General features: G+C 36.2%; 3 protein-coding genes across 3 annotated transcripts in view; all 3 read right to left on the bottom strand.

Annotated features, from left to right (window-relative positions):
* Positions 1 to 18,593, bottom strand: part of LOC114536725 (protein kinase C-binding protein NELL2-like) — a 20,449-nt gene extending 1,856 nt beyond the window's left edge. Inside the window, exons 1-5 of the mRNA XM_028558074.1 lie at positions 18,563 to 18,593; positions 15,611 to 15,733; positions 15,162 to 15,284; positions 14,554 to 14,676; positions 10,913 to 11,035 (exon numbers count right to left, since the gene is read on the bottom strand). Coding sequence (XP_028413875.1) covers positions 10,913 to 11,035; positions 14,554 to 14,676; positions 15,162 to 15,284; positions 15,611 to 15,733; positions 18,563 to 18,593 — 523 coding nt within the window. The remainder of the gene's footprint in view (positions 1 to 10,912; positions 11,036 to 14,553; positions 14,677 to 15,161; positions 15,285 to 15,610; positions 15,734 to 18,562) is intronic.
* Positions 18,594 to 38,998: 20,405 nt separating this feature from the next.
* LOC114536724 lies at positions 38,999 to 48,397 on the bottom strand. The gene is made up of 7 exons (XM_028558073.1): positions 48,317 to 48,397; positions 48,021 to 48,137; positions 46,973 to 47,095; positions 45,910 to 46,032; positions 42,789 to 42,911; positions 39,283 to 39,390; positions 38,999 to 39,232 (listed from the first exon to the last, which is right to left on the bottom strand). The coding sequence occupies exons 1-7, from the start codon at positions 48,395 to 48,397 to the stop codon at positions 38,999 to 39,001; spliced, it is 909 nt and encodes a 302-aa protein (XP_028413874.1).
* An 18,303-nt stretch (positions 48,398 to 66,700) lies between these two features.
* LOC114536706 (neuronal acetylcholine receptor subunit alpha-5-like) overlaps positions 66,701 to 72,089 on the bottom strand; it is a 13,778-nt gene continuing 8,389 nt past the window's right edge. The window contains exons 3-5 of the mRNA XM_028558060.1: positions 70,445 to 70,596; positions 69,885 to 70,039; positions 66,701 to 68,046 (exon numbers count right to left, since the gene is read on the bottom strand). Coding sequence (XP_028413861.1) covers positions 67,248 to 68,046; positions 69,885 to 70,039; positions 70,445 to 70,596 — 1,106 coding nt within the window. The 3' untranslated portion in view covers positions 66,701 to 67,247. The remainder of the gene's footprint in view (positions 68,047 to 69,884; positions 70,040 to 70,444; positions 70,597 to 72,089) is intronic.

The raw sequence follows: 72,089 nt of genomic DNA, 5'->3' as shown, positions 1-72,089 counted from the left end.
AGGACGCTTTAGATTAAAACACAAATACCTTTGGGCTACCTAGGGTCTAACAAACAGTTCTTGTCAACGACAAACACAGGAACTGGATGAATATTTATAATAGTATTCCAGAAGCATATATATATATATATATATATATATATATATATATATATATATATATATATATATATATATATATATATATATTTATATATATATATATATATATATATATAATATATATTATATATATATATATATATATATATATATTATAAATGACGTAAGAACACACTATGAGATAGTTTCGAGAACGAAAAATCAATATATTGTATGCATACAATGTGATTTATATATATTGTAATATATTGCGTTTTGGTGATAAATTAATTTTAACGATACGAGTAAGAAACACGCAACGGAATATGTGGCAATAATAAGATATCGCAAATTTAAAAAAAACGCGAAGTCTTGCCCTAAGGAGTTAATTATCATTTAAACAAACGATGGAAAATCTCTTCGTTGGTACTGACGGTACCGATGGTGTGGCCGTTTAGTGCGCGTATTAGCTCAGCTGGAGTTCACGAAACGAATATATTTATTACTGATGGTGAAACTTAAAACGTAGTTTATGATAAAATTAACTATATACATATTTAAAAGAATTCTAAGTAAAACTAGACCATGCAAAATTAACTATTCTAATCACCATACATTTTCAGATGGACTGTTTAAACTCTTTTCGAAAGTATAATGATTGTTGTTCTTCCTAATTTTTATAGAAAAGGAGTACTTTGCACGTAAAGTTAAAATCTAAAAAAGTTTAAAAAACCTCTGCAATTTTAACATTTAGTCCAAAAAACGTATCCTACTTCAAATTCTTTTCTATAAAAAGGTGATCTAGATCCCCTTACACTCGCATGTACCGATCTTAGAATTTCGAAAGAGATTCTGATTCTCAACCAAGCTATGACAACTGCATAACGTTCATGATCTCTTTCTGCTAATTTCTGCGCCAGCTGAGTAAGAAACTTCTGGCATTCAGACCGATGGTTAAAAACTTTACCGATGGTAAATAACCTTTTCCGTGGTTGCGAGAGTATTGGACATATATGGGGAATTACTCGAGTTAAGCGACAGTTATATTTAGGTCAGTGTTACCTGACATGCGAAAATGAAAGTGTACCGAAAGGTCGACCGGACGACAAACATTGGAATGCAAAGCATTTTAGCATTTGATACAGCTTTTAATTATTAATTCTTATAAAAAACTAAAAAAAGGTATCCTGTAATTGCTCAAATTGCGAGGAAATTTTCCTTTTTGATTGACCCAGCCCTTGTGTATGTAACGAAACAGCCTATTAACAATCAAATACATGATATTCCAATTTGTTTGGTTTTATGTTTCAGAGGATATAATTTTATACATGTTCGATTTAAAGATAACTAAGATTTAAATCATTTAATGCTCTGAGATGTCGTTCTTATTGATTTTCGATTTTAGGGTGAAACACTGCAAACGATTAACTATTTTGAAAAAAATTAAAACGATTCCTTTCAGATCAGATATTTAAATGTAAAGTCCGTCGCCGTATTTTCTTCTTATTGTCAATTTCAGCTGTTGTGGAATATTCACAGTTGCCGCTGACAGAAGTAATGACGACTGATCGAACATGGCAAATCATTCCATTTCCCTGTTGCTCCGTTGAACATTTCCACGCAGTTTTCATGCCCCCCGGAGTTGTTAGGCTCCCCTGTGTTCCAGTTTTCATAGGAGATCTCCTCATCTCTCACTGTGTAAAAGATGTTTCCGGATTTTCGGTACATACCAATCCACGCTGCGTTGACGTTATGTTGTTTCATAGCCTGATTTAGATTATTCATATTCGTGTTGGCTGGAACTGCCAAATGACCGCCACGCTGACGACAGTCGTCTTTCGCACTGTTCCATGATGTCGCAACGCCATTGCTGATATAAAAACAGAGTCCATCGAAAGTCTCCCACCCAAGAGGGCATTTATTAGCTGAAAATATTGTTTAAGATACATTCTCTTTAGTATATCTGTCTCCGACAGATACAACGAAGGTGTAAACATTAATTCGTACAACGCATGCGGAAAACCCTTGTTTCGGTTAAACGAAATTAGTTAAGCATGGAAATGGTAACATGTTAGAAAATTTATGTCGGTTGGGAGTTTGGATGGGTGTGTGAGAAAAGAGATATGGAAAAAATTGCCAAAATACGACAATTAAGACCTAGATTCTCACCTTATTCGGAGTTTAATTTTTCTCATCTATATAGCCAGTGTTATGTTAATTTATTTTATCTATAAAGAGGGAGCCTCTGCAAAACCGGATAATTGGACCTGAGCTTCAAAAATAGATTTCTTTTTTATTTTTCTGCCCTCTGCAAGGAGAATGCCTAACGAAAACTATAGTATACTAAGCGACCGTGAAGAATGAAAGTACGAGATAATCTCAAACCTACGTTGGCCTTAATATTATTTACCACGAAACAGTTCTGTTGTAAATAAAATTCGTTGAAGTAACCCGTGTTTCTCAACCTGTGTTATACCGCTCTCTGCAAGCATTAAGCACTTTATCCGGACGATTTTGATTTTCTGTCATCGCAATACTATGGCAATACTATGTAAACTTGGCATCATTGAAAAATATCAGTATATTTGCTATGTTTTGTTTTTTATTATGTGTATAGAGATTTATGCACAGCAGAATGATGAAATAAAATCGTATTTCATTGTGTAAATTAATTTCATGCAATTTGATTCGACGTAAAATGTTTATCACGTGTGAAAAATGCCATAATTAAATATGGGCTCATATGTACGCTTTTTATTATGAAATTGTTGTAAAGGATCGCAAACTCGCTCGTTCGCTACGCTCACTCGTTCGTTTTGCGATCCTTCACAACTCGTGCAAAAATCGTACGTACTTGCCAACCATGAAGTAATAATCTCTATTTATTTCACAACTGAAAACAATTTTATAGCTACCTTCGCATTTTCGTCCTTCTCCTGTGTAACCAGGTTGACACTGGCAGTTGAATGAACCTGGAGTGTTGAAGCATTTTGCATTTTTGTCACATTTGTGCGTTCCTTTTTCACATTCGTCGACATCTAGAATAATAATCAAGGTATATATTGAAGTTAAGAACATCATTAGCATCATACATTTACAGGAAACTGCTCGGTCGAGGAATGTAGCTCTTTCAGTACTTGTATATAATGCAGTGCAATCAAGGCAGGAACTAGCGTTAAAATATTTATATTCATATAATTCTGTTCTCCAAGAGGGACTTTTTTTAAAAAACGGACACGCACATATATATAGCCTATATATATATATATAGCTACATAACTTAATTGGAGGGGGGCGGATGTTATTCATTTTTTCGCCTTATTCACGCTTTGCTCCCACCGCGGTCAAGTAGAATTTTCTGCTTGCCCGGTTGGTTATACTTGTGTAGAAGAACAAATACACCTTACATATATATCCACAAGTGAACACATGGCTCGATTGAGAGCAAAAGTACAAAAATATCAACATAATTTGCAGAAGTAACTGCATAACGACATGTAAAAAGGACGAAACTCCGCATTGTCAATAACAACTTTCATCTAATATGTTTCATCTAATAACTATACAATAAATGAAATAGAAAAAAATAAAATTGGTATCATTGTTTCATCAAAATTCTACTACTTTAACTATATTTATTATATGGCTAGCGTCACTTCTGGGAAATGGAGCTCAGTGATTGGCTGAAAGGAACTTTCAGTGGTCCACTTTCGGCGATCCATTACGAGATTAAAAGACAGAGAAATCCTTAATGAAAAAGGCACAAATAAATGCCGAAGAGAAAATTTAATTGATTTTGAAATTAATAAGACGTCTCCATGCAGCAGTTTAGGTAAACTAAATAATTCCGCATTTTGTTTTTATCAACGCGTACCAGGCTATATTATACTAATACGAATTCATGCATTTCTTGTTTGTTTCAAGTGCATAATTTTTATTAACCTCGATTGCTCGGTCTTTACCGAGAAATACTGATCACGGACCTCGATCTTTTTGTACAAACCTCGTTCTTCGAGCTCGGTCTGTACAAAAAAACCTCGGTCCGAATTTCTCGGCAAAGACCTCGCGCTCGGCTAATAATTAAGAAGCTAGTATTGTTCACTAACCTAAGTTTATAAATTTGGAAACACGTGGGTCAAGAGTGATGTGTGCTAAGATGTTCTTTATTTATTTAGATCATTCTCGTACATTAATATAAAGATCCCGTGTTAAAATAATGTCAACATGTCAGTCCTCTCGCTTGAGTTCACTGAGCAGCGAGCTCTCTCAAGCCCGCTGACCTATGCCTGCGTTGCTTGAACTTCATGTAACAGTCAGTGCAGTTCTCCCCTTTTTGGATGACAAGAGTACTGGTCCGTTTCATTTGGCTGGAGGGAAACCATAATAAGCTGGCTGCTGCTCGGCTGATCAGCGGGTCCTTAACTGGCCAACCCTTACGAAAATTCAAAAAATGGAATTTCTATAGGAAATTATTTCAAATACTCCTATAGGATCCTATTGGAAATTGGCCCCTGAGCCTGTAGGATCCTATAGGAATTCCTATAACTTCTTATAGGAATTCCTACAAGATCCTATAGGAATTCCTACAAGATCTTATAGAATTTCGTACAAGATCCTGTAGGAATTCCTAAACTATCGTATATATAGGAATTCCTAAAAGATCGTATAGGAATTTCTATAAGATCCTATAGGAATTCTTACAAGATCTTATAGAATTTCGTACAAGATCCTATAGGAATTCCTAAAATATCGTATAGGAATTCCTAAAAGATCGTATAGGAATTTCTACAAGTTCCTATTGGAATTCTTACAAGTTAAGAATATGTTTGAGACTTTAATGAATATGAAATTGTTTTGAGATTTCCAATAAAATTTATTAATAAAATCTACATATAAATCTACATGCATTATAAAATATATTAATAATTTACAGACAAACTAATCACACAACAATATGCTAATATATACATATACAATGAAGGAAAACAGTTACTCATTTTTTGTTTTCTGGCACCTCTCTGTATTGGTCAGCTTTGCTTTTATGTAACTTTTCACAGGCTTGTCATCTGGCAAGCGAAATAAGGGCCGTAGCTAGACCGCTTAATTGGGGGGGGGGGGTGTATATTCATATATTGATGTTTATATACCGTAGGAACAATAGCGTACAAAAGAAATCAGTCGGGCATAGGACGAATATATGAATATACACCCCCCCCCCCAATTAGGCTTTTAGCTACAGCCCTGAGCGAAATCTCTTTACAACCAGGTCTAAAACACGAGGAAGCAATTCAGTTCAAAGCTGATCATATGGTAACACATTTAAATTTAAGTTAAATCTGATGCAGGTCCATAATTTTGTTGGCAAAAATGTTTAAAAATCAGCCATTGGACATACCTTTAATTTATTGTTTTGGCCTGATGATATTGAGTATTTAAATGGAATGAATTGAGAGAAATTAGGACTAAAGCTACTAACCACACAATGCAGCAACTTTTGCAGGTTCCAGTGATGGCTTTGGATGCTTAGTTTTGTAATAACGTCAAACAAAACAGTTCTTGTTAACGACAATGCAACACACATGAACTGGATGAATATTTTAGTGCCATGCGGTATAAACAAGTTTTCAAACCCGACGTTTTTTATTTAAATCATGTCAAAAAAATGAAGCAATAAAAGGATTGTCAATTTAACTTTTAAATCCACTTATACATATTATAATAATATATCCTTGCATTTTACATGCTTATAGAATTTTTGGTCGTAATAGATTTTTCTACTTCATAGCAGGTAAATATTATTACAGTGAATTTTTGTGACTACCGCGTAAGCGGTAGCCACTATGTCAAAGGCTGGCTTGATTGCTTGCTTGCTTGCTTGCTTTCTTAAAGTGCCTATATCACTTGTGGGATCTTTACGGATTTGAATAGAGCTTGAAAAATTAGCTTATAAGTTCTATAACCCTTTTTGATATAATTAAATAGTTTCGGAAATATTTACATCTAAACATGATGATTTACTCAGCACTATGTCACACAACTGATGTACGTCACACTGGGCAGTTTTCGCCATTTATCGCCAACCTTTCCGGTGAAATCAAACATGCAATTCAAATGCAAATTATTTTAGTATCAACATAGCTTTTCTACATGTACGTTGTTTTGCTTACATTTTTGAGCTGTTTGAACTTTGCACGTCTTACTGAAATATAATAATCAATAATTTTTCGCCGTAACGATGCGGGATGTCTTTTTCATGGCACTGGTTTTCGATTCAAATGGCGAAGCAGCGACCTGATTTGCTCTTAAAATTGGCGAATAATTAAATTGGTATTCGCCAATTTTAAGAGCCAATGAGGTCGCTGCTTCGTTATTTGAATCGAAAACCAGTGCCATGCAAAAGACATCCCGCATCGTTACGGCGAAAAAATTCATAGCAACACGAAAAGTATCGCTAAATTTTTCATATTTCTAGAGTTGTTTTCAACAGGAAAATGTACTGGAGAGCAATTAAAAACATCAAATTTTATTGTTATGATTTTTTTTTGTGAGTTATGTTGCATATTTTCAATGTTTTTTGTCGATAGTTTTGAGGCTGTACGTCGTTAATAATTTATATTTATAGTTGCCAACCTTATCTTATTATAATACAAATATAGCAATTGGTGTTTACGTCACAGACCGCGATATTAAACCGGAAGGACGCTTTAGATTAAAACACAAATACCTTTGGGCTACCTAGGGTCTAACAAAACAGTTCTTGTCAACGACAAACACAGGAACTGGATGAATATTTATAATAGTATTCCAGAAGCATATATATATATATATATATATATATATATATATATATATATATATATATTATATATATTATTATATATATATTATATATATATATATATATATATATATATATATATATATATATATATATATATATTATAAATGACGTAAGAACACACTATGAGATAGTTTCGAGAACGAAAAATCAATATATTGTATGCATACAATGTGATTTATATATATTGTAATATATTGCGTTTTGGTGATAAATTAATTTTAACGATACGAGTAAGAAACACGCAACGGAATATGTGGCAATAATAAGATATCGCAAATTTAAAAAAAACGCGAAGTCTTGCCCTAAGGAGTTAATTATCATTTAAACAAACGATGGAAAATCTCTTCGTTGGTACTGACGGTACCGATGGTGTGGCCGTTTAGTGCGCGTATTAGCTCAGCTGGAGTTCACGAAACGAATTATTTATTACTGATGGTGAAACTTAAAACGTAGTTTATGATAAAATTAACTATATACATATTTAAAAGAATTCTAAGTAAACTAGACCATGCAAAATTAACCTATTCTAATCACCATACATTTTCAGATGGACTGTTTAAACTCTTTTTTCGAAAGTATAATGATTGTTGTTCTTCCTAATTTTTATAGAAAAGGAGTACTTTGCACGTAAAGTTAAAATCTAAAAAAGTTTAAAAAACCTCTGCAATTTTAACATTTAGTCCAAAAAACGTATCCTACTTCAAATTCTTTTCTATAAAAAGGTGATCTAGATCCCCTTACACTCGCATGTACCGATCTTAGAATTTCGAAAGAGATTCTGATTCTCAACCAAGCTATGACAACTGCATAACGTTCATGATCTCTTTCTGCTAATTTCTGCGCCAGCTGAGTAAGAAACTTCTGGCATTCAGACCGATGGTTAAAAACTTTACCGATGGTAAATAACCTTTTCCGTGGTTGCGAGAGTATTGGACATATATGGGGAATTACTCGAGTTAAGCGACAGTTATATTTAGGTCAGTGTTACCTGACATGCGAAAATGAAAGTGTACCGAAAGGTCGACCGGACGACAAACATTGGAATGCAAAGCATTTTAGCATTTGATACAGCTTTTAATTATTAATTCTTATAAAAAACTAAAAAAAGGTATCCTGTAATTGCTCAAATTGCGAGGAAATTTTCCTTTTTGATTGACCCAGCCCTTGTTATGTAACGAAACAGCCTATTAACAATCAAATACATGATATTCCAATTTGTTTGGTTTTATGTTTCAGAGGATATAATTTTATATGTTCGATTTAAAGATAACTAAGATTTAAATCATTTAATGCTCTGAGATGTCGTTCTTATTGATTTTCGATTTTAGGGTGAAACACTGCAAACGATTAACTATTTTGAAAAAAATTAAAACGATTCCTTTCAGATCAGATATTTAAATGTAAAGTCCGTCGCCGTATTTTCTTCTTATTGTCAATTTCAGCTGTTGTGGAATATTCACAGTTGCCGCTGACAGAAGTAATGACGACTGATCGAACATGGCAAATCATTCCATTTCCCTGTTGCTCCGTTGAACATTTCCACGCAGTTTTCATGCCCCCCGGAGTTGTTAGGCTCCCCTGTGTTCCAGTTTTCATAGGAGATCTCCTCATCTCTCACTGTGTAAAAGATGTTTCCGGATTTTCGGTACATACCAATCCACGCTGCGTTGACGTTATGTTGTTTCATAGCCTGATTTAGATAATTATTCATATTCGTGTTGGCTGGAACTGCCAAATGACCGCCACGCTGACGACAGTCGTCTTTCGCACTGTTCCATGATGTCGCAACGCCATTGCTGATATAAAAACAGAGTCCATCGAAAGTCTCCCACCCAAGAGGGCATTTATTAGCTGAAAATATTGTTTAAGATACATTCTCTTTAGTATATCTGTCTCCGACAGATACAACGAAGGTGTAAACATTAATTCGTACAACGCATGCGGAAAACCCTTGTTTCGGTTAAACGAAATTAGTTAAGCATGGAAATGGTAACATGTTAGAAAATTTATGTCGGTTGGGAGTTTGGATGGGTGTGTGAGAAAAGAGATATGGAAAAAATTGCCAAAATACGACAATTAAGACCTAGATTCTCACCTTATTCGGAGTTTAATTTTTCTCATCTATATAGCCAGTGTTATGTTAATTTATTTTATCTATAAAGAGGGAGCCTCTGCAAAACCGGATAATTGGACCTGAGCTTCAAAAATAGATTTCTTTTTTATTTTTCTGCCCTCTGCAAGGAGAATGCCTAACGAAAACTATAGTATACTAAGCGACCGTGAAGAATAAAAGTACGAGAGAATCTCAAACCTACGTTGGCCTTAATATTATTTACCACGAAACAGTTCTGTTGTAAATAAAATTCGTTGAAGTAACCCGTGTTTCTCAACCTGTGTTATACCGCTCTCTGCAAGCATTAAGCACTTTATCCGGACGATTTTGATTTTCTGTCATCGCAATACTATGGCAATACTATGTAAACTTGGCATCATTGAAAAATATCAGTATATTTGCTATGTTTTTTTTTATTATGTGTATAGAGATTTATGCACAGCAGAATGATGAAATAAAATCGTATTTCATTGTGTAAATTAATTTCATGCAATTTGATTCGACGTAAAATGTTTATCACGTGTGAAAAATGCCATAATTAAATATGGGCTCATATGTACGCTTTTTATTATGAAATTGTTGTAAAGGATCGCAAACTCGCTCGTTCGCTACGCTCACTCGTTCGTTTTGCGATCCTTCACAACTCGTGCATAAAAAATACGTACTTGCCAACCATGAAGTAATAATCTCTATTTATTTCACAACTGAAAACAATTTTATAGCTACCTTCGCATTTTCGTCCTTCTCCTGTGTAACCAGGTTGACACTGGCAGTTGAATGAACCTGGAGTGTTGAAGCATTTTGCATTTTTGTCACATTTGTGCGTTCCTTTTTCACATTCGTCGACATCTAGAATAATAATCAAGGTATATATTGAAGTTAAGAACATCATTAGCATCATACATTTACAGGAAACTGCTCGGTCGAGGAATGTAGCTCTTTCAGTACTTGTATATAATGCAGTGCAATCAAGGCAGGAACTAGCGTTAAAATATTTATATTCATATAATTCTGTTCTCCAAGAGGGACTTTTTTTAAAAAACGGACACGCACATATATATAGCCTATATATATATATATATAGCTACATAACTTAATTGGAGGGGGGCGGATGTTATTCATTTTTTCGCCTTATTCACGCTTTGCTCCCACCGCGGTCAAGTAGAATTTTCTGCTTGCCCGGTTGGTTATACTTGTGTAGAAGAACAAATACACCTTACATATATATCCACAAGTGAACACATGGCTCGATTGAGAGCAAAAGTACAAAAATATCAACATAATTTGCAGAAGTAACTGCATAACGACATGTAAAAAGGACGAAACTCCGCATTGTCAATAACAACTTAAGTAAAATCACAGTCGTTCCCAACTTGGCCTTGTAGCTCAGACGGTAGAGCATCGTTCTAGAAATGCGAAGGTCGCGGGTTCGATTCCCACCGCGGTCAAGTAGAATTTTCTGCTTGCCCGGTTGGTTATACTTGTGTAGAAGAACAAATACACCTTACATATATATATATATATATATATATATATATATATATATATATATATATATATATATATATATATATATATATATATATATATATATATATATATATAGCTACATAACTTAATTGGAGGGGGGCGGATGTTATTCATGTTTTCGCCTTATTCACAAGATCTATGAGAGTATTTTTAAGCTTTAGCTTATCCAGTTTTAATCTAAACGCCTTTTGGACATCCGGCCCCTGAACTAACCTGTGCAAATACTACGATAAATAGCGTAGTTTCTTTTTGTGGCAGTATTATGTAATCTCAGAATATTTCAAAAATATCAGTATAGCGCCATGTTTTGTTTTTTATTTTACAACTAAAAACAATTTTATAGCTACCTTCGCATATCCGTCCTTCTCCTGTGTGACCAGGTTGACACTGGCAGTTGAATGAGCCTGGAGTGTTGGTGCATTTTGCATTTTTGTCACATTTGTGAGTTCCTTTTTCACATTCGTCGATGTCTAGAATAATAATCAAGGTATAATTATTACATACATACATAATTTTATTCAAGATAACAAGATAACATTCACAACAATCTTGAACAGGAAATCGTGAGGTTAACCCTATACTATGACAATAATTCCCCAAAACAATACATTACTTACGACTACTACAAAAAAGAAAAAAATTTAAAATAATCCTAACCTAAATGTCCATTAATTTTTTAAGTCCATTCTTAAACTGCTGAAGACTGTTAGCTTCTGCAATTTCTGCTTGCAAATTATTCCACTTACTTAATATTCTAATAAAAAATGAATATTTATAGCAATTTATCTTAGCGGCTTTAAGATACAATTTGAACTTATGGTTTGTTCTAGTTCGATTGTCCTTCGTATATTCAAAAAACAATTCAGGCACCAGACCATTTAGGCCATGAATTGACTTGAAACATTCCACAAGTGACAAGTATTCCCTACGTTTTTCTAGTGTTGGCCATTTTAATAAGCAGCAACGTTCTTCATAGGACATTTCACCCCGTTTTTGCTGTAAAGCAAAACGCGAAGCTCTACGTTGAACTTTTTCCAATGCAACAATGTCTTTAACCAGATACGGGCTCCAAACTTGAGCTGCATATTCAATAATTGGTCTAACAAGAGTTTTATATAGGGTCGAGAATACATATTGATTTTAAGTGCCTACCGTACGTTTATTTACTCCCAAGACTTTATTAGCTTTGTTTACCGTAACTCCTACGTGTTCACTCCAAGATAAATCTCTTGTGAAATGAACTCCTAGGTCCTTCGCACTATCGACACACTTAAGTTCTTTTCCCAATGTATAACTAGGTCTAGTTGTATCTTTCCTGTGTGTATAATTCGTATTGTTTCACATTTGTCCGTATTAAAGCGGAGTTCCCATTTCTTTGCCCAATCGTCTATTCGATTTAGATCTAATTGTAATGCTGGTTCATCAACATCAACTTTCTTAATTTCCCTATATATTTTAGTGTCGTCTGCATATAACTTAACAGTAGAAGTTACATCGTCTGATATGTCGTTTACGTATATGAGAAACATAATTGGGCCCAGAATCGTTCCTTGGGGGACACCAGATCTCACAGCCGACCATTTGGAACAAGTTCCGCGTATAACAACACGTTGTTTGCGGTTAGTTAAAAAGTTCCTAAACCATAATAGTAGTGAGTCACTAATACCATAACGTTCCAGCTTCAGGAGCAAACGTTCATGAGGAACGCTATCGAAGGCCTTAGAAAAATCTAATAAAATAACGTCCGTTGGCCTTGACTTGTTTCTTGATTTAGCCCAATCATCATAACACGAAAGTAACTGCGTGAGAGTAGATTTGCCTTTGAGGTATGCAAATTGATTTGAATTAAATATATTTAGGCCTGACCAGAAATCTACGACTCTAGCTCTTACTATTTTTTCTCCTATCTTACATACAATAGACGTTAACGATATCTGGCGGTAATTTTCTCTCTTATTTTTACTCCCTTTTTTATAAACTGGAGTAATATTTGTTCAAGTTAAGAACTGATTATTAGCATCATAAATTTACTGGAAACAGCTTGGTTGAGGATAGTATAATTATTTCATTTTTTTGTAATGCAGTACAATCAAGGCAGGAACTAGCGTTAAACTATATTCATACTTATATACGTCCGCCATTGGACAAATGAGCTGTAATATTTCAATGTAAATAGTTTATTGGTTAAGGGAAGTATACATTAACTGCGTATATGCAGTTTCATTCATTCACAAGATCTATGAGAACATTTTTAAACTTTGGCTTATATATCCAGCATTTAACCTGAACGCCTTTCGGACAACCGGACCCTGCATGATCTAACCTGTGCAATTTGTTCCATTTCCTTCATATCCAGTCCGACATTCACAAATGTACGAACCATTCGTGTTTGTACAGTTTGCATTGTAACCACATGGACTATGTGCACATTCATTGATATCTGCAAAGTTTACTCATATAAGACTCCTTATATCTGAACATAAATTGCTGAATGTTTGCTTTCAAAATGTTCATCCCACTCCTACTCCCTATCCAATGTTGAGAACGATACTAATAATGGCTTAGTTAATGTTGCGAGATAATTATCGTAAAAGTAATCCGACAGAACGTACAAAGTACTTGATTAATATACTTAAAACAATGAAAAGTATTGGATTAATATATTCAAGACAATGTACCCCACTGGGTTGAATATTGAAATGGTGAATAACTATTTACGCTAGCGCTAATTTCAATCTTGGTAGATGCACCGGGAGGTGCAAAAAAACGTCAACCCTGTTTGATTGAGTATAACTTCAAAATTAGAAGAGCTATTACACTAAAATTATGTTTTTCGTATTTTCTGATCTTTGAATTAAATTTTCATATATATACCATGTCGTTTTTCATGCAAATTTGACCGAGATATCGCGGTTTCAATTTAAGAATGCATTTTTGAAAAGTATAAAAATTAGCTAAAATGGCATATTAAAGTGAGTTGACAAATCCTAGTATTTTATGGGACGGTCGCTATAGTATACCAAGCGACCGTGAAGAATGAAAGTACGAGAGAATCTCAAACCTACGTTGGCCTTACTGAGAACACATTTAAGACACGCTATACACCTCAACCATACTTGCTCTTTCCGCAATAAATCAAGGAAAAACGCCTCGGAGCTAAGCAAACATATTTGGAAATTAAAGGACTCTAATACACCACACACTATTGGTTGGATAATAATTAAAAAATCACAACCGTTTTGTAATAAAACTGAACGCTGTAATTTATGCCTATCCAATAAATCTATTATAATATATGTCATCCTGAATTAAGCTTTTTGAATAAGCGTAATGAACTTGTTCCAATACATGCAGGCATCGAAAGAAGTTTTTGTTAAGTAATACCTAGTAACCAACTACATGTGATGTGACCTAATTATGCGCCTCTCGTATACAGTTGTTGTGCTGTTGTTATAAAATGTTGTTATCATATATTATTTACCACGAAACATTTCTGTTGTAAATAAAATTCGTTGAAGTAAACGGCGTTTCTCAACCTGTGTTATACCGCTCTGTGCAAGCATTGAGCACTCTATCCGGACGATTTTGATTTTCTGTCATCACAGTACTGCAATACTATGTAAACTTAGCATCATTGAAAAATATCAGTATATATTGCTATGTTTTGTTTTTCATTATATGCGTATAGAGATTTATGCACAGCAGAATGATGTAATAAAATCGTATTTCACTGTGTAAATTAATTTCATGCAATTTGATTCGACGTAAAATGTTTATCACGTGTGAAAAATGCCATAATTAAATATGGGCTCATATGTACGCTTTTTATTATGAAATCGTTGTGAAGGATCGCAAACTCGCTCGTTCGCTACGCTCACTCGTTCGTTTTGCGATCCTTCACAACTCGTGCATAAAAATCGTACGTACTTGCCAACCATGAAGTAATAATCTCTATTTATTTCACAACTGAAAACAATTTTATAGCTACCTTCGCATTTTCGTCCTTCTCCTGTGTAACCAGGTTGACACTGGCAGTTGAATGAACCTGGAGTGTTGAAGCATTTTGCATTTTTGTCACATTTGTGCGTTCCTTTTTCACATTCGTCGACATCTAGAATAATAATCAAGGTATATATTGAAGTTAAGAACATCATTAGCATCATACATTTACAGGAAACTGCTCGGTCGAGGAATGTAGCTCTTTCAGTATTTGTATATAATGCAGTGCAATCAAGGCAGGAACTAGCGTTAGAATATTTATATTCATATAATTCTGTTCTCCAAGAGGGACTTTTTTTAAAAAACGTACACACACATATATATAGCTACATAACTTAATTGGAGGGGGGCGTATATTATTCATTTTTTCGCCTTATTCACAAGATCTATGAGAGTATTTTTAAGCTTTAGCTTATCCAGTTTTAATCTAAACGCCTTTTGGACAACCGGCCCCTGAACTAACCTATGCAAATACTACGATAAATAGCGTAGTTTCTTTTTGTGGCAGTATTATGTAATCTCAGAATATTTCAAAAATATCAGTATAGTGCCATGTTTTGTTTTTTATTTAACAACTAAAAACAATTTTATAGCTACCTTCGCATATCCGTCCTTCTCCTGTGTGACCAGGTTGACACTGGCAGTTGAATGAGCCTGGAGTGTTGAAGCATTTTGCATTTTTGTCACATTTGTGCGTTCCTTTTTCACATTCGTCGACATCTAGAATAATAATCAAGGTATATATTGAAGTTAAGAACATCATTAGCATCATACATTTACAGGAAACTGCTCGGTCGAGGAATGTAGCTCTTTCAGTATTTGTATATAATGCAGTGCAATCAAGGCAGGAACTAGCGTTAAAATATTCATATTCATATAATCCTGTTCTCCAAGAGGGAATTTTTTTAAAAAACGTACACGCACATATATATATATATATATATATATATATATATATATATATATATATATATATATATCAAAAATATCAGTATAGTGCCATGTTTTGTTTTTTATTTTACAACTAAAAACAATTTTATAGCTACCTTCGCATATCCGTCCTTCTCCTGTGTAACCAGGTTGACACTGACAGTTGAATGAGCCTGGAGTGTTGGTGCATTTTGCATTTTTGTCACATTTGTGCGATCTTTTTTCACATTCGTCGACATCTAGAATAATAATCAAGGTATATTGAAGTTGAGAACATCATTAGCATCATGTAGCTATTTCATTATTATTTTATAATGCAGAGCAATCAAGGCAGGAACTAGCGTTAAAATAATTATATTTATATTACTCTGTTCTCCAAGAGGTACTTTTTTTTAAAAAACATACGCACACACACACACACACACACATATATATATATATATATATATATATATATATATATATTTATATATATATATATATATATATATATATATATATATATATATATATATATATATATATGTATAGAGCTACATAACTTAATTGAAAGGGGGTCATGTTATTCACTTTTTCGTCTTATTCATGCCCGAACGACTTCTTTTGAACGCCATTGTCCCTTTGATATGAAAATATACATGAATACAAGAACGCCCCTCAAATTAAGCGCTCTAATTACGGTGCTGTAGATATACAAAGAGGGAAAGTAATATGGCGGTTATCTTTGTGGTCATATTCAAAGTTCTCCCTTTTATATGCATGTTCCTTGTCGGAATTTCAAGTTGATCACGAAGACAGCCACTATAAAAAACCTCTATTTGATTTGTTAAAAACGTGCATATCAGACCCGAAAAAATAAATATATAAATTCTGTTTACTGCTATAAAAATGCCATAAAATGTGTTGATAAGTAACACGGTGGATACGTTCAAAATGGAGGACAAAATTATATTTTTATTGGGCAAATGAGCTGAAATATTTCAATATAATCAGTTTAATTTTCAAAGGAAGTATATATCAAATGCATATTATTTTTTGTGCAGTTTCAGTCATTCACAAGATCTATGAGTTAAGAATTAAAAAACGAGTCGCGTGCCTTTATGGTGTAATAATGCACGATGGAGGAATGTTGGGAGAATACGAGAGAAGCTTGTAAAACACGAGGCGTAGCCTTGTGTTTTACAAGCTTCTCGAGTATTCTTCCAACATTTCCCCGAGTGCATTATTACACCATAAAGGCACGCGACGAGCGTTTTTAATTATTTTATAATATAAGAAGAAATTATAGGGCAACAACAAAATTTATTTATTTGATCAATAATGAAATTCTCCGTACATGTTATTTAAGATGTTGCTTAGCAACAAAAACTTCAAAAGCCAGAAGCGTGCATTATATCCTCACAATGCACGCGCGGTAGTTAATCAAATTGCTCGTTATATCATTAAGTATCATTAAGTATTTTAAAGCTTTAGCTTATCCAGATTTTAATCTAAACGCCTTTTGGACAACTGGCCCCTGATAGTTTCTTTTTGTGGCAGTATTATGTAATCTGAGAATATTTCAAAAATATCAGTATATTGCATGTTTTGTTTTTTATTTCACAAAGTTTACTCATATAAAACTCCTTATCTCTCAACATAAATTGCTGAATGTTTGTTTTCAAAATGTTCATCCCAGTGGCGTAGCCAGCGTGACGATTTAGTCATGCTATGCAAATTTTATGTTATTATCATTATTCATTTCTTTAGAAATTAATTGTTTTCATTGTCAATGAACACCAAAATATTAGCACAGCATGACTAAATTGTCGGGCTGGCTACGCATGCACTGGTTAATCCCACTCCTAATCCCTATCCAATGTTGAAAACGATACTAATCAAATACATGCATTTTTAAGGTTTGATTTTCAAAAGCTTTGAATGCATATTTAAAAGCACAAAGTATCACCGTGACCAAGGTTTCCTGATTTAATTGCGATCGAATACGCTTTTCATGTAGCTAGTACGAAGCTATAAATATACACTGCTTACAATTTAACATGCCCAGAAATATAGGCCGTTATAAGCAGTGAGCTTTGTGAGCTCATGCATGCAGTTCAGTTTTCAGTTCATTATTAATTTCAAAACCTGTGTCGCTCAATTCAATGATTAAAATTGAGATTAAAAGACGACATGGCAGTTTGTAATAGAGGCAATATCTAATATAGATACAGCCCGATTATAAAGAAACACAATAATAATAAAAAAATATATAGTAGTTAGCAATATAAAATATGACCCCCTTATCGATGCTGGCGACGCTACTTTGTTTGAATGCTTATAAAATATTTTGAATATTTCATCATGAGGACCCGCACAATGTGTGAAAAAATTAAGGCAAAAAGTGTTCGTTCCCATGGCATCTGTTTGGTAGGTGTTTGAGGGTTGACATGTAGAGATTGAATTAACTCGCTCCTTTATTTCGTGCAAGTGTAATTTGATACTCCGTTTTCATTCTATGTTTATATATTGATAAGCTGCGTCGATCTGGCTAATAATTTATTAATTCTTAATAGCTAAACACGATTGTCAACGCCGCATTTAGGAGTTATAAAGGCAAACGCGCGCCAATATTTGACTAAAACCGCGAAGTTGTTGTCAGAGCCGCTTGAGCGCGACTAGTCAATTCAACTTGCGAAATGTACTACCGAGTATATTCGCATTGCTTAGCATAGCAAGATTGGTATGCGTACATGACTTGCTTTTTGGATATCCGAAATCTGTAGATGTAGAGACGAGGAAGCGCGACATTCTGATTAGCGAAGCGAAAAGGTTAATTCGCTGATCTCAGAGACCGCGACGGCAAACAGCCATCGAACAACATCAAGAAAACGACCTAGAGCCAAGTCCGTTCGAATGGAAAGACATAACTTCTATGCTCGCGCTCGAGAATGCCTAAATAAACTAGGCAAATCCATACCGTTCAATGTCCCGCCAAAATTACATGCGCGCGCCCTTCTAGCGCTCTCATTAAATCGAATGAAATAGCACCACAAAGCGCCACATTGAGGAAATCAATGTTTCTGTACCATCACCGGTAGGATTTACAAATGTCTCCATTGTTTATTTCAGAGAGTATGTAAACAATTATGCATAATCACTAAATGCATTTTTCTACCTTACTAACAATGCATATATATAAATACATTAATTGAGAGGTAAACTTTTACTCTAATTTCACAATAAATTATACCATAAAATATTTTTAGTATTCAAGGCATGAAAAATACATTGCTGTTGTACAGTATAGAAATTGTGAGAATTCTTTTAGTGGACACTCTTGTGTTAGAAAGATGCAGTCATCTTTTGCTGACAGATTAAGAAGATGTAGTCATCTTTGCTTAATCAGTTGAAGCTGAAAGTTTCTGATGGTTACTACACAGCAAATTATATCTAAATTAGAGTAGCTTGAAAACTCCAATATATATATTATAATTTTACCATCAAGTACTGTTCAAGACATAAAAAATATATTGCTGCTGTACAGTATAAAAATTGTGAGAATTCTTTTAGTGGACACTCTTGTGTTAGAAAGATGCAGTCATCTTTTGCTGACAGATTAAGAAGATGTAGTCATCTTTGCTTAATCAGTTGAAGCTGAAAGTTTTCTGATGGTTACTACACAGCAAATTATATCTAAATTAGAGTAGCTTGAAAACTCCAATATATATATTATAATTTTACCATCAAGTACTGTTCAAGACATAAAAAATATATTGCTGTTGTACTGTATAAAAATTGTGAGAATTCCTTTAGTGGACACTCTTGTGTCAGAAAGATGCAGTCATCTTTTGCTGACAGATTAAGAAGTAGTCATCTTTGCTTAATCAGTTGAAGCTGAAAGTTTTCTGGTGATTATTACACAGCAAATTATATCTAAATGAAAAGTACCTAGAAAACTCCAATATATATTTTATAACTTTACCATCAACTACTGTTCAAGACATATAAAATATATTGCTGTTGTACAGTATAGAAATTGTGAGAATTCCTTTAGTGGACACTCCTGTGTCAGAAAGATGGAGTCATCTTTTGCTGACAGATTAAGAAGATGTAGTCATCTTTGCTTTATCAGTTGAAACTAAGAGTCATATCACAACTATTGCACAGCATATCAGATCAAAGACAAACATTTATGTATAAAGTACATGTAACATATAATTTCGCACAGGGTGCAATAATTTATTAAATACTAATTATATTTGCCATCATATTCTCTTGTCCTTATAAATTAATGCTCATTATTCTGAACCAATTTGCAAAATTATTACAATCTGACTGATGCAATACAGTGTAAGTGATCTTATTTGTTGTTTTCTCTATCAAAGACCAGTTAATTTAATGTGATATTTTATAGGTACTGTTATAATGCAATCAATTTATTGTGGATAATGTTTTGATAATGCAATAGTTATGTTTGCGAAACTGACCCTTGTCCTTTCCTTACACTGATCTTAGCCCTAACCATAACCCCAAACCTCAACCTCCCAAATTTCTTTTCCCACCAATACAAATGAGCCTAAAAAAATTCAAATTCAAACAGCAGCTACTGTACTGGTCCTACTGATGTCCACTAAACTACAGTCTCATGTACAGGTAATGCCAGTACATGAAAAAAGGGTATTTTTTGGCACCTCTCTTGGTTATAACAAAGTATACTGTTTAAATATATATATATATATATTTATATATATATATATATATATATATATATATATATATATATATATATATATATATATATATATAAACCTGTTAACCTTTTACTAGTGTTAAAGTGCATGTGTACGGCAAAACATTTCCAGATAAACTGTTTTCTGATTACAATGACAAGACATTGTGCGGTAGCGACTTTATACAAGGCCCGAAAAATTTTTTGTCCTATACGTGATCAATAGAACTTGTTAAGGAAAAAGTGGCAAGGAAAAAAGCAGGGACGCCGGAAGATTGATAATTGGGGGGGCATATATTCATATATTCAAGTTCACAGACCGTAAAAACAATTGATTTCAAAAGAAACAAATAATGCAGAACTCGAATATATGAATATATGCCCCCCCAATTATCCATGTTCCGGCGTGCCTGGAAAAAAGTTCCCCCGCACGCAGCTACCGGATTTTATTGTGTACAGACATTGGCCTTATTGTATGGCTGTTACAGTGGAATGACTAGGATTTTAGTAATAGCGAAAGCAGTACTGAGAAAATTGCTTTGACAGGGTCAGATATTTGACTCCCTTTCTATATGCGTTGATACTTATTCCGCACTGCCTTATAGCTTCACGCAGCGAACATTTTTAAATTAATAACTTGTTAATAACAGAATTTCAACCGAGTACCTACTGCGAGTAATGAAACTAATAGTGGATTGATGACAGTTTTTGCAATTATATTTAATGAGATAATGCGCTCTGATTTCCTGACTTTTGCGGATTCAATCCGCAAAAGTTGCTTTTTCCAGGCCGTGCGGGTCGTCATGTTAAGTGGCAGTCGCCCTAACAGCGGTCCATCGAATTTCGCGTCAGAAAAACAATTTCTTTGAAACTAGGCACATCAAAAGGGTTTGGTACAGAACTAATAAAAATGGAATAGTTTTGTGGAAATTTTATTTTCGCTTTCCTAGAAGCTCGAATTTTCTTGTGCCGAGCCGGTTCATTTGGTCATCCCTTTCAAGGCCGAAATTTCGCAATATTTAGGACTGCACCGTATCAAAACTAAACTCGCCGGCAAAGCGTTTTATTCGCCATTTGTTTGATTCATCTTTACTTATAAAAACATAAAAATGTCAAATTCATTGAGTGCTTAGTTGACAAGATGTCAGCCTTGAAAACCACCCCTCTGTGCAGGTTGCGGAAGTGCACTAAATTATAACAAAGTTCGGGAGCAAAATTCGCGTTTGTTTGACCAAAATTGAAATAAAAAATTGCATCCATATGCAGATGATAACTTTATCTCTAAGGTTCTAAAGTCAAACCTTCGGGTATGCCGCTGTGTGCGAAGCAGCGAGAATGTCAATTTGGTCAAGTTTGCGCTTTATATACATAAAATAACACTTCGTAATCCGCACTGAAATTCATCAATTGCTCGTCTATAAGAACTGTTCCCGGCTCGAATTATTCCAAGAATTATTCCTAAAATTCACCTAAACAAAGATACATGAATGATCTACGCAAGTTTATATGAAAATAGATTTAGAATATTGCGACAAAACCAAATTTTAGCTAGCTGTAGAGCTGTTCTGCAGAGGAAACCCCGCACAGTCATAAGGGCGCCGCTAGACAGGAAGAGCAAAATGAATTATACTTTTTGATCTCTTTCATGTTGGTTGAATAAACTCTGAATATTTAATATAGATACCAAAACAATTCATGGGAAATGCGATCCCATATTCTCTTGCATAGAACCGCGGGGTAAAATTGGTTTGCGTATTAAAGCCGCCATTCTTTATTAAAAAAATAACACCTAAAAATATCCAAAAGACCTAAATTCTGAAATGAGAAAACTGTCGGTTATATATGTACAACTAGGTTACCTAAAGGCAGTAGTGCTGCCTATACTCTTATAGAAATAGCATGCGCAAAATGCTTGCTTGTTAAAAATTCATACCATGGTTACGCAAATTATAGTCAAATGTTATACGATACTTCAAATTACAATAGATCAAAGGTCAAATTCCAAATGCGCGAGGTATTTGTGAAACTAAAACCCTGAGGCTTTAGCCCCTTAAATAAAACAATCAAAGAACTAACTTAAAAGTTAAATACTTATACATGCTTTAGTTACGCCACACAGGTTTACCCCAATGATAAAAGTAAAAGAAAATATGTTTCAAACCTTTTAAAAAAATCGAAATGACAAAGCTATAAAACAAGTGACAGTCAAATGTTATACGACACCTTAAAATCACAATAGATTAAAGTTCAAATTCCAAACGCGCAAGTATTTGTAAAAGACCAAAAGCACAAGACTCCAATTGCCAAGTAACGGTATGGTTCACCACGTCGCTTTTGGTGTCCGTTTATACAACAGTGATGCGTCATGCGAGCACAATCTCACGGCTAACTCAGTGTCTGCCTTCTAAAAACACTTTGAATTTGAAACACTGACCGTATAAAGCATGGAGTCGTTTTATAGTATACCGACCGCATTGCATTGTGGTAGGAGATCTTTTACCACAATGCAGTGCGCTATTTCGTAAATTTGCTTCCCCTACTACACAAATTAGGGACTGCTGCCTTGCTCGGTCGCTCAGGCGACCTCGCTGCGGCAGCAATTAACTAACTTCATCAAGCAACAGTAACAGCCAGAAATAACTTCTAGTCAGTGTTAAAGGATTTGTAATGCGAGATCGTTGAGGTTTTAAAGTGAAGCGTTGCGCGACTGACGCTATAAGAAACAGTTGCTGGGAGGCTAGTATGAACCCCGTTGTCCTTGTTTGCCTCACCGCTCGCTTGATATATTTGACCACTCTGCGCTTTTTTTGTCTAGAAGTCCTCTACAAGTGGTCGACAATTCTACATAGGTTGACTGCTTATGTCGTAGAAAAATTTCCTAAAAAAGCAACCGTCCCTTTAAAAAGGTTGGCAATCTCTCGGTTCTTTCTACGAGCTGTACGCCCTAAACCACACATGTCCAAATTATACTTGGTCGTATGTATTTTATGTCGTACGATGAATGATTAATTCACTATTCATATCTTTTTCTTAACTATACATATTATATTATACAGTACGTATTTTAGGCGTGGCAATTTGAAAGGGTCTAGGAGAGGGTAAATCATTTTGTGGCAATGCAAGGCGCCTCTTTGTATCAGCGCGTAGCGCTAGATACTATTCTATCGAGTTGTGTGTGTGTTAAACCCAGATCGACTAATTAGGGCTGTACGCCTGCGAATAGGCAGTAAAACAAATATGGCGGCTTTCTCGCAGATGCATGTACGCCAAGCGTACCTATTTTTTATCGGGTGGCTTTATTGTATGTGAAATATTGAGCTCTGCAGTAATCTTCCCCAGAAACTAGGAAGAAAATAAAAAATGCCACGCATGCGCAGGATGCAGTTTTGCCATTCTCAAGCCCAGAGCTTCCCCGCTCCTCAGTCCCCCCGGGGAGCCTCTGGTGACAGCCATTCGAGGACCTTCGTTGATTGACTGATACGGTGCGCATGCGTAACTTAAAATGAGCTTTATCTGGTTTTCCAAAGGCTGATCTAACTAAATAACACCAAGATTTGTTTGTTAGTTGTCATTTTAAATTTTTCTTCTACGCATGCGTCAGGAGCATGGGGGGTGCTGGGTTCGAGAATAGAGTATTACATACGTTACACAAAGCTCATCAGGGGTCACACAGAGACGTTGAATTAATTACTGCCTTGACTGTTCTTGGGTTTTCAACTACCGTAGTCAAAGATGTAACAGTAAACAGGTAGGGGAAATTGAGCACACTATAAACTACGTGAATTTTGATCTACGTGCTTATTTTCAACAGCCGCATTCCTTCACCATATTGAAGACGTGACCAATTAAAGTGGATTTTCTGTCTCCAGATTTGCGTGGCAGCTCGAAATAATCACATACGGCTCTAAGCTGCTTTACAGTAAATTGCATCAATGCCCCTGCCTTAGACACACTGCAAATGTCATGGTCTTCATATTGGATGAGATGCTCCAATGCTATTTGGGAGAGAGCTTCATGTACTTCTTTCTCCCTATTTTTCTCCTCCAGTCTCGCCAGCTCTTCCTGAAGCAACTCCTCGTTCAACTTCCTGAAGCAACTCCTCTTCCTGAAGCAACTCCAACCCTTGGATCTGGACCTTCGTGAGCCACTCCTCTCGTGAAAATGCCCGCTGCCCGTCTGCAGTCTTGACATTCCTCATGTCCACTGACACCTGGGCTGGATCTGCCTTCCTTCCTGTTCGCACGCCGACGTCAAAACAGGACTGAAGATATTGTTTAACGCGTTCAGAAAATCGGGTCCCACTACCTCTGGGTTTCTGTAAGGCCCATCCGGCCTTGAGGGGTTCCGATACAGTCATCACGTCGCTTGACGCGGAGGGCTGATGCTGCAGGGCTTCCTCGTTAACGGTCATGCTAGAAAACTTCAGCACCCACTCACGACGTAGCTTGTCATACGTGCTCTCTTGGCTTTTGCTGACAGGGATATGATGGCCAAAGTTGACATGATCCTGGAAGGCATCATAGGAGTCGAACGACTGGGAACAGCCGGCCTCGTTGCACTCGAACAGAGCCGCCTAAGGGTCCGCCTGCTTTTGTAACTGGACGGCGCGAGGCTGCACGTCCCAGAAATCCAGGTCCTCGCTGACAGGCTTGGCAGAGAGGCTCCCGGCCGGAACTTGTACATGCAGTGTACTCCAAGACATTAGCTAACCTGACCCAACTTCAAAGGCTTTCCACATTCGCAGCCCATTCTTTCATAATCTGAATATGCTAGAGCAGCAGTATCAAGCCAAATTTTGGTGAGAATGTCAGGATTAGGGTCGAGAAAAACAACTCGGGTTGTTATTGTTTTAGATCAAAGACGGCTACGCCGATGCATTTACTTAGATACTTTTACGGTGGTGCATGTCGCGATCAAATAAACTGATGAACGCAACATAGCATTTGAGCCTTTGCGACGGAGCGCGAATGGCGGCCAAATAAACAAGCCTAGTTTGAAATTATTAAGGTTACGAGTGTGGCTTTTATTCATCTAGCAAAACACCATGGATTTTACAATCAAGTACAAAATTCGTAATCATAATTGAAAAAACCGTAATTACACTGATCAAAAACTTCGGTGGGGCTAGTTACGCCACAGACTGTGGCAAGTCCTCAGTATTTTACTCGGTTTTATGCAACACAAAAGTCGCATTGTTTTCTGGAGTTGCAACAGAGTTCGCATTACGCGTATATAAAGATAAATTGTTTCACTGGTTTTTCACTGGTGCTTATGACTGTGCGGGGTTTCCTCTGCAGAACAGCTCAGCACAGCTCTACAGCTAGCTAAAATTTGGTTTTGTCGCAATATTCAAAATCTATTTTCATATAAACTTGCGTAGATCATTCATGTATCTTTGTTTAGGTGAATTTAAGGAATAATTCTTGGAATAATTCGAGCCGGGAACAGTTCTTATAGACGAGCAATTGATGAATTTCAGTGCGGATTACGAAGTGTTATTTTATGTATATAAAGCGCAAACTTGACCAAATTGACATTCTCGCTGCTTCGCACACAGCGGCATACCCGAAGGTTTGACTTTAGAACCTTGGAGACAAAGTTATCATCTGCATATGGATGCAATATTTTATTTCAATTTTGGTCAAACAAACGCGAATTTTGCTCCCGAACTTTGTTATAATTTAGTGCACTTCCGCAACCTGCACAGAGGGGTGGCTTTCAAGGCTGACATCTTGTCAACTAAGCAATCAATGAATTTGACATTTGTATGGTTTTATAAGTGGCAAACAAATGGCGAATAAAACGCTTTGCCAGCGCGTTTAGTTTTGATACGGTGCAGTCCTAAATATTGCGAAATTTCGGCCTTGAAAGGGATGACCAAATGAGCCGGCTCGGCACAAGAAAGTTCGAGATTCTAGGAAAGCGAGAAAAAAAAATTTTAAAAAAGAAATCCATTTTTATTAGTTCTGTACCAGACCCTTTTGATGTGCCAAGTTTCAGAGAAATTGTTTTTCTGACGTGAAATTCGACGGACCGCTGTTAATGAGACTGCCACTTAAGTTTTGCATTGTATCATGACAACAGCGTTGGCGATCAAAAATCACTCGCAAAATCACACGCGTTGGGGGCACATTTACATTTTTGTTATGCTTCTAAAATATAGCTAGAGCATTTACGAGCCACATCTGACAGTTGTATATTTGCCGATGCCCGCCCGCAACGAATAGTAACGAGAATCGTAACGTACCTAAAATGAGCAAGATCAGTAAAATTCAAAGAATATATTTAATTTTCTACACGATATGACCATCATAGAAATATTCTTTCTTAGGAACACACTTGGGCATCTCGAGTTCAGTGCGGAGCCAAGAACGATAATTAGGGCGGCCATATCCATATATTCGTGATACCCAGGATTAATTCATTTTCAAATCAATTGCCTTTACAGTCTGTTAACATGAATATATGCACCCCCAGCCAATTATCGATGCTAGCTACGCCACTGTTCGAGTTTCCCTGAAAATTTCAGTCGTTAAAGATGGATAAAATTGACGATATTTTGAACGTCGACAAACATGACTTCTTAAATTATTGGGAGTTGTATAATTACATGTTGTGCCACGCTAACTTGTGCATGTTTTGTTATATATGATGGGTGCATGCTAAAATTGTAGAATATATAAAATTCAGTATAGAGCTAATTGAGTCGGAATATCACTTTTCCTTATATAGGAGAAATAATTATTTTTTTCCACAAATATTTTTGATATGCCGTTTGAAAATATGTTTTGCCATTCGTATAATATTATATAATTATACCGAACAATATTTAACACGGTTATAAAATAATATTCAATATAACAGTATAATCAAGTTATCAAAGATCCTGGACTAGCAGCGGTGTATATATAACTAGAACGATAATTGGAGGGGGGGGGGGGTTAGGGAATATTCATATATTTAGTTCTACCACACGGAATTCTTTTGTAAAGGAATATATTTTTGGTCCAACGATTAACGATGGCATATCGATCTTCAACGATAAAAATGTAAAATATATTACACAATATCGTGGTCGCTGTTCCACATTTTCCCCTTAATTTGCATGGTCATGTGGCAACAGTTAATTTGAAATTAATGTAGTGTGCAGTGCTTAAAGCAGCTTTGCTCTCAATATTTATTCCTTTGTATAGCTGTTTTAGAAAAAGGGGACTTAAAGTGAAAAATCAAACACCTGTAGTAGCAAATACTTTTGCTTGTATTCTAAAATTTTAAATGATTATATTTTGTCGTCGCAATAGATAGCCGTTGTCGTTTAGATTGCCAAACTCTTTAATTTAGGGGGTCAGGAAAAATTTCGTTAAACAACGAGTCAACTTGTCTTATTATGAAATAAATTCAAGTGTGTATATATGATAATTACTGGGATAAAATCGACAGGTACCTGAATCTGCCATGCTCAGGTTTTTCGGACTGCTTTTGTTCCGTTTTTTGTTTGAATATCTTACATATTTCTTCAATATGGACTGATGATCGGAATGATTGATTATGAAAATTGCCTTAAGTTGCCCTAAAAATATACAACAGCGATGCAGAATTAAAAGATGAAAATAATTGTACCGTTGCATTTCTTTCCATTTCCTTCGTAACCAATTTGACACTGGCAGTTATATGAACCTGGTGTGTTGCTACAATTTGCCTTTGTGTTACATTGGTGTGTACCTTTGCGACACTCATCGACATCTGAAATAAAATTTATAATAAAACTTAGTTTCATATGAAAAGAAAGAAGAAATTGGAAGAAAAATACCATGAAAATGAATTACCTCCGACCATAAATATATGCAGACGACGTATATGCAGATTAGGATTTGCATTTTTTTAAAAAGTTGCACTATTTTTTTACTTTGAACAGCGACCTGTGTTAAAACTTTTTGCTATTGTTCAATTTGCCAAAAGGACTCCAAATGCGAAAAACGTGATTAAAAACGAAATTTTTGCTTTGTTACGTGCTTTGTAATCTGCTTGAAGTGTAGAAAATAAAAATATTTTGAACCTCTTATATGTTGAAAAAATAGATAAGACATTAGTCAGAATGTTATATGCATGCTCTAAGAAGAAATTTTTATTTTCAACTATTGTTTATTCCAATGGATTACCTGCAAATGCAAATTCTTAATGCGTATTTTTTCCTTACCTTCTGTTACCTATAATTATGAGAAAGAAGAAAATCTGTTCATAGTAAATTCACATATTGCTTCAATCTTTGGTGCATGCAGAGAAATGTAAAATGAGTTGTGCGGAATGAGTGAGACTCTTCGTCCTTTATTTTGTTCTATAAACAATGCAGTTATATAACTCGGTTCTTACCAAACGGTCTTCGTAAAAAAACCATCGCCATTTTTCATTTTTGTTTTGTTCATCTTTACCGTGCTGTTGCTCAACTGACAGTTTGCTCTATAAAGATTGCTTGGTCTCACTCTGTAGTTGTAACCATAGCAATTGTTTTGACTAATACAGAGAATATGGCACTCTCCCAAACGATGAATGGTATGATTTGATATAAGTTCGGATGGACGGAGTGCTTGGTTTCCTGCAAAAACGATATAGACTATCACAGTTGATTATATACCAGTTGTCAGAGTTTGTAGCTCGTAGCGTTTATTGGCGAAGAGTGAATCGCGTGTGCGAGTGACGAAATCCTGGCGTCGCCCGTGTTACCCCCTGCAGGACGAAGATATATAAATAATATCTTCATCATTTTTGATCACAATTGCTTCATCATTTACACAGTTAAAAATTGAAACGGATTAATTCATGAGAAATAGCAATTTTAATCATGCATGCGCACGTGGGCATACGATCTTTAGACTAGGTCTCCTTTAATAAGTACATAATTATTATAAGGAATAGATATTTCATTGTTTAACTTGTTGTTAGGTTTTTCCTTGACAGGTGGTATCGACCGTCGATATTTCGACAGGTCTTTGTGTCCACAAAACCAGTGGCGTCGCCAGTGGGGTGGCAGCCAGTCTGACGAATTTGTTCCGCTATGTAAACTTCGTTTTATTATAGTTATTCATTTTTTAGAAATTCATTGTTTTCACAGTCAATAAACGCTAAAATATTAGCATATAGCGGGACAAATCGTCAGGCTGGCTGCGCTATACTGGTGGCAGCGTCATATCGCCAGCATCAATAAGTGCGGTGGGCATGTTCATATATTCATGTTCCCAGGCCGTTAAAACAATCAATTTGAAAGAAACGATTAATGTAAAACACGAATATATGAATAAGTCCCCCCCCCCCCACTTATCAAGTTGGAGACGCCACTACATAAAACATAAATTTTATGTTTCCGTCAGTCTCGTCAAATAAGTGTTAAATGTTATAATTTTCATGGGTTTTTTTATGGGTGAACGATCGTTGTCCGCGGTTTCCATGTTAGATAAAAAAAAAGGAAGCGATCCAAATTTTTTCAGATCGGATCACATTGCCGGATTTCAAGCTTGGCATCGCGTCACAAGAATTGCCCAATTCAAAATTGGGTTTAAGCTAGGGCAGGGATATTAGATGATGGAAGAACATAACTAAGTATATGCAGCCAGGGGCGTACTTTAGGCGGTGCGGCACTCCCCCCAGCAGCTCATGATAAATTGAACTTATAGTCAGTTCGAAGACCTATATTGGCTGAGGGAAGCCTGATGCTCATCTGGCCGATTTTTATTAGTATTTCGTGCCGAGCTTTGTCTTGAATTATGCGCTATGAAATTTTTGGTTAACATATAAAGTATATAACCTAAAAAAAAACTCAGTGTACAGTGTGCTCTTTGAGGCAGTTAAATTGTGTATACTCAATGTTTGTATAATAACACATCCGCAGAAAAAATTTTCGAAAGAATCAGGGGAATTTAGAGCGATTAAACTTAAAAATGTCCTGATAATAATTATTAAACTTAATGTATATACGCCATTTGTAATAACAGGAACTTCCCGTTCAACCGAACGCTTGGCTTGCAATTTTTCACCGAATCGAGCAATTTATGCCGTAATAGAAGCGTTTCTAGAAATAATTGCAGCCTAAAATCAAGTTTCCGAAGTATTAAATTCTTATTAAATTAAAATTCATGGAGCTTTGACAACTAGCCAGGTGGACATTCGTGTCTCCGCTAAAATTATTACGCTTACTCTTGTAAATTAGAGTCATAGCGCTTAGGATACCCCCGATATTGAATTTTTTCAATAAGTATAATAATACTAGCATATTAACGACTAGATTCAATTTAAGACCATCATCTTGATTTAGAGAGTGTAGTCCAAATACTCCACAGAAAAGCTCGCGAGTCGCGAATAAACAAAAAAAAAGGATGGAGAATGTTTAAGCGCCTACCTTCACTGATTCTCTTAAAATTCCTCGATGTACATGGTTTGCCATTTTCCGCATGTTGTGAATTCACCTTTGGCAAAATTACCACAAACAATAAGATGGAAATTAACATTTTGCACAAAAAGTATAATGCGATGTGTTCCGTCTGTGCTTCAATAAGTCAATGTGCGGCAATTAATTGCACCAGGCATCTATAACAATGCTTTATTTACATAACAGGTGTTGAATTGCAAAAGATCCTGAGACATTTTAATTAATTTTCTATTCAACCGAGCTGATTGAAGTCTAAAAAACTGAAAAATGAAAAACTGAATTATCACATCCTTTATTGCACGGCAGTAGAAAATTTTAGTTAAAAACATTTGTTTAATATTATTATATTTGACATTTTATGATATTGAAAACTCTCGTGTATACAACAATTGATTATTATACTAAGTGCATATTTGGATTATAGTCCAAGCAGTTCAGTTACTTTTAGCCTTTTGCTAACAGTTTCCTGTAGGTACAGTACTGCTCAGAAGTAACCTAATGCGACGAACGCGTTGAGACCGCGTTCCCGAACGCGTTCAGAACGCGTTTTCGAACGCGTTCCGAACGAGTTCCGAACGCGTTCCGAACGCGTTCCGAAATGCGTTCCGAACGCGTTCCAGAACGTGTTCTGAACGCGTTCCCGGACGCGTTCCGAACGCGTTCCAGTGTTTTCACTTAGACGCTTCGTGTGCCTTCGGAAATTCCGAATAAATTATCGAGCAGCTAGACAATATGCTTATGCTACGGTTCGTTAATTCCGCTTTTAGCCTGCGGGACCAGCGCTATTTTATTTCGCGTAAAAATAAGCGCATATGTGACTGCGGTGTATCTCATTCGAAAATGATACTAATATGTATGTAGCATCTTGAGAAATTCGGACTTGAATGCCTTAGGATATGCTATGGTTAACCAAAGCCAGTATTTGACAGGGAAAACGCCGTTAAAATTAGATGACTCTTATCGCCGTCTTTGATCAAAGAAACTTTCGGTAGTTAATAAACCATTGTTTTTTTTATTAATAATATAATATAATAATTAATAATAATTTATTTATCCATCTTAGGTATAAAACAATGGATTTACAATTACTAAATATGATTAAAATGTATGTATATATACAAATATAATAAATTTACGATTTTAAAATTATGTCTATAATAGTGCATTAGTCCTTGGAATAAACGAAAGTTTATGCCTATTGGTATGAGAAAAGAACTGCGGTAGAGTGCTTGGAGTTCTTAGATCATATGTTGTCGTCACAATATCTGTTATGTGTTTCCTGCATGGGTGCGTCTCATTATCCATAATTTTCTTGTATTCACGTATGGCGAGCATGTCACGACGTTGTTCAAGAGACTGAAATGGATCAGACGGCAAAGCAAGTATTTTTAGACTTCGAGTTTGAATGTTCTCCACCTCATCTATTAAATATTGTGGTAAACCACTCCAAATTGGGGCTGCATATTCCAAAACTGGCCTAATTTTTGTGAAATAACAAGTTAAACCTACTTCCGTCGGTAGGTTTGCTCGCCGGCATTCCCGGAGGTGGAATAAACGTTTGTTTGCCTTTTTAGTAATTTCTTCAACGTGTGTGTTCCATTTAAGGGTATCGTTACACCAAAGGCCCAGCAGCTTGAACGTTTTTACTCTTTCAATCGTATCATTACCAATCATAAGTGAAGGTGGTGCAGGAATTCCTTCTTTGAAACAGATCCACATATCTTTAGTCTTTTTTATATTAAGTTCCATCTTGTTTCTAAGTGCCCAGTTTCGTTGCATCTAACACCGTTTGCATGTTGCCAGTGGAGCAATATGAGATTGCCTCATCCTGAGTGCAATCATCTGCATATTTGTATGTATTAATCTGCAAATGGTTGGGAATGCAATCTTCAAGATCGTTAACATAGACATTAAACATTGGTGAGATGACAGAGCCCTGAGGGACTCCAGAAGGACAGGACCTAATAGATGATAAACTCGCACCTATTTTTACTCGCTGGCTTCTTCCTTCTAAAAAACTCCTCGTCCATAACCAAAAGCATTTAGATACATTCATTTCAGCTAATTTTCTTAGGAGCAAACCATGGTCAACCATATCGAAAGCTTTACGAAAGTCAATAAATAAGGCATGAATTCCCATTCTTCCATCCCGTGAATTTTCGGTCTTATTGTACCAATTTTGGGTAATACTCGCTAACGCAGATACTGTTGATCTTCCTTTTGTGAATGCATGTTGATTATCTTTGATGTTAAGGTCATTTTTATTCAGTTTAAGTTGTATGGTTTCCAAGATTTTTGCCATTTGCGGTAATACAGAGATTTGCCGGAAATCATTGTCAATATCATTCGGGGGGTATACTTTGGGCACAGGGGTGACCAATGCGTGCTTGTAGAGAGTCGGGTATTTAGACTGGGAAATGCTAGAGCAGATGATATTATGAATAGGGGCAAGCTCTTCACTGTAACGTCTCAGTAGCCATGCAGGAATGTCGTCCGAACCGCTTGCTTTCTTAGGGTTTAAGTGTTTAAGAATTGCCTTAATTTGTCCAATCGAAGGTAACAGCGGCTTGGTATCCTTGAGTAAATGTTCAATTTCCTCTAGTTTTGGATTTTCATTAGGAGTGATGCTCTGCCAAGGCTTGGTGAAACTTTGTTGTAAGCGTTCAGCTAGGTCATCTGTGGGGGCTGCTGAAGATTGGAAGTTACAATCATTAGCAGCCACAAGTTCATATATAATTTTATACCACTTTGCCGGGTTTGTTTTACGTGTGTCTTCCGCTTTCGATTGATAATACGTTTTCTTAGCACTAGATATAAGTGAAGAAACTTTGTCACATAATAATTGGTATCTTGATCTGTTCCCTGACGTAAACGCTTTTTGTCTGGCCTTTATTTCTTGCTTTATACGCGGGGTCATCCAAGGTTTATCTGAAGGATGAAAACGTACAGTACGTTTGGGCAGCGTTTTATCAAGAATACGCGTGATCATACTTGTGAATGCCGAAACTTTATCGTCAAACTTTATCGTTTTTTTTTTTAGTTTGTATACATTTAAACAGTGTATACAGTAGTCACGGTAATTACCGTATTTCGAATTGTATTCATATCATACTGTGCCTTACATATAAAACAATTGAGGTTCCGATATTGTGTAACGAAGGCCTGAATTATAATGATCGACCCGTGCTCTCAGCTAAGCTATTTCAGTTAACAATTGCATGTTTGTTCATACCTGCACTTCATTCCTTGTCGGCGACAACACAGCAGCATTCAAACTGTATCGAAGTCCATTTTTGTATTTTGTGAATGAATTTTAGTGACTGGCAAAGAATTTGCTTGTTGCTTAGTGTTCGTTTACACGAACAACAATTCTTCACATCTGTGACAATGACAATGTGTAATTAGTTATGCTTGCCGGTTTTGCATGATATCTTGCGAGGTCTAATCACTCTGATGTGATCAAAAAGTAATTCCAATAATTACAGAAACGTTCGATATTTTAAAAGTTAAACAATTGTGTTTGTGTTTGTTTTGCACTGTAAAGTGTTTTAAAATTGACACTTGAGTTGAGGCAACATAGAACGCCAAAGTTTGAGGCATCAAGTACGGTTTTTACTGATCACAGGCTCAGTCTATCACAGAAACTATAGTATTGAGAGACACAGTTGTTTTTGGTCTTTGTTTTATATATATTTATCGTAGGCTTAAGACAGAGTAGGGAGATTACAGTAATTTTATTCACATCACATTACATGTGAACAATTGAGGTTTTGATGCTGTCAAAACATGATTTAGAGCCGTACGCCTACGCTGCACTTGTTTGTGAAACGACCACCTCAAAAACAAAAACAAACTTTAGCAATTTTATTATTGAGATAACATTTTCCTTATAACATTAACAATAACTTTACCGGCGAACTATCGTCACATTCCAAGGCAATTTTAACTTAGGCAACTTAATCTGCCGAAATTCGAAAGATTAAGTTTTAGTCATGGCTACACGTGAAATTCAGCGTCAACGAAATGCGAAGAGAATGCTCGTATATTTCGAAAGTGACCAAACTACATCAATTCTTGATACGATAAAGTTTCGTCTGTAAATATCACGTTCTCAAACTTATCCAGCTCATGCACTCAAGGCCTTCAAACAGAAAACCAACCGTTTCATTTTGTTTGGCTCTCGGACAAACTGGCAATATCTGGCGTTTTCTTTTTTCCAATCCAGCTTCCGCCTTGCTGGTCTAATTGTTGCGGTCGATACATCAATTCCACAATCTACGGAAATCTTTTCTTTTAACTCACGGGATGTTAACTCGTCATTTTTTTTCATTTTTACATCTATGAAATTGCCATGCTCCTCGCTTAGTTTCGGCTTTCGACCACTCCGAGCACCGTCCACGAGGCTACCCGTCTTTCGATATCGCGAGAGAAACAGAGAAATAGCCGACGTTGAGGTTTTAATTCCTTCCTCAAGAAGAATTTCTTTTATTTTTTTGTGTGTATTTCCGGTGGATTTTAAATAAATAACCCTTTTTCTAGCGTACACTAAGAGCTTCGCAATTTATAAAGCATAGATTAAACCACAGTGTGATTAAACTAAATCGGGAATATCCGGGTATAGACGACAAGATCCGGAGTCGATAGCCGATGAATATCGAATGCATGCTGGAACGCGTTCCGGACGCGTTCGAGGACGCGTTCGGAACGCGTCCTCGAACGCGTCCTCGAACGCGTCCGGAACGCGTTCTGGAACGCGTTCGGAACGCGTTTTTGATTAGGTTATTTCTGAGCATTATACTGTACATGTCCTTTGCTGCATCGATCAGTCTTCTATCTTCTGTTCAATTTCAACATTCTTTCTTCAACCGTATTATTGCTGTTCTGAACAACTGAAGTTATCCCACCTGCGCTTAAGCTGTGCAAACCACAATTCTCTGCGTCGTAACCAAGTGATGGCATGGATTCTTTAAAAATTTCTATACGTACACCTTGAACTGATAAGATAGTTCTCCTTTCCTTAAAACGTACGTTCTTGATTTATCTTTCGAAACGTCACAGGAAAAAAAAATTGGAACTAAGCTAGCTGTAACGGTATATCTCCGCCGCCTCCATATATCTTACAAACATTTCCACTGGGCAATAATTACTGCTAGATTTAGCTATATAGAAAAACTGCCCTTCCCGATATACATCAGTCTTGCTCTTGAGTATTTTTATATATGATCCACATGAAATGCAATGTGGTTTGCTTGAATGTTTCTTAACTCGTCATAAAGAAAGAGTCCTGCGAATCCCAACGCACATAGTGCCGCTACCCTTAGATCTTTCAAGTTGTTTTGGCTTCTTCCAAACTCGTCTATGATGTCGATATATTTTATTGCCTTTGATGATAAGGGCTTTTCCTTCTGTAGTGGACGACTTACTTGCCTTTTCGAAGCTGTTACAACATTTTTGCAAAAGTCGCCGTCCAAAGGGTTATTCTTACTGTCTGGATAAAATCCGTGAAGCCATTTTAGGGCGCCACTAGCAACAGTAAATAAGGAACCCGAATTTACCGACTGTGCTTTGTCATGTATGAATGGCGCTAAAACTAGGGCATGAAATGGTGATGATAATGAGATTGCTCTTGCCGTATACACCATGCGAAAAACTGCTTTATAATGTTTACATAGATTTTTGTTGTAGATTCTGCTGTGGATCCCAACAAAACCTTAATAAATTCACACAAGTTTCTTCTTACTATATCTGGAGCCTCTTTCTATATTACATGCACTGCTACGTGCATGCAGTGGCGTAGGCGCGTAGCCAGCCTAACGATTTTGTCCCGCTATTTAAATTTCATGTTATTATAATTACTCATGTCTATAGAAATTTATTGTTTTCACAGTCAATGAACACCAAAATATTAGCACAGCGGGAAAATTGGTCAGGCTGGCTACGCTACCGGCTACGTATTACCTGCAACAGATATATATCGTTAGCACCAGTTAGACTCGTGAAAAACACACTTCTAGAACGGCGTTGCTTCGTAGGTACTGACAACACTACTCAAATTTGCACTCAGAAATATTCTATTTCATGTAATGGCTGGTGCCAAGCATTCAATAAATAAATACATACCTTGTCTCTGGCCTGTACCGTAAACAATAAGCAATATGCACACTTTTTTGTTTGGCCCGTACCAAAATAACGTATTCTGTATTCGCTATACCTTACTTGCAAAATCCATTCTACCGTGCTTAAATGCCGTTCTGCCGGGCATGGCAGAAAACACGAATAACCTAGCCGGATACCCGGATAACCAGATAGCCAGTTAATCGGATAAATATAAATATCAATATTCGATATCTATTCTGAACGGTATATTAGCTTGTCCTTAAGTCTTACGCGCTATAGAATATTATCTCCATATTCATTTAAAAGTCTGCGTGAACTTTAATAATATTCGAATTCGTTGGGTTAAAAAAAAAATCCGAATAAAAAGAACATCTTGAGAAACAAAAAAATAAATCAAACAAGACACAGGTTGAGACTATTAATTTTCGACTTTATTTCAAGTGATCTTAAGACAGAATGGAATACAATACTTTAAAACGCAAATATATACAACACAGAGAAAAAGCGCAAATAGAAGATTGTAGAAAAGATGTAATAGACAGGTTTGTTACGTTTGATTAGGAATGCTTCAAGAAAGGAGAGAATATGACTTTGAACCAGACACAGTACTAAAATGCGGTGCCCGCAATGCTCGCCTAGAAATAAAACGTCCGCTCATTTCTAACGACATCACCAACTTACAATCTCCTGTCGGCCGCAGCCTGGTTGGTTGGTACATTAAGGTCAAAATTGCGCCGTTTTAAAATCTTCAGAAATAGAATATTTAGGCTACAAATACTATCTAAAAATACTATCAAAATGAAGAGAAACGTGAGACGAATAAACTGGTGTAGAGCCGGAAACTAGAAAAGCAACGATACAGAAGTCAAGGATTAAGCGTACTGCATTTTTAATTTGTTTAATAATTTTGAGCGATTTGTCATAAAGTTCGCCTATTGAAACTATACTTTAAAACCTTCGAAATCGAATATATTTGGCTCAAAGTACTATAAAATAAATCGTAATGTCAGACCGATCCACTTATTTAAGGACGAAAATTAACGATATGAAAGATATCAAAGACCAAACTTACTATTACTAGTAAAGTATAGCATAGTAATTTTGAGCGATTTGTCAACAATTCAATTTCGTTTGTCTTTTAAACGTCATAAATCGCTGCGAATACTCTTGTTTAGTAATATATTTAAGACCTGTAAGTATAATTTCTTACGCTGAATCGAATGGTGGTATTTTTGTCCTTCTTGGGTGCATAAAAGCAGAGATACACGCAATTATCAGAGTTTGAGATTGAAATTGAAAAAAGAACGTTCCTTTAAAAAAGGAATTTTTAAAACGTACAACAAGATTTAATAGTAATAATTAGGAAAAAATTCCAAGCATTCCAAGCATGTGCAAGGAATTTTTACTAGGCGATTAAGGAAACGTATTGATGCGAACAAACAAACTCACAGGCAGAATATAATGCGGTGCCAAACTTGGCGCGGGCACCGCAATATTTCACCTCGATTATCTATACCGGTCGTCTTGTGCGCTTATTTGTTTGATACTTTCGTCATATTACGAGCACACAGACTTCGGCGTGCGACTATAGACTGCAGATGAAAGTTCATTTATATCACTTTTCGTCCTTTTTACTTTTTGTCGAGTTTGAGGTCGAGCACAGTCCGCCTACCTTTGACTACAATAAGATTCAAGATTTGTTAAATGCAGTGAAGACTTCTACAAGCACTGAAAGACATCTAAATTCAAAAATGCAAATAGATATTCTAGTTATAGAAATTGTAGTCCCTGTTGTTCTTAATTAATCTAATTTACCGTTCAGACTAAAAATGTTCTCTATAATCTTTATTTCGATATCGAATATTGATATTTATCAATGATCAGTTTCTAGAGGTACCGTTATCCGGCTATCCGGTTACCGCGGTTACCCGTTATATCCGTTATCCGGATTTGGGTTAACCGACTGTGAAAACAATAGATTTCTAAAGCTTGAATTATTATATTAACTCGAAATTAACATAGTGGGACAAAATCGTCAGGCTAGCTACGCTACTGGTTCGATTTGAAGATAACTTATATTTAAATCATTAATGCTCTTAGATGTCGTTCATATTGATTTTCGATTAAAGAGTGAAACTCGGCAAACGATTGACTAGTTGGAAAAAATTAAAACGATTCTTTTCAGATTAAATATTTAAATGTAAAGTCCGTCGCCGTATTTTCTTCTTATTTTCAATTTCAGCTGTTGTCGAATATTCACAGTTGCCGCTGACAGAAGTAATGACGACTGATCGAACATGGCAAATCATTCCATTTCCCTGTTGCTCCGTTGAACATTTCCACGCAGTTTTCATTCCCGCCAGCGTTGTTAGGCTCCCCTGGGTTCCAGTTTCCATAGGAGATCTCCTCATCTCTCACTGTGTAAAAGATACTTCCAGATTTTCGGTACATACCAATCCACGCTGCGTTGACGTTATGTTGTTTCATAGCCTGATTTAGATAATTATTCATATTCGTGTTGGTTGGAACTGCCAAATTACCGCCACGCTGAAGACAGTCGTCTTTCGCATTATTCCATGATGTCGCAACGCCATTGCTGATATAAAAGCAGAGTCCATTGAATTTCTCCCACCCAAGAGGGCATTCAGCTGAAAATATTGTTTAAGATTTATTGTCTTTAGAATATCTGCGTCCGACAAATACAACGAATGTGTAAACATTAATTCGTACTACAAGAGAGGGTAACATGATAGTTAGAAAATTTTTGTGGGTTAAAGAGTTTGAAGGGGTGTGTAAGAAAAGAAGTATGGATATATTTTTTCCGAATTGCAAGCAATGTAGTCATAGCAACTCGCAACGGCCGTATATTTTTTGGAAAAAATTGCAAAAATACGACAAGATCTAGATTCTTACCTTATTCGGAGTTTAATTTTCTCATCTATAGCTAGTGTTATGTTAAATTATTTTAATTATTAATAGGGAGCCTTTGAAAAAGCGGATCATTGGATCTGAGCTTCAAAAATAGATTTCTTTTATATTTCTACCGTCGATACTCTTATCTATACTGACTAAGAAACCTGAGTTAGAATCATCGCGAAGTGTTTTTACAGCCGCTATGCGAACTTTTCTCAACCGTCCAAAATTGGCCAAAATATGCTAATTTTTGAGGTTACCAATGCATGGAATGGCACCATTTTTTCTCTTTTTTTTGTACCATCGGAACTAATTATGTGGGTTGAAGCTGGGGTTTAGTGTATCTTCAACTGAAAATCAGCAATATGTAATTTTAAAGCCAAAGTAATGAAGGCCATTGAACGCTTGACGTGAAATTAAAAAATTATAGATCCTGGAATATTGCAAAATTCTCAATTGTGGCACCTAACTTTGCTTCTAAAATACCTTTTAAACTGGAAATAAGATGTCATTTGACAGGTTTATGCAAATTTGCGGCACATCGCGTTTCTAAGAAATGAGGGCCGCGTGTGATACAAAGAATGCCATTAATGCATGAATGCTCAGTTTTTAGGTCATTAATTTCGTTATCATTGGTTAAAATATTATATTGAGTTGAAAATTTTTTTAAATGTTCCATGTTTGAATATAAATGATGTGTGATATAAAACCGTTTTTAGCATTATTCTGATATACCCATTTTGCTATGATCGAGTTTACTTTGCATTAATCTCAAGCATTTTTGATTAGTAGTATTTTAATAAAATAATCTTGATGTCAGTCAACCAGAATACGTAATTTTGTTTGGGATATAAATCAGACAATAAAAAATATTTTGCATGATTTAGGAATAGTCATATTATTATATAAATTTTGGAAATTACAATTATTAATATATATTTTGATCATGTACATGCATATAGTTTTTCACCAAAACATGATTATGTTGCAAAAGCACCTTTTAAAAAGGTGTAATAAGAGAAGTAGAGCAGTATCTAAAAAGGCCATTAAAAATATGGCTACACGGTGTTTCACGTGTGTCACAAGGCAATCATATCAACTGGCAAAAAGCCATTTATAAATCAATCACATAATCATTATAAACGTTTCAACTTTAATATCTTCATCAAGTAAACTAAATATAACAAGACGCCTGTTCTGGCGTTAACTTCGGCGCACGTGCCAGTCTTCAATATAGAGCTTTTGAACATAAACAATACAGTTCATATTCGCATTTAGATGCCTTGCGAACCTAAATGTTCGATTGCGAAATTCAGAAGCACATCGTACTTTAAAAAGTATAAAAGATCAATTGTTCAAAAATGTAAATAACCACATGATATATTCGCTTTGTCTTACACTTTGCCTTTGAGATTCGGGCTTATATAGTTATATTAACAATCCTGTGCAAACTACGACGTGTCAACGCGCCCATACACGACCACATCATCTTGTTAAGCGGCGAAATAGCAGCGATATTATCAAAATAGGACCAGAATGTACATGTATTAAATATATTCTTACCCCAATTCAATCTAAACTTAGTCGAAAAGCATGAAAAGAACGGTTTATTTGTTGCTCTTGAAGGAATTGCCGTATCATGCGAGCGAAATCGAATCACGCATCGAAAAATTTACCAAAGCTGTGCACCACAACTCTTGGGAGACAAGACTGGAACGTAGATAAATACGGTCACATACACATTTAAATTAACTAATATATTTCGCGCCATTACAGACTTGCGACTACGAAAAATATAAAAAACAAAAAAAAACTAAAACAAAACAAAACCGAGGCGAATTTTCAACTCCGTCGCTCACGCCGGAGTAACAAGCTTCTACTTATAGATCTACCAAAATTTTCCGAAATAGTTATTCATCATTTTCAATGGTTCAAAAATAGATCAAACCCTACATGGTTCATTGAGAAGGAAACTAAGAGAGTTTGATGAATATATCATAGAACATAGAACAATGAAAGGCAATTAAGGAACGAAGATGTAAGACTGGAGGGCCTTTAAAAATAACTTTTCATCCTTTGCTAAAGCACTTCGGTCTGGTGATTAAGAAATACTTGCACATATTGTATTTAGATGCAGAAGCTCGTAAAGTATTTACCCTGAACTTTAGTTTTGCGGCAATTAGAACTGGCCGCAACTTAAGAAGCTATTTGATTAAAGCTAAGGTAGAGGCTACCATGCACCATTAATAAGGGAACAGGGATGTAATTAAGAAACCTAAATGATTGACATGTCATAACATGAAGGAGACCGAAACAATTATGTAGTGAACCATAACTTTAACTGGACTCTTAGGCCTGGTTTTCACCACTCCCAGATAGTTGCCGATGCTCAGCGATGCTTAAGTATCGCAGGAAGGCGGTTTTCATCAACGTAATCTGTCGGTTCTTCGTGTATATAGCAAACAATACGTTGCTCAGACAACGGATAAATTCCGTTTGAGATGGAATAATTATATAAAGCATGTAAAAAGAAAGTGATTTGCAACCGGGAACACTCATAAGCGTTTTTCATTGTCATTTTCTGACAAAAGAGCGTAATGGCTTAATTAATGTTGTGAGATAGTGATCATTAAACTAATCTGGCAGAACCTACAAAGTATTGGATTAATATATTATTTAAGACAATAAAATATTGGATTATTATACTCAAGACAATGGACCCCTTGGGTTGAATATTGAAATGGATCTATAACTATTTATGCCAATTTTAATCTTGGTAGATTCACAAAAAGTAGAAGCTTGTTATATTTAGATTACTTGATGATTCAAGTTGAAACGTTTATTATCATTTTGTGATTTTCTCGTTGTCAAATTGTCTATACACATTTAATAAACAAATTACTTCATTGTTGGCTCGTTTGTACGATTTTTATTAAAAACTCGTTGTGAAGGATCGCAAACTCACTCGTTCGCCACGCTCACGCGTTCGTTTTCCGATTCACAACTCGTGCATAAATATCGTACGCACTCGCCAACCATGAAGTAATCATGAAAAATAGTCAACCATGAAAAATATCAGTATATTGCCATGTTTTGTTTTTTATTTCACAACTGAAAACAATTTTATAGCCACCTTCGCATTTCCGTCCTTCTCCTGTGTAACCACGTTGACACTGGCAGTTGAATGAACCTGGAGTGTTGGTGCATTTTGCATTTTTGTCACATTTGTGCGTTCCTTTTTCACATTCGTCGACATCTAGAGTAATAATAAGGTATATTAAAGTTAAGAACGTTATTAGCATCATAAATTTACTGGAAATTGCTTCGTCGAGGATAATAGATATTTTATTATTTGTAATGCAGTGCAATCAAGGCAGCAACTAGCGTTAAAATATATTCATATTATTCTGTTCTGGAAGACGGGCTTTTTTTTAAAAAAGCGTAAACACACATATATATATATAGCTGCATAGCTTAATTTGATGGGGGTGCATTTTATTCATTTTTTCGTCTTATTCATGCCCGAACGATTTCTTTTGTACGCTATTGTCCCAATGATATGAAAATATGGACAAATACAATAACAGCCCCCAAATTAAGTGCTCTAACTACGGTGATATAGATATACAAAAAGGGGAAGTAATAGAGGTTTTTCATGGCGGCCATCTTTGTGTACAACTTCAAAGTTCTCCTCTTTATATGCATGTTCCTTGTTTGTATTTGTAGCTGATCATGAAGACAGCCACCATGAAAAACCTCTACTGGATTGGTTAAAAACCGGCATCAGGCGCAGGTCTAGACCGTATGGAACGTGGCTCGAGCCACGGTCAGATTTTCCCGTCCAGAATTTTCCCATGCATCTGCAATCTAATATTCACAGATTATTTAGAAGTACATATTATTTCTTTGAATCACAAATAATTTGGTGGGTATCTTTCGTAATCGTTGTCATATTATCACCAATTCCTGCTGAATTGAGTAGGAACAAATTTCCAATTATTATTCCTTGTTTTATATTATGATTGTTCAGTTAACACTGAACTATAAAATTCGCCGAAAGCTTGCCGAATTGTGCCGAGTATGTTCGGAAGCTAGTCGTGCATTCGAAGCTGCGATCACAGCAACTAGTTGACATGATCAGCATGCAGGTTATTGCGCAATTGTTATTAAATATAGTAACGTTCGGACACGGTGCAGTGTAGCAAACCAATCACAAGGGAAGCTTTTGTCACGTGAGCCACGGTGCGACACGGTGGCCTGTTTTTGATTGCGCAATAAGCGTGATAAACAATTAAGTTCGACACTTCTCGACTTCGAACTCGGATATAGTTTATACATAACACGTTAAATTGGTCTGTTCGCTGCATCCTGGCTGTTTCAGGCTGAATCGAATCCATTAATACATGAATCCGTCGAAATTTCTCAAAAGCAAATCTAAGCGAGCATATTTCAGGGGAAATATCGCTCATCAGCCTACAACATGATGGAATTATCACTATAAAGAAAGGTTTCGCTCGCTCGCTCGCGTTATACAATCGCAACGACAATTTTTAAACTACTATTTCTCAAGAGACTAATACTGAAAATATTTACTTAATGTCCTTGTAAGGTAAGACTTTTAGGTTTTAAATTGAACAATAGTGAGGCGCTCTTCTTTATATGGAAAAACGGCCAGACCGGTTCTGTTGTATTTCGGTACAGACAGATTACAGTTATTTTACATCTGCCTAGCACGGAAAAGCAGTTTCACCGCTACATTCTTAACAAAATACTCTATTTCAATTTGAAATATGACCAGTCTGACCTTTTTGGCCGCTTACTTGGAAGCGCCCGGCCCTATGATACAAATTTGCATTTACGCTGTGGTCTGTGAATAATTTGTGTATGCAAATTTCACGTTAAGTTGAGTGTGAATGAAATATCGGTAAATACCTTATCAAAAATTTTGAAAATGGTTTTGTGGTTTTATGAAAGTACAGGGAATTTCAATATTCGCCTTTAAACGTTCGCTGAAGATTATTGTAGAACCAAAGCTCAGAAAATGTTTGTTTCGGAGGGTCCATAGTCGCCTCCCCCCCCGGAAAATATTTAGTCCTATATGACACGGTCAGATTTTCGGCTGGATCCGCGCCTGAAAACCTGCATATCAGACCCGAAAAAGAAAAAATATAAATCCTGTTTATTCAAGTTAAGAACATTATTAGCATCATAAATTACTGGAAACTGCTTGGTCGAGGATAATAGCTATTAATTTCATTATTTGTAATGCAGTAACAGGCAGGTACTAGCGTTAAAATATATTCATATTATTCTGTTCTACAAGACGGACTTTTTTCAAAAAACGTACACACATATATATAGCTGCATAGCTTAATTGGAGGGGGTGTACATGTTATTCATTTTTTCGTCTTATTCATGCCCGAACGATTTCTTTTGTACACTATTGTCCCTATTATATGTTAATATATATGAATAAAACAACATATCCCCCCCACCACGCCACAAATGAAGCGGTATAACTACGGTGCTGTAGATATACAAAAAGGGGAAGCAATAGAGGTTTTTCATTGCGTCTTATTCACGCCCGACCGATTTCGTTTGTACGCTATTGTCCCAATGATATTAAAATATGAACGAATACAAGAACACACCGCAAATTAAGCGCTCTAACTACGGTGCTATAGATATACAAAAAGGAAAAGTAATAGAGGTTTTTCATGCCGGCCATCTTTGTGTACAACTACAAAGTTCTCCCTTTTACATGCATGTTCCTTGTCGGTATTTGTAGTTGATCATGAAGACAGTAACCATGAAAAACCTCTACAGGATTGGTTAAAAATCTGCATATTAGACCCGAAAAAATAAATATATAAATTCTGTTTATTGCTGTAAAAATGACGTAAAATGTGTGGATAAGTTACCCTGTGGATAAGTTCAAAATAAAGGTCAAGTTTATCTTTTTATTGGACAAATGAGCTGAAATATTTCGATGTAAATAGTTTGATTGTCGATGGAAGTACATATTAAATGCGTATATCCAGTTTCTGTCATTTACAAGGTCTATGAGAACATTTTAAAACTTTGGCTTATCCAGCATTTAATCTAAACTTCTTTCGGACAACCGCCCCTGATCTAACCTGTGCAATTTATTCCATTTCCTTCATATCCAGTTCGACATTCACAATAGTAAAAATATCAGTATATTGCCATGTTTTGTTTTTTTATTTCACAAAAGAAAACAATTTTATAGCTACCTTCGCATTTCCGTCCTTCTCCTGTGTAACCATGTTGACACTGGCAGCTGAATGAACCTGGAGTGTTGGTGCAATTTGCATTGTTGTCACATTTGTGCGTTCCTTTTTCACATTCGTCGACATCTAGAATAATAATAAAGGTATATATTGAAGTTAAGAACATTATTATAGCATCATAAATTTACTGGAAACTGCTTCGCCGAGGATAATAGATATTTTATTATTTGTAATGCAGTGCAATTAATGAAGGCAGCAACTAGCGTTAAAATATATTCATATATTATTCTGTTCTGCAAGACGGGCTTTTTTTTAAAAGGCGTATACACACATATATATAGCTGCATAGCTTAATTTGATGGGGGTGCATTTTATTCATTTTTTCGTCTTATTCATGCCCGACCGATTTCTTTTGTACGCTATTGTCCCAATGATATGAAAATATAGACAAATAAAAGAACAGCCCCATATTAAGCGCTCTATCTACAGTGCTATAGATATACAAAAAAGGGAAGTGATAGAGGTTTTTCATGGCGGCCATCTTTGTGTACAACTTCAAAGTTCTCCCTTTTACATGCATGTTCCTTGTCGGTATTTGTAGTTGATCATGAAGACAGTCACCGTGAAAAACCTCTACTGGATTGGTTAAAAGTCTGCATATCAGACCCGAAAAAATAAATATATAAATTCTGTTTATTGCTGTAAAAATGACGTAAAATTTGTGGATATAAGTTACCCTGTGGACAAGCTAAAAATAAAGGTCAATTTATCTTTTTATTGGACAAATAAGCTGAAATATTTCGATGTAAATAGTTTAATTGTCAATGGAAGTACATACTAAATGCGTATATCCAGTTTCAGTCATTCACAAGGTCTATGAGAGTGTTTTTAAACTTGGCCTATCCAGCATTTAATCTAAACGCCTTTGGGACAACCGCCCCTGATCTAACCTGTGCAATTTGTTCCATTTCCTTCATATACAGTTCGAGATTCACAAATGTAAAAATATCAGTATATTGCTATGTATTGTTTTTTATTTCACAAAAGAAAACAATTTTATAGCTACCTTCGCATTTCCGTCCTTCTCCTGTGTAACCATGTTGACACTGGCAGTTGAATGAACCTGGAGTGTTGGTGCAGTTTGCATTGTTGTCACATTTGTGTGTTTTTTTTTCACATTCGTCGACATCTAGAATAATAATAAATGTATATATAATAAATAATAAATGTATATAGCATTATAAATTACTGGAAACTGCTTGGTCGAGGATAGTAGCTATTTCACTATTTGTAATGCAGTACAATAAAGGCAGGAACTAGCGTTAAAATATATTCATATTATTCTGTTCTACAAGACGGACTTTTTAAAAAACGTACATCTATATATATATATATATATAAATATATATATATATAAATATATATATATTATATATATATATATACACCCGTTTGCAAAAACGTTGTATATTATATATATTATATATATATATATAATATATATATATATATATATATATATATAAATATATATATATAGCTACATAGCTTAATTGGAGGGGGGTGCATGTTAATCATTTTTTCGTCTTATTCATGCCCGAACGATTTCTTTTGTACGCTATTGTGCCTATTATATGTAAATATGCGTGAATAAAAAACACATCACCCCCCCGCCACAAATGAAGCGGTCCAAGTACGGTGCTGTAGATATACAAAGAGGGGAAGCAATACAGGTTTTTCATGGAATATTTCAGGTCAACTTCAAAGTTTTCCCGTTATTAATGTATGCATGCATGTTCATTGTCGGAACTTTGAAGTTGATCACAAAGATAGCCGCCGTGAAAAGCCTCTTTTTGATTGGTTAAAAACCTGGATTTCAGACACGATAAAATAAATACATGAATTCTGTTTATTCCAGTAAAAATGTTATCTTTTTAGTGGACAAATAAGCTGAAATATTTCAATGTACATTGAAAGTATACATTTTCATATTCATTGTCATTTGAAGTATACATTAAATGCACATATGCAGTTTCATTCATTCACAAGATCTATGAGAGTATATTTAAACTTTGCCTTATCCAGCCTCACTGACAATCGCACCCGGATCTAACCTGTGCAATTAATTCCATTTCCTTCATATCCAGTTCGACATTCACAAATGTATGAACCATTCGTGTTTGTGCAGTTTGCATTGTAACCACATGGACTATCTGCACATTCATTGATATCTGCAAAGTTTACTCATATAAAAGATTCCTTTTCTGGGAACAAAAATTTTGTTTCAATATCTTACATTTCTTTTCAATACGGGCTGATGAGGGAATAATTGATTATGAAAATTGGTTTAAGTTGCACTCAAGATATATAACAGCAATGCTGATTTAAATGATGAGAAATAATTGTGTACCATTGCATTTCTTTCCATTTCCTTCGTAACCAATTTGACACTGGCAGTTATATGAACCTGGTGTGTTACTGCAATTTGCATTTTTACTACATTGGTGCGTTCCTTTCCCACATTCATCAATATCTGAAATAACATTTTTCATACGTTAATATTCATACTATTTAGAAGATAAATACGAATAAAATTGATCACCTCCGATCAGAAAGTGTAATAGGGTGGTATAATAAACCGTTAAAATTGATGTTGATTGTGAATTAAATACAATTTACGTCGTATACTTAGTTACAGTCTCCTGGCAAGAATTGCACCTACGCTTGTCCGATACCGGAGAATTGCTATCGCCACTAAGCTACAAAGGACGTTTTTCGTGGAACAGTTCATGGAACATGTTTTTGTTTTCCTAACCAGATTATTTACGGCAAGTTAATTATTACGCATATGTTTTAAATAGGGTAACTATGTAGACTACGTTATTAGCATTTGCATTTTTTTTAAAAAAGTTGCACGATAGTTTTTTTTACTTGCACGGCTTCCTGTATTAAAACTTTTTAGTTTTTAACTGTCTAAATAAAGCAAACTGATTGGCTGAGAAGCATTTCACAGTGGGCCGGAATTTTGCATCAGGCCTGCTGTGAAATGCTTCCAGTCTTCAGTGAAAAATGTAAACAAAACTGCAATACCAAAGAAAAATGCGGCTAAAATGTGTAAAAACATTTCTGGAAAAGGCCAAAACACTGTAAAAAATAAAAAACTTACCCGAAAAAGTCTTACTTTGGACTTTTACCCTTTTTTCGGCTGTCAATGTGTTGTTTTTTTAATCGATTTTTATGATTTAGTTGCTATGGTAACAATATTTTCCATTTCATTAGTTGTTTCCCAACTAGGATTTCTTTATAAGGAGTTGTTGACGTACAAAAACTCTAAAATGGCTTCCAGAATTCATATACTTTTTATAGTTTATTCATTAAATTTGTTGTATTTTTTGTGTTTGATAAAGTCAACAAAGTTAAGGTTATAGAAATAAACACGTTACGCCCTCGAGCCGTTTTCGAGACCTCGGCACATTTTTTTGCATCCAGATCTCGCAGCCGGTAAATAACATATATGTATTACTATTGTTCAATTTATCAAAAGGACTCCATAATGCGAATAATGTCATTAAAAACGATATTTTTGCTACGTTATGTGCCTTGTAATCTGCTTGGAGTGTAGAACATAAAAATATTTAGAACCTCATATACACTGTTATTTTCAGGGAGTTATTTTAACTCTCCCATTATCCTGTTTTAGTGGAGTTAAAAATTTAACTATAGTTTCGGAGTAAAAATAACTCTCTTTGAGGGGTTAATAATTTTTAGACCTTATTAACTATGCAGAATTAACTCCTTTTGGGGGAGTTAAGCAATCTAACCCTCTTTTATGAGTTATTTTGACTCACCTATTACCCTTTTTTGGGGGTGATAAAAATTCAACTCTCTTTTTGGAGTTAAATAAAATTCAAAATGGCGTGCACAAGAGGAGCGGGTTAAAAGTTTATTATAAATTTTAGTCTTATAAACGTGAATTGATTTAACTCTGGAGTGAAAAAGGCGGAAAAGGCTTGTAAAAATTACGAATGTTTGTGCCACTAATATAATTTGACTTCTAAACCCTATATTTTAACTTATATCGCTTTCTTCATCCCGATGTATAAAGTTTCTTCCTACGGCATTTAACTTTTAAGTTCAAGTTTATAAGGCTGTTCTGTTCATCTGTATATCAAAGCCATTCCCCCCATAAAATAGGGAAAAATGGCAGGGCTGACGATGATCTATTGGTTATATATGTTATTTCTGGCTGTGAGGTCGTTATTTCCGTTTTCGAGACCGTCGGCACAGTTTCTTGTATCCGGGCCGAAGCTGCCGGTAAAATATAATGTGTTTATTTTTTAACCTTTGCCGTAGGCCGAGGGAAGTTTTCGAGACCGAGAGCACAGATTTTTGCCTCTGGGCTGAAGCTGCAGTATATAACGTGTTTATTTTTTTACCTTTACATTATTGACTTCATGAAACACACAAAAAGCAAAAAAATTAGCAAATAACTATATAAAAACTATAATTTCTGCAATCTACAAGGCTACAAGCCATTTCAGAATTTTAATACGTCAACAACTCCTTAAAAGGATATCCTAGTCGGGAAACAGCCAATGAAATGGCAGATATTGTTACCATAGCAACTAAATCACGGCAAATTCGGGCAAATCGACTAGAAAAACAACGTAAAATGCAGCGAAAAAAGGAGTAAAAAATCCAAACTAAGACGTTTTTCGGGTATGTTTTTTATTTCTAACATACTTTTAGCCTTTTCCGGAAAGGTTTTACACATTTTAGCCTTACGTTGCTTTGGTTTGGCCGTTTTATTCACATTTCACACCAGGCCGGATGCAAAAATCAATATTAAATAGGTCATTTTATCACTTTAAAATTTACAGTAATCAAAGTCTTTCAGAAGTAATTCATAATTTAGGGTATAGGAAGAGTATTATTGAGGTTAAAAGCAACAACTGATGTTAGAATTATTTAAAAGTGGGCTATGAAAAGGTGATCCTTTCAGACAATTAATATAGCAATTCAGAGCTTTTGTATTGATCTGTCTTTTCAAATATACAACTCACAATATTATACAAATGCATGTGAATTGATAATAAGAAATTTTGTGAGATAAATTTACCAATATGACACTACGAGAACCTTTGGCTTTAATGTTTTTAGTTTAATAATCCAATACACAAACACAATTTGCATCAGAACTCTGAAAGTAGAAATAATATAACTCCGATAGTGGAGTTTATACCACTGCTTAACTCCTTTTTAAGAGTTACATTTTAACCCCTAAATGATAGTTATTCTGACTGCAAAAACGGAGTTAATATTTTACTCCAAATCTGGAGTTACTTTTAACTCCAAAAAGTGAGTTGTTCTGTACCTTTTTCCGTAACTCCTATTTTAGGAGTTAAAATAACTCCCTCAAAATAACAGTGTAATTATGTTGAAAAATTAGATAAAACATGAATTAGAATATTATTTGCATGCTCTAAAAAGGGACTTTCTATTTCCAAATATAGTTTATTCCTATGGAATTACCTGCAAATGCAAACTCTTAATGCGTTTTTTTTTCTTACCTTCTGTGACCTATATGAGAAAGAAAAAGAACATCGTAAATTCACATATTGCTTCAATCATTGTTGCAGAGCAATGTAAAATGAGTTGTGGTTTATAAACAATTCAGTTGCATAATTTGGCTCTTACCAAAACATCTTCGTAAAAAACCCATGGCCCATTCTTCATTTTTGTTTTGTTCATCTTCACCGAGCTGTTGCTCAACTGACAGTTTGCTGTATAAAGGTTGCTTGACCTCACTCTGTAGTTGTAACCATAGCAATTTTCTTGACTAATACAGAGAATGTGGCACTCTCCCAAACGATGGATGATATGATTAGATATAAGATCGGATTCACGGAGTGCTTGGTTTCCTGCAAGAAAACATATAAACAATAACAGTTGATTAATTTTTTATTATATACCAGTTGTCGGAGTCGGTTTTTCGTAGCGCTTTATTGGCGAGAAGTGAAACCCGTCTGCTGGTGACGAAATCCCGGTGTCGCCCTTGTGTCGCCCAGTGCGAACGAAGATATATATGTTATTTACCGATTGCGAGGCCCGGATCCAAAAAAATGTAACGAGGCCGTAGGCCGGGGGACGTTTTTCAGACTCCAAAAAAACTATAAATTCTGCAAGCAATTTTAGAATCTTAATGCCTCAACAACTCCTTATCCTAGTTGGTATATGTTTTTGTAACAGTCTTTTAGCCTTTTCCAGGAAGGTTTTCACACATTTTAGCTGTACGTTGTGTTATGAGTCCTTTTTGTTTTCTACGCGAGGTAGGAGATCTTTTACAATTGTTAACTAATGTTCATTAATGTTAGTTTTTGGCTTCGTTCTTCTCTTCTCTTCGGATTCTTCGTCCTTTCGGACCTCGTTGTTTTCTATTCTTGTCTTTGGTTGTCTGTCCTGTAAGGTTGAGCTTCTTAACGTTTCACATGCTTTTTACTCCGCTAGTCCACTGAAGGTTGGGGTGTTGTGCACACCCTTTAATAGTATCCTTATCCAACCAATCAGCGTTGTAAGTTAGAAATGTGGGTTGGTCTTAGAAGCTCGTTCCAGCTCTCATATCTTGTTTGTTTAAGGCATTGTCGCCCTAGTCGAGTTGGTCTTTTGGTCAATCGATCAATACTTAAAAATGTTCACAACTTAAAATATTCATCATCAACAACTAGTAAAAATGACAAACAATACGTTTGTGAACAATATCTTTCAACTTAAACTGTTTTCACTCTTATTTTATCGAATTGAACTTTTGATGACGTAATCTATTACATGCTTGACCGCGCAACATTTTTAACACAATTGATTGACATAAGAACTTGAATAGCCTACAGCAAGTACACTTTTTTTATGAAATGCGACCATTTAGATAAGTGAAGACTTAAGACTGTTTATCCAGGTATTAGTTCTGAGAGGATTATAAATATTTTCACCTTATTACTCATTTAACCCCGCGATATGTGGCGATATATAAGGCGATTAATGTTTGCTAATGGCCGAAAATTATATTTACTCAGGCGTCTTGTGGCAAAAATCATTCACTAATCCCTGTCATGCTATTGATATTCCTATTTTTACAGCTATTTTTATATGCATATCTCTAAACTCAATAAAGCCTTGCGTAACAGTCGTTTTTGTTTTGTCGTTTTGTTTATAATGCCTGTCTAGCAGTGGACCTATTTAAGAGGGGAGGGGGGTGTTGTTAAAATTGGTGTATTCATTACTTATAGACCTGTTTAAAGCTTTACATTTTACATCGGGCTGGATGCACAATTCAGGCCACTTTGAAACGTTTTTCAGTGAATCAGATTGTTTTATTTACACCGTTACAAAATAAAACGAATTAATTGATGAGAAATAGCAATTATGTACGAGCACGTGGGCTTGCAAGCGATCTTTAGACTAGGTCTCCATTAAAAAGTACATATTTAAGGAATAGATCTTTCATTGTTTAACTTGTTGTTTGGTTTTTCCTTGACAGGTGGTATTGACCGTCGATATTTCAACAGTCTTCGGGTCCACAAAACATAAATATTATTTTTCGTTCAGTCGCAGCGAATAAGTCTTAAATGTTATAATTTTCATGTCTTTTTAAGGGTGAACGATCGTTTTCCACTATGCTAATTTGTTTTCGTGAAGTTATAAAAGAAGGAAGCGATCCTAATTTTTTCAGATTGGATCACATTGCCGGATTTCAAGCTTGGCATCGTGCCACAGGAAGTGCCCAATTCAAAATTGCGTTTCACCTAGAGCAGGGGTAGAAGAAGATGGAAGAAGATAGAGAAGTATATGCAATCAGGGGCGTACTTTAGGGGGTGTGGCATTCCCCCCAGCCAGCAACTCATTAATCTTATAGTCAGTTATAAATTAGTCTTACAGTCAGTTCGAAGGGGCCAGGAGAGCCAGATGCTCATCTGGTTTATATCCGCTTTTTATTAGTATTTCGTGCCGAGCTTTATCTTAAATAATGCGCTCTAAAATTTCAGTTAACATATTATATGGTATAACCTGAAAAAATCCTCAAAAATTTTCGGCACATAACGGTCTACCCTTTCAGTCAGTTAAATTGTGTATATTCAATGTTTGTAGTAACACAGTACATCTGCGGAAAAAAAATTTACGAAAAAATAGGAAGAATCTAGAGCATTTAAACTTCAAAAATTTCTTACTCTGCACCGGCCAAGGTGGCGTATCGTTAGCCTATGGGCCCCGGATCCTAAGCATAACTTATTATAATGTATTCGTTTTTTGTAACAATTCATCGTCTCACCAAATCGAGCAATTTATGCCGTAAGAGATGACGTCTTAGATATAATTGCAGCCTAAAATCCGGTTTCCGAAGGATCAAATTTTTAAAATTCTTGGAGCTTTGACAACTTTCCATGTGAACACTCGTATCTCCGCTAAAATTATTACGCGTACTCTTGTAAATTAGAGTCACAAAGCTTAGGATACCCCGATATTGTTTTTTTCAATAAGTATAACAATATCCGCCAATTAACGACTGGATGCAATTTACGACCATCTTCTTGATTCAGAGAGTGCACTCCAAATATTCCACTGAAAAGTTTGCGTGTCGCGAACAAACCTAGAAAAAAAGGATGCAGAATGTTTAAGAGCCTACCTTCACTGATCCTCTTAAAATTCCTCAATGTACATGGTTTGCCATCTTCCGCATGTTGTGAATTAACCGTTGGCAAAATTACCACAAACAATAAGATGGAAATGAACATTTTGCACTAGAAATATAAATGCGACGTGTTCCGTCTGTGCTCCAATGAGTCAATGTACGGTAATTAATTGCACCAGTTGGTTCAAATTGCTTCAAAATTGAAAACATTCAATTGGTGCTTTAATTGCATGACAGATCTAAAGTTTGTTTACGTTCATTAGCATTTGATTCGGCACATTGAAAGTTCGGCGTCAAAAACGGGCTAAGGTAATTGTAAGTGCTTTATTAAAGTGCCCATGGCAGCTGCAGCGTTTCATGAATCGAAACATTTCAATGCATTTTCTATCAAATCAAGCTGATCAAAGTCTAAAAAAACTGAAAAAACGAAAAAACTGAATTATCATATCCTTTTTACACGGCACTAGAAAATTTTATTCTAAAAAAACGTGTATCAAACGCGTGTTCTCATTGGACGAAGCCGACGGGAATTAATTCGAAATAAAACTTGAGTGAGTACAGGATGTCCCAAAAAACTACTTCGGTTTGCTTGATCATAACTTTTAAAGCATGCAGTGAAGCCATTACACGCAATTCTACGCACGCGCGAATGAAGATTGTAATGAATAAGGTTCTGATGTGACAGTGCAATTGAAAGTGTAATTTCAATTTTTATAGGACAAATATCACTAGATCGACTGTAAAACATTTAGGGTTGACTGCATCTTTGTCTTTTTGAACCTTGAATTTTAAACATATGCTAGCTGCAAAAGTCCATAAACCACCTGCACGCGTAATGGCATAATGGCATACAAATCATACAAACATTATTAGTATTACTTATTACTATTATTATTAATTTATTAGATCTCCCAAAAGGGCTTTTAAGATCAATTTACAAAATTATATAAACTGTTTAAATTACACTCTATATATAATATTTACATAAGTTAGAATAAAATATTAATCCTTAGAAAAATGTTTTGAAAGCATTGTCCGCTTTAACTCCTTTTTAAAAGTTATAACATTGCAAATGTCTTTAAGCTCATCATCTAAGACGTTCGATAAGCTACACACTCGCTCTAACAATAACATTAGCTAAATACTCGATACTCCATCGATAATATTATATAATATAGACTGATTTGCATGAGTTTGAAATATTTGTTGTGCGTCAATATCTGATCGCTAATAGTGGAAAAAATTATTATAATAATTTTTTTGTCATGTTATTTTTAGGTCTTTTCATCCTAAAATTTCATTGGGGTGAAACATTGCATGGACAACCACGAAACTAAGATCTAACTCACATGCAATGCATGCAGAGAGTTTATTAAAAAAATATTCATTATATATTTTTTAAATATAACATAAATATGGGGAAAGAAAATGTGATAAATGAGTAATTTGTTTCATTGAAATTTGCATATATATATCAGGTCGATTAGTTTTTGACATAATTATTGACCACCCGCATATTCCCATTAACCCGTCATCGAGATGAAAGATCTTTTTTACTTCAGACCTTCTTGACTTTGATATATTTTAATATCAAATAATAAATTATACCCATGCAGTCGTGTTATAAATTATGAAATATGAATACATGTAAAACCCGCTAGAAAAAAAACTGGATAATAATTAAACATTTTACATGTATTTCATACAAATATAATTTTTTAAAATATGCCTTTAAATTATTATGTAAGCTGAATGCTGGCCGCATTTGTAACGGGCCGAGCTGTCTGAGACACACACACGTTCGATCCAGTTTCTAAGTGTCTTTTATTTCATCCTCGTGCTCCCTATATACATGTGCTCAAGACTCTCATATTTCTAATTACAATAGTGCACTGTTACTTTATCTAATTACAATAGTGCACTGTCACATTATCTAATCACAATAGGTGCACTGTTACATTTTCCCCTCACTTAAGTTTTCGTCCCCGAAAACAACATATTTTTACATAGTCGACGATTTAGCTAATCGTAAGCATAACGTTCGGGAGGACGTATGTTTTGCCGAAGTTGATAACGTTGGGGGTCACCTCTAGGCCTACGGGGAGGTGGTTGTAACACGGGGTGCTCGGGCAATGCGTGAACCACTGCGAAATCGCCCGACTCACGACCAGGAGCAACGATTCGGCCGCTATCCAGTGGTATATAGCCTGTCTTAAGGTTGTCGTGGTGAACTACCATAACTTTTCCATCATTCGAGCTAACTCGATAGGTCGTCCCCATTCTCTTCACTACCTTATACGGCCCTATCCACTTCCTACCGAACTTACCTTTCTTTGGGCGTTTCACCCAAACGGTCTGACCTACTGCATGCGGCTTCCAGTTCTTATTGTCGTGATTTGAACACCTGGTTGACCTTACCTTATCTAAGTGCTCTCTAGCTAGCTGCCTAACATTCTTAAGGTTATTGCGGACTTTCTGTGCGTACTCTGGTTGAGTGCTTGGATTCCCAGTCGTTACACCGAATTCTAATTCCAGAGGCATGCGAGGTGTTTTTCCGAATACGAGTTCGTACGGGGAGAGCCCAGTAGATTCATGTTTGCTTGTTTATAGGCAAAGAGAACGGGATCTAGCCAAACATCCCAATCGTCAGCATTGTTAGACACATAATGCGCAAGCATATCTTGTAGCGTGCGATTCTGTCGCTCCACTTGGCCATCCCCGGAAGGGTGGTATGCTGTGGTTCGTGTTTTCGTTATCCCCATAATGTTACAAATTTCGTGCATTAAGATACTTTCAAAGTTTGACCCTTGGTCTGAGTGCAGCACGAGCGGCGGTCCAAAACGCGAGAATACTTTGGATATTAAACAGTCGGCCACGGTTGAGGCCTTTTGATCTTTCGTAGGGAACGCCTCGCACCATTTGGTAAAATGGTCCATGATAACGAGTATATATTTATTCCCCCTCGCGGTCTCCGATATGGGGCCCATGTAATCTAATGCCCAAAATGTAAAAGGCTCACTAACACTGATCGTTTTCATAGGCGCTTTATCTGGATTCGAAGGTGATTTGCGGCGCTGGCAAGATACGCAATGTTGGATATGGGCTTGCACAGAGGCACGCAGATTTGCCCAATAAAATCTTTCGCGAATACGCTGTTCGGTTCGTGCTGAGCCGAGATGACCGCACGACGGACTATCATGCATACCGTCGAGTATCTTAGGCACTATGGATTGTGGAATCACAATGGCGTGATCAGGATATGTGTACTGGTTGTGGCGAGATCGTACTAGTAAACCATTATGTATAAATAAGCGATCGTAATTATGCCAAAAATTTTTCAGAACTGGGTCAATGCTCCACTCCTTGAAATCTGGGCGTGGTTTCTTGTGCATCTTAAATTCCAAAACTTTCGAGATATTGCTGTCCTGCCGTTGTGCTTCATGTAGGTTTATAGTTGGGCTTACAGTAATTGAGTTAATTTTTTCATGCCTAAAGACAGGTGTATTCTCAGTTGCTTGTGTTTGCGGTTGGAAAGCGCGCGCGTGTGGGTTGAGTAATTTGTTTGTAGTGCATTTTTGCGGCAATGTGATAAAATCGATAGCGCGTGCACAACTAGCCCAAAGCATGAAAAGGAGCCCAAGCACATAGATAACAGGCGCTGTTATGAGACGCTTTGCCGTCGCTTTCCATTCAGTTAGCATTGAAGGAATCGTGTGGATAGCGGAAGTTTGACATGTTTCCTCGCATTTCTTAGCTACTAGGCGTGATAAGACATCTGCATTCAAATGCGATTTACCCGGTCGATGTTGAACCACAAATTCGAACTCTTGCAAATCCATTAGCCATCTGGCTAAACGCCCTTTCGGCTCGATGGAATTTAGCCAACGAAGTGCATTATGATCAGTAATTATTCTGAATTTGCGCCCTAAGAGGTATAGACGAAAGTGTTGGGTGCCGTAATGAATTGCCAACGCTTCTTTTTCAGTGGTCGCATAATTGCGTTCCCGTTGCGTCAGACTGCGAGAGCCGTATGCGATGACTCTTTCTATACCATTGTCATCGTGCTGGGCAAGTACAATACCTAAACCAACATCTGATGCGTCCGTGTAAAGAGTAAACTCGCGATCGAATTTTGGGTAAGCTAATAAGGGTGCGGAACAGAGCTGACGTTTAATTTCCTTAAAAGATATTTCGCACTCGTTCGACCAATCAAAAGGTGTTCTGGCGGCTTCTTTTGTTGTAAGTTTAGTTAGAGGCGCGGCGACTGTTGCAAAATTCGCAATAAAGCGGCGATAGTAACTGGCGAGTCCTAAAAAACTACGCAACTCTGTTATACATGTTGGCGCACTGATGTTCTGTACTGCCTCGACTTTCTGTGGGTCAGGGCTGATGCCGTCTTTAGAAATGACATGACCTAAGAATGCAACCCTAGTTTCCGCAAACCGACATTTTTCCAACTTAACGCGCAAGTTGTGCTGCCGAAACCTGTCAAGGACTGCTCTCAATCTGTCATTGTGTTCGCCAAGGTTGCGCCCAAAGCAAATAACATCATCAAGATAACATAAACATATTTCGAAACATAAACATATTAAGACTATTTCCATAGCACGCTGAAAAGTTGCCGGAGCCGTTTTTAAGCCAAAACTCATGCGGTTAAACTCAAACAGACCCGAGCTTGTCACGAAAGCCGTTTTTGGCCGATCACGGGGGTCAACGTTAATTTGCCAGTACCCGCTGCGTAGATCTAATGTTGAAAAATATGTTGCGTCGCCCAAAGAATCTAGTATGTCCGCAATGTTTGGAATTGGATGCGAGTCGTTGAGTGTTACTTCGTTTAATTTCCGATAATCTACACAAAAACGTAGTTCCCCTGACCGCTTTTTAACTAACACAATAGGGCTTGCCCATGGGCTGGTACTAGGACTTATAATACCTTGTGCTAACATATCTTTGATTTGTCTGTCAGCCTCTTCTCGATACGCGTACGGCAAACGGCGAGGGCGATGTTTAATGGGGTTAGAGTTACCTGTATCGATGTTATGTGTCACTACATTTGTGTGCCCTAATGTAGCCTCAAACACATCTTCGAACTCGGATAGGACTTCAAGAACACAGCTTTTATCGGCCTGATTTAAATTAGAATTTACAACACCTTCAAATTTGTTTGTTTCGCCCTTTCCGTTATTTGCCTTAATACCACAGCTTGCGCTACTTATTTTGCTGTGAGATTGGACTAGAGGGCTAAATGCTGCGATTTTGGTACCGAATTTTAGCTCGCTAGGTTCGCTATGTGCGTTCATGACTCGTAAAACAATGTTTCTACCTTGCGGGCAGACTACTGTATGTGCCACATGAATGTCGTTACCTGACTCGCTCTTTAGAGGCGCTATCATGCCTATTTCTGTCTGTGCTGATTTTACTAATCTACCCTCTACAATCATCTCAGATCTCGCGGGCACGACAACATTTTGGTCTAAAACTACGGCAATTTCGGCTTTCATACGAGACTGGATAAGGAAAGTTGAATCGTTCTCCACGCATGTTTGGGCGTTTCGCCAGAAGGGTCACCACTTGCCTCAGTCACTCCAGATATCAGTCCACCATTGGAAAGGGGTGATAAAAGAACTTCAGTCCGCCCGTGAGACCCCGTTAAGTAATAGGGGCTAGACCCACTGCGAATATCCCCCTGTAGACTCAACCTATTTGCTTCGAGGAAGTCCCACCCCAACACACAGTCGTAACTGATGTTGTCGCTAACAAGAAGACGTCCTTTGTACGCTCGCTTACTTTTGGGGAACGTTATGTTTGTGTCGAGGCACCCAAGGATATTTAAACTACCGCCGGTGATGGATACGCAACGTTCTGCGACAGTAGTGTTAATTAATTTACTATCAAAGTCAATAATCCTGTGTAAAGTATGGCTTATAAATGTTCTCATGGAACCAGTGTCAATAAGTGCATGAACTTCAACATTATTTACAAAACATTTAACATATGGTTGTGTGGATAATGAAACATTGAAGGTATTAAAACTTACCCCAGGGCGATCTTTGATCCCACTTATCGTATCGCCCGCTGGGAGTTTAAACGATTCGCACAGTCTTTGGCAAAATGTCCGTATCCCTGGCATTCATAACATCTGTTTGTGGAATCAAACGTCTGGCTTTGCTGTTGTGGATTGTGCCAACAGTCCCTGGCGATGTGGCCCATTTTCTTGCAGACAAAACATTTTCTGTTGCTTCGATCTTTCGTTTGCGCCGATAGATCATCTCGTTTATTCCGCGATAACTTCTCCTCCAGATTCTTTTGTCGTACGGCGATGTCGGACACCAGCGCCACCAATTTGGTCATTTCTTCACCACTCTTTTCGCTTGCCACACCAGCACTCTGCGTCACATTCCCTTGGTCGTTAAATTCCTGAATTGCCCTGTACCGTTGAACAAATGACACCATTTTTTTCAGATCTGGCGTAGGGTCACTCTCTAGCAACTTCATTCGAATGTTTTTGGGTAAACCTTTCATGAACTGCCTCGTTAATAACGCGGTTTTCGCTCCGGCATCAATATCTGGTTGAGCTTTCGATAAAATTTGCTCCAACTCCCACTTGTACACCGTCGGGTCCTCGCCTGGCTTTAAAAGTCTCGCTTCGAACTCGGCGAAGTACACTTCTTTACACGCCGAAGGACACATGGTCTCTTTTAGGGCTTTCGTAACAGCGTCATATGTTTCACGAGCTTCCTCGTCCAGTGCGTAAAAATGGCTCGCTGCTTCGCCCCGGAGAAAAGCTGGGAGTTTCTTGATTTTCGCATCTGCGTTCCACCCATTTGCCTCAGCGCAAGCATCAAATTCGCGCAGCCAAATTGTTAAATCTCCCCGCTCAAACTTCGAGGGAAGAATTGCTGTAGACATCTCTATAAACCGTTCTTTAAATGCCACCGCTGCCACCAAATTGTAACGGGCCGAGCTGTCTGAGACACACACACGTTCGATCCAGTTTCTAAGTGTCTTTTATTTCATCCTCGTGCTCCCTATATACATGTGCTCAAGACTCTCATATTTCTAATTACAATAGTGCACTGTTACTTTATCTAATTACAATAGTGCACTGTCACATTATCTAATCACAATAGGTGCACTGTTACACATTATCTGCGGCCTGGGCTACTACATATATTTGAAAAATGCATGTATTTTGAGTGCTTAAATAATAAATATGCCTTCAATTTAGGCTTGAAAACTTGATGCGAATAACATTAATTCTCTATATATTAATCAGTCAAAATTTTATTAGTATTAACAGTATGCATTGAGATATACTTCCTTTTTTCATATTTCGCTGTTTCTTGCTAACTATTTATTGTTCTTTTGGATGAGTACTAACTCTATATAGCTACCATAGACGGTATTTGCCTTCAATTAGGAAACACAACGACAGCAGCTATTAATACAATGGATCATTGAAACGAAATGAATAATTAAAATAAGAAGTTTAAAGCGGCGGGGGGCAAACCAGTGAACTCTATATATGGAAGGTTCGCTCTAGTACATCAATTGCGTAATCTAAAAGTGAAGCCAAACATGGCGGATCATGAAGGCTGCTTGGGTACCGAACCAGACCTCCACGAACAAGCGGTTAAAATTTAATATGGCGGCAACGTGAAGGAAGAGATCTCGGTCAATTTTGTAAACACAACACAAATATACGGCATAACTCCCTCTCTAGAAAGAGTAACATTGCCAGATAAGGTTGTAACAAATTGTATGTATTCATCTTTAAAAACTTTGTAACTTGAAAACTTTGTAACGTCCGAAATGTTCGCTTTTCTATTTTTCGTCATAGTTTTATAATTCGTGTTTTTAATTTCCACGCGCATTTTACGTTCCGTGGAGGTCTGGTTCGGTACCCAGCAGCCTTTATGATCCGCCATGTTTGGCTTCACATTTTGAACTGAGCGAGCCTTCCATATTATATATAGAGTTCATTGGGGCAAACAAGACGAAGAGGAAGCCTAAAATTATGCAAGTAAATGCGAACCTGGAGAACGCGTTTGCAGTGATATTACCAGATAGTTTTGATGGGAAGAGTAGGAATTATATGATCAAATGGTGATCATGTGTGATACTATAACATGATAGAAAAGGCCACATGCAAGACTACCCTTTGGTTCCAGCACCCCTGTCTATTTGAGAGTTTTAGACGTCGCCTACGTTCTGTTTACACTTTACAATTGCGAATCTGCAAATTCCACGCCCTGTCTGCAGTTCAGGACGCAGCGACCTATCCTCGATAAGGCTATAAATAACTGTTCCGAAACGTAAACCTGAGGTTTTCAACGTCTTATTCCTCATAATTTCATAAAATTGCATCATAATAATTATACAACAACTCTTTACCATTGCATCGATTTAAAGAAAGGTCTCAATGCAATATGAAGGCCCGGGTTTGCTTCATCTATTGCATTAATGAATGCCCGGGTTAACGGAACCGAAAGCTTTGCAGTATTTAATACACTTTACTTACTTCTTTTACTCCGTATTGGCTTGCTGACATGAATGCTGCATGTTCATTTACATAATTTTGAGCTTGGTATTTCGATTTGCAAAATCATAACCAACTGTGAAAGCCATTTACACAATCGCCTTAACCTTAAAAGTTGTGTTTAAAAGTGTAATTTGAATTTTGAAACAACGAATTTCACTACAAAAATTTCAAGGTCAACTGGAATCACTAAATAAATATTCGAAAGATAGCATTTGCCGTTTAATCTTTGTCTTTTGAAATATTTTCTACTGTTCGGTCTTTTTTGAAGGTTCATTCTTGGATATAAAAATTCACTTAAGCCGCAATTGTCCATATGTAAGCCGTGCATGTATCGATTAATAGAATATTAGCTATGATTATACAGGTTTTATTGCGATTTCTATTGTTGCTATAAGGAAGTAAAGACACCTAGTTTTGTTGCTCTGCAAATCCTTTCATTGCAGTTTTTACTACGATAAATGGATAGGTACTAAGAAGCCTGCATGTCTAGCAGTGGACCTCTTTTAGAGAGGGGGAGGGTGTTGTTAAAATTGGCGTATTCATTACTTAAAGACCTGGAGTAAAGGGGGTTCGTTAAAATATTCCCGAAGTGATAATCTAAAGGGTTGTTTAAAAAAGTACAAATTTACCTATGTTGCATAACGTTGGAATTAAGGTTATATTAATTTAATAAGTTATATATCCACTAGAAGTATTTATTTGAGATTGAATATACCTTTGCTATTATAACAAATGGGCTAATTTGCAAATCTCTCTGGTCCCTTCGGAGAAAAACGGCATGATAGTACAATGTTGCACCACTCAGGGCTGCTGCAACAATTAAGGCGGCATGCAAATTCACTTTGCCTTTACGGTGATCCAGCCTATCCTCTGGAGGTCCATCTTCAAGGCATATTCAAGCAACGCCAGATTGAACCTGAAGGTTAATTCTTGTATATTAAGCATTAAACATTTGAGGTAAACGACTAAATTTTTAATGGCAAACATGTTTCGGCTTACACTAAGCCATCTTCAGTGCAAAGTGAGCTAATAATATTTACAGCAGGATGTGTGATACAATAAAGTGACATATGATACAAATATTAGATTACAATAACAAATACATGTGTCAATTATTATTTACAAAGTGGGTTTTTATATTTACAAAATAGGGTCAAGTATATTTACAAGTTGAAAATGGTATTGAAATGCTGTATTTGCTTATTGAGATCTGGTTTGAGTTTTTTGATGTAGAGAGCTTCTTTGAGTTTGAGAGAGAACTGAGATTGTGCATGGTCTAGTACGCGGAAGCAGGATTCAGTGTATACATGCAGCTTTGCATTGTGGTGAATTGTGGAGATGTTTGTATACGTGCGAGTTCTTATCAGAGGTGGTGTGTTCCTTAATGCGTGTAATTAAATGACGAGTGGTTTCGCCAACATAACGGGCATTACATCCCGCGCATGAAAATTCATATACTACGCATGATTTAAGGGTGGAAGGAATAGGGTCTTTAAAACAAAATAGGTTTTTGATTTTAAAAGAAGAATAAACGATTTTGAAGTTGATATCAGTGCAGAAGCGTTTGATCAGGTTGTGTAGTTTCCGTTTAGTGATCTGCGAGTGATAGCCGATGTATGGCAGTTTGAAATAGTAGGTGTTCGCATCGTTAGTAGCCTTAGGTTGTGTTGTAGGTTGATCAGTGATCGTGGGTCCGTTTTGTCGTTATATTGTTTGATGACATTGTCAATAAAATGGGAAGGATAGGAGTTGCGTTTGAGTGTGTCAATTAATGCGTCAACGTCACGTTGGTAGCCAATTGATGTGTTGTTGATTTTGCGTATACGATCAATAAGCGTTTTTATTAGTCCCGTCTTGTAGTTACGTGAAGTGATGCGTTATTATTTTTCGACTATCTAAACCGACAACATAAAAATATCAAGTTTACTATTGAGAAAGAACAGGACAACAAACTGCCTTTCTTAGACATACTCATCACCAAAGATACGACTTCAAACACTTGCACGACTTCTACTTTTCACAAAAAAACCTACACCGGGCTACTGTTGAATTTCTTAAGCTTCACTTCACGTAACTACAAGACGGGACTAATAAAAACGCTTATTGATCGTATACGCAAAATCAACAACACATCTATTGGCTACCAACGTGACGTTGACGCATTAATTGACACACTCAAACGCAACTCCTATCCTTCCCATTTTATTGACAATGTCATCAAACAATATAACGACAAAACGGACCCACGATCACTGATCAACCTACAACACAACCTAAGGCTACTAACGATGCGAACACCTACTATTTCAAACTGCCATAAATCGGCTATCACTCGCAGATCACTAAACGGAAACTACACAACCTGATCAAACGCTTCTGCACTGATATCAACTTCAAAATCGTTTATTCTTCTTTTAAAATCAAAAACCTATTTTGTTTTAAAGACCCTATTCCTTCCACCCTTAAATCATGCGTAGTATATGAATTTTCATGCGCGGGATGTAATGCCCGTTATGTTGGCGAAACCACTCGTCATTTAATTACACGCATTAAGGAACACACCACCTCTGATAAGAACTCGCACGTATACAAACATCTCCACAATTCACCACAATGCAAAGCTGCATGTATACACTGAATCCTGCTTCCGCGTACTAGACCATGCACAATCTCAGTTCTCTCTCAAACTCAAAGAAGCTCTCTACATCAAAAAACTCAAACCAGATCTCAATAAGCAAATACAGCATTTCAATACCATTTTCAACTTGTAAATATACTTGACCCTATTTTGTAAATATAAAAACCCACTTTGTAAATAATAATTGACACATGTATTTGTTATTGTAATCTAATATTTGTATCATATGTCACTTTATTGTATCACACATCCTGCTGTAAATATTATTATTATTAACATTAGCGAAAGCATTTTGTTTTGTTGTTGTTGTTTTTTTTTCGTCGTCGCAAGCCTGAAATGGTGGCAAGAGTTACAAGTGCACAGTCACAAAAGTTCCATAGAAGATGAAATTATGATGCTAAAAGATTTGAGAAAGATAAACCATTTGAGAGGAAACCATGGAGAAAGCATGCACATTTTAAAGAAATTCAAGTTTCAATGACAAGTGGAACAGACATGAAACTGACATAAAAGTCTATAGACTTTGCGTGTCCTGCAAGGCAGCGGACATTAGACAGGAGCTATAGATCGACTAAAGGTCTAAGCTAGGTCCTCGCTAGGTGTCAGAGGATGCTAAAAAGTAAACCAATTCTTGATGTATATAAGTTCAATTGGTTCAAAGTGTCTTAATTTCGAGCGCAATCATACACATTTCAAATCCAAGCCACGTAAAGTTGAGAAAAATTAGTCAACTATTTAGGATCTAGGCGTGCAGAATTAGTTACGACAACTGAAAATCGCAATTGCATTTGCAGATTTTATTGTAAAAATATTCTTTTCACATCTATAACCAATACGTTGTTATTAAGGCGATTTGAATTTAAAATGAAGCTGTGCATTTAATTTATTCTGCACACCTTCAGATCCGCCACTGAAGCCAGGAATCAAACCTACACTTTTGCGATGCCGCTGCAATGTTTTTAGGCACAATTGTTTTGATACACCCTGTATAATTGTCATGGTTATATATTATATATACTTTTTACATGTTTGACGCAAAACGAATTGCAGATATGCATATACATATTATATTAGGTTACTTCACTTAGGAGAAATTTATTTCTATGTCTGTCTTTTGAAAAAACTTGGCTTATTCAATTTAGGGCATAAAGTTCAGGCTGGTAGATTGTAATTAATTTTTCGTGAGTACAATCACTACAGTGTTTCATAATACGCTAGCTTATCACATAATTGACCTTTGACTCTTGAAGTTTCCATAAATATTTGCTCAGCTCTGTTGCATATCTTTACTTTTATAATTAAATACTAAAATGTGTACAAAAATAAGAATCACGATTTTTTTGGAAGCAATACTTCCATATTTGTTCTATCGATCGATATTTAGTATTTAGCACTTTCTAGCATTTCGTAAACCAAACGACATGTATATAAGATACGTATTATTTAATATGTTTACATATATTTTTTACCGTTATTCATTAGTATGCACATCTTTTCTTTTCCAGCAAACAAACAAGGAAACTTATGAAAATTGACAAAAATATAAGGAAGGAAAATATACGAACACATGTTGCTACTTTTGGGTGTGCATTTTCCGAATCATCTTCAGACTCGATCTTAAATAACCACTTCGGAAAATTGGAGATTTTTGTCACGAGTGGGGAGGTTAAAAATATGTGAATGGAACTAACCACGGTTAAGATAAGCATCTGAAAGGAAAATTTTAGAAGAGCAGGAATAGGATCTGCAGTTTTTGGTAACGCAGATGATATGATTACACTGTATACAGAAATAGAAACCACAATTGTTAGAACTATACTAATCTGGTCTTGAATATTCAAGGGCAAAATAAAACTATAAGTAACTAAAATTGTAATCAATGCCAAAGGAATAATTATTTGGTATTTGTAGTAATCTTGACGACGTTCAATCTTCAAGGACAAGGTAATATGGGGATGAGGTGAAATTTCAGGTTTATAGTATCCGAAATCTTGACTCAAGGTAGCGCTTTGTAGAATCCATTCCCCGCTTCTGATGTAATGGCTCAAATCTGCATTTCGGTCGGAGTATGTCATGTTGATTTCTTCTCCCGGATGCGTCCACGAACCAATTTGAACGGGACATTCTTGTTCGTCAAAAGGAAAGTCTGTGAGATCTAAAGTGCAATAACTGTTTAATGTTACTGGAGCCTGCCACGTACAATATCCATCCTTAGTGATGACCATTTTTGTCCGTAAACGATGGTGGAGAATTACATTTTCACTTTCAAAACCTGCCCTGAAACATTAAAAAGAAGGAGGTAACTATGGTTCACTGTGGGTTCAAGAGACCAAGATATGTCTACTAACAACAAACCAACATATAGGCGTGACAACCGTGACTTAATTCATCTACAAAAACGAAAAATTGCTTCGGAACGAGAAGGCCCGATGCGAGCAAGTATAGAAATGGCTCGGCATGCTGGTGTGGACTGTTTTATGCGCATTTATAACTTCACTACATGTGGTTAATCAGGAATATTTGAAAGTTACGGGGTTACAAAACAAAACGTTTACGATTTACGAAAAACTTAACGAGATGTCAACCTATATTCCCCGAGCCGGCGCGAAGCACCGTGCGAGGGTACTAATCCCGCCCGGAGATTAGGAATTACACCCAGGTATTCTGCCAGAACATAGGCGAATCCAAAGTTGCCCAAATGTCATGGACGTTCAATGGTCATAACAGTTGTGCGCATGTGCGAAATTTGAACGAAGAAAGAACGGTCGTCTACAACTTTCTAATTGGCTAAGACAAAAAGAGAGCATGCATGAGAGAGTCAGCATATTAACCGTCATTTTGCAAACTATTTTTTATAAATATAAAATGAAATCATGGAGTCAAATATATAAACAATAATAAAAGATTCAAAGATCATCACAGCACAGAAACAGTTGGTGAAATAGGAACGACTCGTACTTTATAATCTTTGAAGTGGTAGCTAGGTGTCTATATTTTGCTTACTCAGTGTTTGCTGTAAGAATGCATTGTTATTTTAACAAATACGACTGAGCTTGGTATGTCGTTTTACAAGCAGCTAACCGACCGTTTAAGGCTTTACATCATCACTTAAACTTTAAAAAAGTTCTTAAAAGTGTACTTCAAAGTTTTGACAAAACAAATATCACTTTGCAGCTTATATAGTCGCTAAAATGAATGAAATAAATTATCGAAAAACAACATTCGACGTTTAGTGCTTGCATGGTTATTACAATTATGTGTGATGTTTTGATGTTTTGAAGGTTTAGCTATAGAAAAGTTTAACACTCACTTAAACTGCAACGTAATGCAGCAGGCAAACAGGTGATTTCTGTTCACCTTTACGACTGTCTTTGTTTCCGAAAATATTGCACGAGTTATTTCATAATATTAGTATAGAAAGTTAGGTCTGGGTAGCAAACGAGATATTTTGCTTCGTTTAAAATGGCGAGGGGTTGCTGCATGCGTGTATTCCTAGTCTGTTTATTATTATTTACCATTGTTTTTTGCGAAACTGAGCGAGCTCTATAGTTTGATGACTAACCGAGCTCAAGCGCGATGCATTATGGTGCGTCCGTATGTACACGGAACTTGCTCCACAGTGATTTACAGTCATCAAACCGGATGTTCTGCTCCCCGTATATTGGAATTTTGCAATCAATATTATTATTGCATTAATCATTGGCAAATCGCCCAACAAGTTGGACCGGAAGTTCAGCAAATCCAACTTGAAATTTTAATTGCGCGCAAAGTTCAATTTGTAGTGTTGTAGTTTGGATAGTTTATACATCTCAACAGCGAAACTTATCCTTATAAATTATTGACCAGCATCACACCCTCCAGAATGTAATGAGCCGGAAAGTATAAGTTTCAAGTTGATTATTAAAAGCGGTGCCTTGAACCCCACAACCTGGATTTAAACCCCAGGCATGCAGGCTAGCTAATTACTAATTATTGTATTTATTTTATTTATCGCAGAATATTCCAACCAAAGTTGTTTTGTGGAACAAAGTGTACGGTTGTAACTGATCTGTGGATTTCTTTCCGCCTGCTTTGCATGCATGCATGAGGGTTTATAAAGTAAGACAAATACTTACTCATTAAACACTGCGACGTCAGGGAACCAAAAAAGATCATGGTCAACATGAACACTGTTGATTCCGCCATACTCTGCAGGATTCCACTTTAAGTGTGGATTAAGCCAATGAAAGGTGAGCCAGAGGATCAGCCGCATTACTTGATTCTTCTCGTCCTAATTTAAAAAAAAACATTTCATCTATTCATAATGGTGGGATTCAGCTTTACATTAATTCGACGTTCGACCGAATGCATGTGTTCAATTGTGAATAATGATATAGGCTTTGTATGATTGAATTGATGAGGCGAGTGATTGGAAAAAATTTGTGACTGTACGAAAACTTTTATATCAGGATTACGAAAGACGATATCTTGAACGAAACTTCTTGGCAAATCACACGACAATTCACAACTATCCGAATCGAAATATTCGTGTGAAAGCATGTGAGCGATTGAGTATTTTTTCTAAGATCGTGGAGAGAACACGGCCAAAACTCAACATGCAAACTCGTTTTCTCAAAACTTAAATTTTGCAGTGTTCCCGGAAGGAATTTCTGCATCATCTAGTTCAGAAACTTACCACATTTGCTATTTGACGCAATTTAATTCCCATTTCAACATTCACGGGTTTATTGTTATGAGAAGCAGGGAGAATTTGCCGGTTGACATTTGAATTATTCATGAGCAATTCCAATAGTCGTTGATGTTCTTCAAAATGATTTCCAACTGTGTCTAGTTTAAATAAATTACAAAATGTTGAAAATTGATAAATTAAGAAATTACCGAAATGATCTTATAATAAAAATATGCAGAACCAACTACGCAAGTCTAAATAGCATAGCAATTGATAGACGTCGAAATTCGAATGGTCGTAAGATGGACCTTACGATTTAGAACGGCAGCGTGTTGAGGACTTTCACAAGAATATTACTAAAAAACGTATAGTTTCCGCGGCGTTGTCTCACGATGTAAAAATCGCTGATCTAGCTCTGCAAACCAAGCAAGGACAAATTGTAGTGGAACTAGAGGGTAGTTCGAACAAATGACACAGCTTATCAATTTTAAATTGAAAACATACTAAATAACAACGATGTTGGCTATAAATATCAAAAGCATATTTTTACATAAAAATCTGCCAATGAAATTTCGATTTAGTTGTAGCTTTTATTCTGATTACTTCCTCGTTCCTCCACAATTAGTTTTTTCTAGAAATTTCATGTGAAGGTCTACGTCCCGCTGCCAAAAAAAGTTTGGGCGTTTTTTCTGCGTTTCATCCCTTTTTCCGCTTCCGCATTTGAATTCCGTAATTCTGAAATTCCGAAATTCGCAACTTCGGGTTCGCGTTTTACTTCTGCCTCTCTGGTCGATGGCATCAGTCTGTAATAATTGCCAGGCAAATAAGAACCATCCCTTAACAAGGTGGTGGGGTGATTATATGAGTTCACTGTAGGGCAAAGCTGAATTTTTTGCTTTGCTACATACATCAGAAGTAGTTTATAGCTTTCTCACATTGCTGCTGAAAATCGAGGATTTTATGTAGAACGTTTGTAATTTATAGAAATTGCTGCATACTTAGGTAGTTGAGGTAAAACACAAAGTTATTTAGCAGTCTGGCGTTTGCCGTGAAGCCTTAAGCGAAAGATGCTCAACTTTTTTCAAGAGCAAATAGCGCATGCAAAGCAGGAAAAAGATATTAAAATGGTCCGCTTGTAAATCCGTAGAAGAAATGTTTGAGACATGATTGGGCATCATATTTAGAATCTTATTGTATTACACATAGCGAAAAGTAAAATCTACCGTCGGCATAAAAAGTGTTTTAAATAAGTGCCCCAGATTTTTTCTTTACGAGACTTACGATGTGAACTAAGAAGATGCTCTTCTGGAATATTTCAAGTGTCATCGGAAAAGCAACCCGAAATTGCAGAAATTAGCTATGTAGTAATTTACATAGTCTTACTTTTAGCAGTACAGCATTTTTAGGTAGATACTCTTGGAGTTATAGTTTTCAGTGCTATTATCGGGTTAATTTTCTTATCGACTTATTTCTGCAAAATAGAAAAATTGCAACAAAATTTCGCACGCTAGCGATGACCTTCTCAGCTCTTGGGACTTGGATTGGGTTATGTGCGTAGGGCAAAAGAGGCTATTGTTGCTTTTCTTGAAGAAGTTGCACCAGATCAGCATCATCATCTCTGGAAAGCCATTGTTTCAAAGCCACTGGACCC

This window comes from Dendronephthya gigantea, unplaced genomic scaffold (assembly GCF_004324835.1).
Source record: "Dendronephthya gigantea isolate DGI-Jeju-01 unplaced genomic scaffold, DenGig_1.0 000143F, whole genome shotgun sequence".
Lineage (NCBI taxonomy): Eukaryota > Metazoa > Cnidaria > Anthozoa > Malacalcyonacea > Nephtheidae > Dendronephthya > Dendronephthya gigantea.
This window is presented reverse-complemented; position numbering and strand designations above follow the sequence as displayed.

What these genes read in the sequence shown, in the direction of transcription:
- LOC114536724 (XM_028558073.1), bottom strand. Translation starts at nt 48,397, where the DNA reads ATGCAAATTGCAGTAACACACCAGGTTCATATAACTGCCAGTGTCAAA. An exon ending in AGAAGGACGGAAATGCGAAG is followed by an intron (nt 39,391 to 42,788) that starts GTGGCTATAAAA and finishes CAATATTTTCAG; the next exon opens with CTGAATGCCCTCTTGGGTGG. An exon ending in CGACTGTCTTCAGCGTGGCG is followed by an intron (nt 39,233 to 39,282) that starts GTAATTTGGCAG and finishes TATCTAAATCAG; the next exon opens with GCTATGAAACAACATAACGT.